We start from the raw sequence: 72,089 nt of genomic DNA, 5'->3' as shown, positions 1-72,089 counted from the left end.
AAAAAACACTTGTCCTTGTGACTTACTGTATCCACTTCAAAAGTCTCATCCAGCTTGATGCTGAAGCGCCTATCATCAACTAGGAAATTTCTTTCGCATAGGCCGCGCTCGTCTTCGCAGTATTCACACATACCGAAATCCTTTTCGTCGTCAGACATTTCCTATATTCATAGTTGAAACATTAATTGATAAACACTTACTAGTTCTATTAATTCAGCTAATTCAACTAGTTCTATTAATTCAATTAATTCAACTTTGTACTTACTAAAAATAAACTAGTTCCATTAATTTTCTTACTATAAATAAAGTAGCTAGTTCTATATAGTAAAATTTTAATTGGATGATCAAATCTCATATACCTAAATTTAATATATTTAATTCATCTAACATTAATATATCTAATTCATGTATAATTAAAAGTATAAAAAACTAACTCATCTAACATTAATATCTAGCTAATTCATCTAACATTTGACATTAATATCTAACATTTCTATTTAATTCATATAACATTTGACATTAATATCTAATATTTTATATATATATATATATATATATATATATATATATATATAGAATCATCTAACAATGCTCATATAAACTAAAAGTATAAAAAACTAAAAAATAGAAAACATAAAATAATTAAGAAAATGTGTCTATGTGTGTGTGTGTCCTCTGTGTGTGTGTGAGGGTCGGCGCGGCAGTGGGTGGCCTTACAGCGGGGTGATGGCCGGTGCTACTTCTTAAGCATGCGTTGGTTTTCCCTTGAAGAGGAAAGGGTGATGCAGCAAAGTAGCGTAAGTATTTCCCTTAGTTTTGAGAACCAAGGTATCAATCCAGTAGGAGACAACGCACAAGTCACCTAGTACCTGCACAAACAATCAAGAACCTTGCAACCAACGCGATAAAGGGGTTGTCAATCCCTTCACGGTCACTCGCAAAAGCGAGATCTAATAAAGATAGTAAGGTAAATATTTTTGGTATTTTTGTTGTATAGATTGGAAAGTAAAGATTGCAAAATAGTAAACAAGATGCGATGTAAATAAAAGAGATGCAATATAATAAGAAAGAGACCCGGGGGCCATAGGTTTGACTAGTGGCTTCTCTCAAGATAGCATGTATTATGGTGGGTGAACAAATTATTGTCGAGCAATTGATAGAAAAACGCATAGTTATGAAGATATATAAGGCAATGATAATGAATATAGGCATCACGTCCGTGTCAAGTAGATCGAAGCGATTATGCATCTACTACTATTACTCCACATATCGACCGCTATCCGACATGCATCTATAGTATTAAGTTCATAAGAACAGAGTAACACTTTAAGCAAGATGACATGATGTAGAGGGATAAACTCAAGCAATCTGATATAAACCCCATCTTTTTATCCTCAATGGCAACAATACAATACGTGCCTTGCTGCCCCTATTGTCACTGGGAAAGGACACCGCAAGATTGAACCCAAAGCTAAGCACTTCTCTCATTGCAAGAAAGATCAATCTAGTAGGCCAAACTAAACCGATAATTCGAAGAGACTTGCAAAGATATCAAATCATGCATATAAGAATTCAGAGAAGAACAAATAATATTCATAGATAATCTTGTTCATAAATCCACAATTCATCGGATCTCGGCAAACACACCGCAATAGAGTATTACATTGAATAGATCTCCAAGAACATCGAGGAGAACTTTGTATTGAGAATCAAAAAGAAATAAGAAGCCATCTAGCTAATAACTATGGACCCGAAGGTCTGCGGTAAACTACTTACACTTCATCGGAGAGGCAATGGTGTTGATGTAGAAGCCCTCCATGATCGATTCCCCCTCCGGCAGATCACCGGAAAAGGCCCAGAGATGGGATCTCACGGGTACAGAAGGTTGCGGCGGTGGAAAAGTGGTTTTGTGGCTCCCTCTGATCGATCTAGGGTATAAGAGTATATATAGGCGAAAGAAGAACGTTGGTGGAGCTACGAGGGGCCCACGAGGGTGGGGGGCGTGCCTACCCCCCTGGGCGCACCCTCCTGCCTCGTGGCCGCCTCGTAGAGTCCCAGACTTCAACTCCAAGTCTTCTAGATTGCTTTTGGTCCAAGAAAGATTATCACGAAGGTTTCATTCCGCTTGGACTCCGTTTGGTATTCCTTTTCTGCGAAACTCTAAAATAGGCAAAAAAACAGAAACTGGCACTGGGCCTCTGGTTAATAGGTTAGTCCCAAAAATAATATTAAAGAGCATATTAAAGCCCATTAAACATCCAAAACAGATAATATAGTAGCATGGAACAATAAAAAATTATAGATACGTTAGAGACGTATCAAGCATCCCCAAGCTTAATTCCTGCTCGTCCTCGAGTAGGTAAATGATAAAAACGGAATTTTTGATGTGGAATGCTACCTAAATAATTATCAATGTAATTTTCTTTATTGTGGCATGAATGTTCAGATCTGAAAGATTCAAGACAAAAGTTTAACATTGACATAAAAATAATAATACTTCAAGCATACTAACAAAGTAATCATGTCTTCTCAAAATAACATCGCCAAAGAAAGTTCATCCCTACAAAATCATATAGTTTGGCTATGCTCCATCTTCGTCACATAAAATATTCAAATCATGCACAACCCCGATGACAAGCCAAGCAATTGTTTCAAACTTCACAATTTTCAAACTTTTTCAACTTTCATGGAATACATGAGTGTGAGCCATGGACATAGCACTATAGGTGGAATAGAATGGTGGTTGTGGAGAAGACAAAAAGGAGGAAGATGGTCTCACATCAATTAGGCGTATTAATGGGATATGGAGATGCCCATCAATAGATATCAATGTGAGTGAGTAGGGATTGCCATGCAACGGATGCACTAGAGCTATAAATGTATGAAAGCTCAACAAAAGAAACTAAGTGGGTGTGCATCCAACTTGCTTGCTCACAAAGACCTAGGGCATTTTGAGGAAGCCCATTATTGGAATATACAAGCCAAGTTCTATAACGAAAATTCCCACTAGTATATGAAAGTGACAAAATAAGAGACTCTCTATCATGAAGATCAAGTGTGGAAAAAGGATAGTAGCATTGTCCCTTCTCTCTTTTTCTCTCTTTTTTGTTTGGCTTCTTTGGCCTTCCCCCTATTTTCGTTGGCTTCTTTGGACTCTCTCTCTTTTTTTCCTCACACGGGACAATGCTCTAATAATGATGATCATCACACTTCTATTTATTTACAACTCAAGGATTACAACTCGATACTTAGAACAAAATATCACTCTATATGCGTGCCTCCGGCGGTGTACCGAGATGTGCAATGAATCAAGAGTGACATGTATTAAAAAATTATGAATGGTGGCTATGCCACAAACACGATGTCAACTACATGATCATGCAAGGCAATATGACAATGATGAAGTGTGTCATAATAAATGGAACGGTGGAAAGTTGCATGGCAATATATCTCGGAATGACTATGGAAAAGCCATAATAGGTAGGTATGGTGGCTGTTTTGAGGAAGGTAAATGGTGGGTTTATGGTACCGGCGAAAGTTGCGCGGTACTAGAGAGGCTAGCAACGGTGGAAGGGTGAGAGTGCGTATTATCCATGGACTCAACATTAGTCATAAAGAACTCACACACTTATTGCAAAAATCTACAAGTCATCAAAACCAAGCACTACGCGCATCCTCCTAGGGGGATAAATTGTTAGAAAAAGACCATCGCTCGTACCCGACCGCCACTCAAAGGAAGACAATCAAAGAAATACCTCATGCTTGAAATTTGTTTCACAACGATTACCATACGTGCATGCTACAGGACTTGCAAACATCAACACAAGTATTTCTCAAATTCACAATTAATCTACTAGCATGACTCTAATATCACCATCCTCATGTATCAAAACAATCATCAAGCATCAAACTTCTCATAGTATTCAACGCACTTTATATGAATTTTTTTATTATACCCATCTTGGATGCCCATCATATTAGGACTAATTTTATAACCAAAGCAAATTACCATGATGTCCTAAAAGACTCTAAAAATAATATAAGTGAAGCATGAGAGATCAATAATTTTTATAAAATAAAACCACCACCATGCTCTAAAAAGATATAAGTGAAGCACCAGAGCAAAATTATCTAGCTCAAAAGATATAAGTGAAGCACATAGAGTATTCTAATAAATTCCGATTCATGCGTGTCTCTCAAAAAAGGTGTGTATAGCAAGGATGATTGTGGTAAACTAAAAAGTAAAGACTCAAATCATACAAGACGCTCCAAGCAAAACACATATCATGTGGTGAATAAAAATATAGCCTCAAATAAAGTTACCGATAGACGAAGACGAAAGAGGGGATGCCTTCCGGGGCATCCCCAAGCTTAGGCTTTTGGTTGACCTTGAATTTTACCTTGGGGTGACTTGGGCATACCCAAGCTTAGGCTCTTGCCACTCCTTATTCATCCATCAAATCTTTACCCAAAAACTTGAAAACTTCACAACACAAAACTTCAACAGAAAATCTCATGAGCTCCGCTAGTATAAGAAAATAAACCACCACTTTAAGGTACTGTAATGAACTCATTATTTATTTATATTGGTGCTAAACCTACTGTATTCCAACTTCTCTATGGTTCATACCCTCCGATACTACTCATAGATTCATCAAAACAAGCAAACAACACACGAAAAACAGAATTTGTCAAAAACAAAACAGTCTGTAGTAATCTGACTTGTTAGAATACTTATGGAACTACAAAAATTCTGAAATAAATTGTTGGACGTGAGTAATTTGTCTATTAATCATCTGCAAAAAGAATCAACCTAATAGCACTCTCCAGTAAAAAATGACAGCTAATATCGTGAGCGCAAATGTTTCTGTTTTTGTACAGCAGGATCGCAAAGACTTCACCCAAGTCTTCCCAAAGGTTCTACTTGGCACAAACACTAACTAAAACATAAAACCACATATAAACAGAAGCTAGATGAATTATTTATTACTAAAAAGGAGCAAAAAGCAAAGAATAAAAATAAAATTGGGTTGCCTCCCAACAAGCGCTATCGTTTAACGCCCCTAGCTAGGCATAATATTTCAACGATTCTCACACAACAGATAATAATCGAAACACAAAGAGAGCACCATGAAACATATGACACACATTTAAGTCTAACGTACTTCCCATGCATAGGAATTTTATAGGAAAATAAACTATCAAGACAAGAAACATCTAGCATATGTAAAGGCGAGGAGTAAGACATTGACAATCTCAACACAACAAGAGGAAATTTAATAACATGAAAATTTCTACAACCATATTTTCTTCTCTCATAATAATTATATGTAGGATCATAATCAAATTCAATAATATAACTATCATATAGAATTTTCTCTTTATGATCAACATGCATGCAAAGTTGACACTCTTCCAAAATAGTGGGATTATTATCAAATAAAGTCATGACCTCTCCAAAACCACTTTCATAAAAAAATTATAAGATTGAACACTCTCCAAATATGTGGGATTATTTTTAGCTAAAGTTGACACTCTTCCAAACCCACTTTTAATATTATTGCAAACGTATTAATCATGAGGCATAAATAAATTTTCAAGATCATAAGAATCATCACCCCAATCATGATCATTGCAACAAGTAGTGGACATAGCAAAATTAGCATCCCCAAGCTTGGGGTTTTGCATATTATTAGCACAATTCACATTAATAGAATTTATAGTAAAATCATTGCAATCATGCTTTTCATTCAAGGAGCTATCATGAATCACTTCATAAATTTCTTCATCATAATTTTCAGATTCACGAATTTCAAGCAAAACTTCATAAAGATAATCTAATGCACTCAACTCACTAGAAATTGGTTCAACATAATCGGATCTCTTGAAAAGATTAGCAAGTGTATGAGGATCCATATCAATAGATTTTTAGCAAGCGAAGATGCAAGCAAATAGAAGGCACATGGAAACACAAACAAAGATACATAAGGGAAGAAGGCGAAGAAAAGGCAAAGGTTTTCGAAAATCGTTTTAGAAGTGGGGGAGAGAGGAAAATGAGAGGCGAATGACAAATAATGTAATGCGAGGGAGAAGAGTTTATGCTGGGTACTTGGTATGTCTTGACTTGGCGTAGATCTCCCAGGCAACGGCGCCAGAAATCCTTCTTGCTACCTCTTGAGCATGCGTTGGTTTTCCCTTGAAGAGGAAAGGGTGATGCAGCAAAGTAGCGTAAGTATTTCCCTTAGTTTTGAGAACCAAGGTATCAATCCAGTAGGAGACAACGCACAAGTCACCTAGTACCTACACAAACAATCAAGAACCTTGCAACCAACGCGATAAAGGGGTTGTCAATCCCTTCACAGTCACTCGCAAAAGCGAGATCTAATAAAGATAGTAAGGTAAATATTTTTGGTATTTTTGTTGTATAGATTGGAAAGTAAAGATTGCAAAATAGTAAACGAGATGCGATGTAAATAAAAGAGATGCAATATAATAAGAAAGAGACCCAGCGGCCATAGGTTTGACTAGTAGCTTCTCTCAAGATAGCATGTATTACGGTGCGTGAACAAATTATTGTCGAGCAATTGATAGAAAAGCGCATAGTTATGAAGATATCTAAGGCAATGATAATGAATATAGGCATCACGTCCGTGTCAAGTAGATCGAAACGATTATGCATCTACTACTATTACTCCACACATCGACCGCTATCCAGCATGCATCTAAAGTATTAAGTTCATAAGAACAGAGTAACGCTTTAAGCAAGATGACATGATGTATAGGGATAAACTCAAGCAATATGATATAAACTCCATCTTTTTATCCTCGATGGCAACAATACAATACATGCCTTGCTGTCCCTACTGTCACTGGGAAAGGACACCGCAAGATTGAACCCAAAGCTAAGCACTTCTCTCATTGCAAGAAAGATCAATCTACTAGGCCAAATTAAACCGATAATTCAAAGAGACTTGCAAAGATATCAAATCATGCATATAAAAATTCAGAGAAGAACCAAATAATATTCATAGATAATCTTGTTCATAAATCCACAATTCATCGGATCTCGGCAAACACACCGCAAAAGAGTATTACATCGAATAGATCTCCAAGAACATCAAGGAGAACTTTGTATTGAGAATCAAAGAGAAAGAAGAAGCCATCTAGCTAATAACTATGGACCCGAAGGTCTGCGGTAAACTAATCACGCTTCATCGGAGAGGCAGTGGTGTTGATGTAGAAGCCCTCCATGATCGATTCCCCCTCCGGTAGATCGCCGGAAAAGGCCCTGTCATGATTTTGTCACGGTAGATGTCCTAGAAAAAGGACTTAGTCGTGGAGCCATCACTACGGGTTAACTTAAAGGGATTAAAGCGGACCAGGGACGCAAAGAGTTTATACTAGTTCGGCCCCTTGCGATGAAGGTAAAAGCCTACGATCCAGTTGTTGTGGGATTGCTTGGGTTTCGATGACCAGGGAGTGAATACGCTTTGCCTGAGTCTTGAGTTGTTGTCTCTTGTCCTAAACCGCCGCCGGGTCGTCCCCTTATATACACGGGTTGACGCCCGTCGGTTTACAGAATCCCGAGGCTGGCTCATAAACGTGTCCGGCTCGGCCTCTGCTCTTTCTATCTTACAACACAAGTTTACATATCCATACCAATTTATGTCTACAAGCCTTAAACTGGCTTTGGGCCCTGGGCCTTCGTAAAGCGTCACCGTCTTTATCTTCATGGGCTTCCGGTATAGTGCACCACTATGGAGTTAACCCGTCCTCTCCTGTCCGGTTTACACCCATTGGTAATATCCCCAACATTAGGCCCTAGATTGATTTGAACTGGTTCATGTCAATCCTCAATACTTAAGAAAATTTCTTCCCTAGCACCTTCACATAGTCTTGTAAACTGCCGTGACGTCACCTTCCAGGACCATGATAAATCGGTATGATGTCATCTATTATTAAAAACTGTATATAACCCACCTTCATTAATGGGCCTCCGACAATCGAGGCAACAGAGCTGTCACATATCCCATTTTTGGGCTCCTCAATTCTCGCGCCTGCCTTTATCCATTCACCTTATAAATAAGCCGAGGGGTCCCTTTCACTTTTCCCCCTCGTGCCTCTTCGCGTCGTCTTCTTCCTCGCGCTGACCGACCTTTGAGCTCTACCGCTGTCGTCATCCTTCGCCTCTACCTCAACGACAGCCGCTGCATCATCCTGATCGTACCAGAGAAACAATGCGATCCTCCGCTGCTCCCTCAGCACCAGTAAGTTCCTTTTTTCCTTACCCTAGATCCACCATTAGGGTTTGGTGTTCCTCATAGCTTTTCAAAGTTCTTGAAGCTGTTCTTCCTTGTTCCTCTTTACTAATACCGATGGCTAGTTAGATCTGATTCTTCCAGTACCCTTGTAATTTAAACTCCCTTTTCCTTTCTTAATAGATCTGCTTTATGTCAAACTCATCTGACTTCACTGAACCCTTTGAGCACTTGGAACTAGGTTAGAATATATTTTGATTTTCCACCCTACGGCAGATCTGAAATTACCGTACCAATCTGTGAAACTTGTTTTTCCTTTACTTACACATCTTTAAACTTGTATCTTCAATACCAGACTAGGCAATTTAATCCCATAGATAAAATGATGACCCAGTAGATACCATTAGTCCCCTGGTGAACCGCCAAGCCGCTTTATCTTTGCGCATATCCCATGTCTGATTTCGGTTTAACCATATCAGACTCCGGTTTACTAATATGTGTACATCTCTGCTTTAATTTGCATCACTTTATCCTTGTCCATTATAAATCTTAAAACGACAATAATCATGTTTCAGATTTTCATTGCCATGGCCAAGCAAGTGTATGAATGCAACTGGGTTCCTTCTCGAGTAACCGAAGATCAGTTAAACAACTGTGTTGCAACCGGCGCTTTAGCCAAGAAAAATGTCATCCACTGGAGGGTCCCTGGCCCGGAAAATCCTCCTACACCCAAGGACGGAGAGGTAGTTGTGTTTGTTGATCACCTGAATCGAGGTTTTAGCCCTCCCAGTTCAATTTTTTTCCGAGATGTACTAGCCAGTTTTGAACTTCACCCTCAAGACATCGGTCCCAATTCTGTGACCAACATCTGCCACTTCCAAGTCTTCTGTGAAGCTTATCTGCAAGAGGAACCTACAGTTGAGATGTTTAGAGATTTCTTTCACTTAAACCATCGCACAGAGTTCACGGATGGACCCAATACAGAATTGGGCGGAATGGTGGTTCAAAAAAGGAAGGAAGCTACCTTCCCTCATCCCAAACTCCACAGTCACCCCAAAGAGTGGAACCATACTTGATTTTACTGCAAAGATACATCTCCAATTGATGAGAACCCCTTGCCGGGTTACCGCCCTCACCACCTTAGTAATAGACATCCTTTTCCTCAGAGGTTGACTGCAAGAGAAAGGGCCACCTATGCCCCTCAACTATCAAAGCTTAGAGCCTTCATGATGAACGGTTTAACAGGTGTTGACCTTGCTCGTTGTTGGATAAGCTGGAGTATTCTGCCCTTAAGCCGGTGCCCCGGTTTGATGTGTGAGTACATAGGGAGTTTGAAGGATGCTCAACGACACATTGATATTCAGCTTACAGATGCAGAAGTTACTGAAGTTGTAAAGAAGATGCTGAATGAACCGGAGGCTGTCTGTGGCCAGACCAGACTACTCCCTTTCTGCACCTTCAACAAATCGCCAGTTGTAAACATCATATAACCTTGTTATCTTAAGTTGCTTCTGTCCAAATATTCTCTGAAAGTTTGATTATTTTCTGACAGAGTAATGATCCGTTCTGGAATAAGAAACCCCAAGACAAATCGGCAAAGCCTCTTCGCCCAAAGACTAAGGTTGTTAAGAAAACTGCCAAGAAAAGGACCACTGCATCCTCCGAGCTAAATGTTGATGACGATGTGGGTAACCCGGAATCAGAGGTAGAACTTGACTCTCTTGGTTCATTTTTTATACACCTCATTGACAATGACTTTTATCAGGACGACGCTGAAGGCAGTCCAGCTGATGACGTAGAGGTAATCATTCTTTCCTCTGATTCAGAACCTCTGTTGTAGCGACCAGACCTCAAACAGTCTGACCTCTATGCATCAGTGTCATCCCTGGATCAGTAATGCTGACATACATAGTACTTGAAGGATTTATAACAGAGTAGCAATCACATACACTTATTACAACGAATGTCTCAAAAGAGAACTTAATACAAATAATATGGCTTAAGGCCATCTAATAACGATAACAGCGGAAGGCTTGGAAGATAAGCGAGTCCATCAACTCCAACGACATCACTGAGTATAGAACCACGACCTAAGGCACCTTACTCGTCGTCTGAAATGTCTGCAACATGAACGTTGCAGCCAGAAAACAGGTCAGCACATGGAATATGCTCGCAATGTAACACATAGAGAGTAATATGAAAGAGTAATGCTATACTACATGCATATATGGCTGGTGGAAAGCTCTATGGTTACAGTTTTGCGTAAAGCCAATTTTTCCCTACTGCAAAGGAATAAATTTTATTTAACTATCTTGGTGGTTGTTAAACATTGAGAATGGTTGACATCATTCTCAATCCCAATTAAAAATATCATCATTAAAACACAACAATATTAATTAAAGTAACATGATGAGATTCACATGATATCCAAGTACTAGATACTCAAGATGTCCATAACCGGGACACGGCTAACCATGATTAGTTTGATACACTCTGCAGAGGTTTGTGCACTTCTCCCCACAAGACTCGATCTCCTCCGTTGGGATTCTCGCACTACATGGTGTTTGAGAAACGGATGACCGAGACATAGCCTTTCAGAAGCGCTAGCACCTTACGAACGGGTAGACAGTACCAACCTACATCCCCTACATCTGCTAGTCTACCACTGTAAGAGTTCGCACGACTTAGTCAACTATGCTAGAGCCCATAGTAGCTTGTGGCTGCACACGGAAGTTTCTAGCATGAATAATCTCATGATCCCTTTGAGCCTGGGTGGCGGTCCATAAAGAAAAACAGGAAATCCTGGAATACCCAGGTACCTCAATCCACCCAGATATGTGTTTAAGTTGCCACCTTAAATAAACCATTAATTAACAATCTCACATCTGTCATGGATACACTCAGCCAATCCACGTCTACTAGCATAGCATGGCATAATAAGAAAATGTAGAAGTAACTCCCAAGGGTTTGATAATAAAATAGGTAATATGTACTACCTCATCTACTTCCCAAAACCCGCAATTTAATTAGATCCTAATCATGCAATGTTTGAGGATTGATCTAATGCATAAAAACTGGGTATGAAAAGGGATATGATCAAAGTGTTACTTGCCTTGCTGATGATCCGCGAAACCTAGATATTCGAAGTAGCAAGCGACGCACTCCGGATACTCTATCACAAACAAACAAGCATACAATAAGTACTCATCTAATGCACAGGTAAAACTCAAATAAAAGATCTAACCATAAAGTTCAACTTAAGAACTCAGGTTTGCAAAAAGAATCAACTCGAACGAAGCAACGAAAGTCAAACGGCGAAAGAAACAAGCTTCGTTTACTAATCTGGACCTAAGTCAAATTTTACAGAAGCAAAAACTTGTTTGAGTTGATTATTCGGAACGAGGGTTTTGAGAGAAAACTCTAGGCGCTTGAATCGCCTGATTCCGATAAACAAGCGAAAAGTTATACTAGATTGAAAATCGGATCAGAAATCGCGATCTGGAATAATCGCGGAAAATCCGAGAAAAAGAAAAACAGACGAACAGTTTAACGAACGAACGTTCGTTATCTGGATCTAAACGAAGAACGCATTCGTTAAAACGAACGAACGAGCGAACGCTCGCTAGTTAACCTAAACCGAAAAAACCGATCTAATAAAAAAACAGATCTAAAAAACCGACGAAATACCGACGGAAAAACCGAACGAAACGACGGTTCGAAACGGGGGGGGGCCGGCAAGGCGGCGGTGGGGTGCGGCGGCGTTGGGCGGCGGGGCTCGGGCGGCGGCGGCGAAACGCGGCGGCGGCGCGGGGCTCCGGCGCTGCGGCGGCTGGCGGCGGCGCGGGCGGCGGCGATGGGCGGCACTGGGGTTTGGGGCGGCGGGGGCGTCTCAGGTGGGCTGCGGGGTCGGCCTCCCCGGCTTATAAGGCCGGCCAGGCCTAGAGTCCCAGGCAGACACGGCCCGGTTAGGTCGGTTTGTTTTTTCTAAAAAAAGAAATCACGTAGAAAAATAAACGAAATAAATACTAAACGGACTCCAAAAATCCCAAAATAAATTTTCCCCGGCTTCTAAAATCAAGCCGGACAAGATGAACATTTATTTGGGGCCTAAATGCAATTTTGAAAAACACGCACTTTTCCTAAATTCAAAGAAAATAGCGATAAACTCCAAATAAAATCTTATTTGATTTTTTATTAAATCTTCAATATTTCTTTATTTTGGGAAAGTCATTTTATTCCCTCTCTCATATTTTGATTGATAGAAATAATTGGAGATAAAATAAATAAAACCAAATGATCCTATTTTCAAAATTTGAGAAAACTCAAATATGAAAATAACGAAATCTCCAACTCTCTCCGTGGGTCCTTGAGTTGCGTGAAATTTCTAGGATCAAGCCAAAATGCATTAAAATATGATAGGCAAATGATGACCTATGTATACCATTCCAAATTGAAAATTTGGGATGTTACAAACCTACACCCCTTAAGATGAATCTCACCCTCGATAGAAAATAGGTGAGGGTGGTCCTTCAACTTTTCCCTTCCTCATTTTCTCCTTAATAGAGGCAATCTCCTTGTCGGTTGCTTGAGCTTCTCTGATCTTATCCATCAAAGTAGACTGTATCTCCAATGCTGCTACATAGCCTCTCGGAACTATCTCCAAACATAGCTCTCGAAATTCCTCGGCTAACTCCTTTGGTAAACCTCCAGTCATTAGTGTGTTGACATGGCTCTTGCGGCTCAACACATCTGCTACTACGTTAGCCTTTCCGGGGTGATAATGCAATCTCATATCATAATCCTTGATGAGCTCCAACCATCTCCTTTGCCTGAGTTTCAACTCCTTTTGCGTGAAGATGTATTTCAAACTCTTGTGATCCGTGTACACCTCACAGTGGTTTCCAATGAGAAAATGTCTCCAAGTATTCAATGCGTGTACTACGGCTGCTAACTCCAAATCATGTGTAGCATAATTCAACTCATGGGGCTTAAGTTGTCGTGAAGCATATGAAACAACTCTTCCCTCCTGCATAAGTACTACTCCCAGTCCTCGACGTGAAGCGTCGCAATACACCTCATAATCCTTGCACTGATCTGGCAAAATCAACACTAGTGATGTAACCAAACGTTTCTTCAACTCTTGGAAACTAGCCTCACATTCCTCAGTCCAATTGAACTTGGTATCCTTCTTTAATAACTCCGTCATAGGCTTTGCAATCTTCGAGAAATTCTCAATGAATCTCCGGTAGTACCCTGCCAGTCCAAGGAAACTCCGGATCTCTCCAACAGTCGTTGGTGCTTCCCAGTTTGTCACAGTGACAACTTTGGTGGGATCTACTGCTATACCTTCTCCGGATATAACGTGTCCGAGGAATCCAACTTCCTTCAACCAAAACTCAGATTTGCTGAACTTGGCATATAACTGATGTTCTCTAAGCTTCTCAAGTACTAAACGCAAATGCTCCTTATGCTCCTCTTCATTATTTGAATAAACCAAAATATGATCAATGAACACCACGAAGAACTTATCCAAAAACTCCATAAACACCTTGTTCATCATGTTCATGAAATAGGCAGGTGCGTTAGTCAGCCCAAATGACATAACGGTATACTCATACAGTCCATACCTGGTGGTAAAAGCCGTCTTGGGTATATCCTGCTCCCGAATCTTTAACAGATGGTATCCTGATCGCAAATCAATCTTGGAAAATACCTTAGCTCCTTGCAATTGGTCAAACAAATCGTTGATCATCGGCAATGGGTACTTGTTCTTAATTGTCACTTCATTCAATCCTTGATAATGAACAACCATCCTCAATGATCCATCCTTCTTCTCCACTAGAAGTACTGGCGATCCCCAAGGCGAAGAACTTGGGAGAATAAAACCTTTATCAAGTAACTCTTTAATCTGCTTCTTAATTTCCTCCAAATCTTGTGCAGGCCTCCGGTACGGTCTCTTAGATATCGGCCATGTGCCTGGCAAAAGCTCAATCAAAAACTCATTGTCTCTATCCGGTGGCATGCCTGGCAACTCCTCTGGAAATACGTCAGGGAAATCCTTCACCACTGGTACTTCCTCCTGCACAACTTCTGATAAGGAATTTACTTGAGTCCTCTTCGGTACGTGCCGGGATACATACTTGATCCTTCTTCCTTCTGGTGTCGTAAGCAAAATCGTCTTACTGGCGCATTCAATGTTCCCTCCATACTTCGATAACCAATCCATGCCTAATATCACATCCAATCCTTGCGATTCCAATACTATTAGGTCTGAGGGAAACACGTAGTTACCAATCCTTAATGGTAACAGATCACACCATAGACTAGCCATATATTTTGCTCCAGGCGAGGTTACTAACATGGGTGACCTAAGGGCTTGGGTTGGCAATTTATATTTATCCACAAATCCCCTTGATATGTATGAATGTGATGCACCCGTATCGAAAAGAACGACTGCAGTAAATGTCTTAACCAAAAACTTACCTATTACTGCATCTGGCTGAGCTTCAACCTGCTCCACATTAACGTGGTTCACCTATCCCCTGTTGAAAGGGTTCGACTTCTTCCCTGAGCTTCCATTGCCATTTCCATTCTAGGTTTGGGACATTCATTTGCATAATGTCCAGTCTTCTGACACTTAAAGCAAGTGACTTGGCTTAGGTCTCTCTTGCCTGGGGTTGACGGGTTGGTGCGGTTTTTTCCGTTTCTTCCTCCATTCCCGTTACCATTCTTGGAACCATTATGATTGTGCGAGCTACCTCCTCCATGGGTATGCTGAAACTGTCCTCCCGGTTTCGGGGTAAAGCGTAGCTTTTGCTGAGCTCCAGAATTATACTTCCCTTGACCATACTTTCGCTTGCGGTTTTCAATCTGTTGTTGCTTCCCTTCAATCATAAGAGCACGATCTACCAACTCCTGGTAGTTGTTGAAAGTTGCTACCATCAACTGCATGCTGAGCTCATCATTCACTCCTTCTAGAAACTTCTCTTGCTTAGCTGGATCTATAGCAACGTCATCCGGGGCATAACATGCTAACTTACTAAAGTCCTCCACATACTGGCTTACAGTGCGTCCTCCTTGGCGTAAGTTGCGAAACCCACGCTTCTTCATGGCCATAGCTCCTGCTGAAACGTGGGCAGTGCGGAAAGCTTGCTGAAACTGATCCCATGTGACAGTGTCAATAGGGTGTGTGGTTGTGTAATTCTCCCACCATGATGCTGTGGGTCCATCAAGATGATGTGTGGCAAAACGCACTCTCTCCGCATCTGTGCATCCTGCAGTGGCCAGCTCCCTTCCAACCTTGCGGAGCCAATCATCTGAAACAATTGGCTCGGTGCTACTGGAAAACACCGGCGGATTTAGCCTCAAGAAACGAGTCAAATGGTCAACAGGTGGTGGTGGTGGTGGTTTGTTGTTGTTGTTGTTGCCTTGGTTCTGTACTAGTGCTTGCATCGAAGCATTCTGCCGCTGAATCAACTGAGTGATCCCCGGTGGGAAAACAAATCCGGTGTCGCGTCTTGGAGGCATCTGAGGGTGTTAGAGAAGATGAGAATATAGAATAAAATGATGTCTAGTGAGAAAACACTACCCATATGCACATGAGACAAACGCAAACAATATCACTCCAATCAATTCAAACAAAGATATACAACGGTCTATATATCGTTACAAAAGTGCTCGAACTATACTAGATACATGGGGGAAATACTACTACTGTTATGGTGGTCAACTAGAAAAACTGCTTCGATGAAGACTCCATGATATCCGCTCCAGCTTCATCAACATAGTCATCAACCCTGTCGTCGGGGTCCGAGTCGGTGTCGCCGATGATGATATAGTTATTCGGGCAAGTGGAATCATCGTCTTCTCTTCCTGGTGCGGGGTCTTCCATGAAAACTCCTAGCTTCCTGGTTAAGTTGTCATTCTTCTCCACTAGCACTTCAATTTCCTCCATATAATCTTCACGTGTAGCCTTGAGTTCTTCTTCTAGTTCCGTGATCTTGGTCAAGGCCTTCTGCATATCCATCATGCCTGCGCACATATGGTTCTCCTGGCGTCGGATATGCTGGTTTAACTCCTGGAAAAAAGTTGTGATTGATCTATCCTTCCTGGTGCTGATCATCTCCCATTGCTCATCTCGGCGCCCACAAATCTGGTAGATAGTATCCTTGATATCATTGCGGTAAACTTCTCCAATATGTCCCATGGTGATGTGAGCTGCCATGCTCTTTCCTAGATTCCAGGTTGGTGCATCAAAGGAAAACTCTATGGGCTCCATGACTGGCGTGAACGTCCTTCCTGGAACTTGAACTTGAATCATCCAGCGCTCCTCATCGGGTAAAGTGGTGTTGTAGGTCCTGGTGAAGCTTGGTACTCTGATGTTCAGGTATCTAGTGACTTCCTTCAAGTGACGTCCAAAGGGTGTATCATCATCCGGTTGCATGAACTTGTTCCTTGCATCCGCCATCCTAAAAGAGTAGAAAAGATGAGGAGTCAGAAATGAGAAGAAAGTGTAGTGTTCTAGGGCTTTAGCTTAGTGCTCGTGTCCTACAGTCAGCGTGTGCTCTAATACCATCTTGTAGCGACCATACCTCAAACAGTCTGACCTCTGTGCATCAGTGTCATCCCTGGATCAGTAATGCTGACACGCACAGTACTTGCAGGATTTATAACAGAGTAGCAATCACATACACTTATTACAATGAATGTCTCAAAAGAGAACTTAATACAAATAATATGGCTTAAGGCCATCTAATAACGATAACAGCGGAAGGCTTGGAAGATAAGCGAGTCCATCAACTCCAACGACATCACTGAGTATAGAACCACGACCTAAGGCACCTTACTCGTCGTCTGAAAAGTCTGCAACATGAACGTTGCAGCCAGAAAACGGGTCAGCACATGGAATATGCTCGCAATGTAACACATAGAGAGTAATATGAAAGAGTAATGCTATACTACATGCATATATGGCTGGTGGAAAGCTCTATGGTTACAGTTTTGCGTAAAGCCAATTTTTCCCTACTGCAAAGGAATAAATTTTATTTAACTATCTTGGTGGTTGTTAAACATTGAGAATGGTTGACAGCATTCTCAATCCCAATTAAAAATATCATCATTAAAACACAACAATATTAATTAAAGTAACATGATGAGATTCACATGATATCCAAGTACTAGATACTCAAGATGTTCATAACCGAGGACACGGCTAACCATGATTAGTTTGATACACTATGCAGAGGTTTGTGCACTTCTCCCCACAAGACTTGATCTCCTCCATTGGGATTCTCGCACTACATGGTGTTTGAGAAACGGATGACCGAGACATAGCCTTTCAGAAGCGCTAGCACCTTACGAACGGGTAGACAGTACCAACCTACATCCCCTACATCTGCTAGTCTACCACTGTAAGAGTTTGCACGACTTAGTCAACTATGCTAGAGCCCATAGTAGCTTGTGGCAGCACACGGAAGTTTCTAGCATGAATAATCTCATGATCCCTTTGAGCCTGGGTGGCGGTCCATAAAGAAAAACAGGAAATCCTGGAATACCCAGGTACCTCAATCCACCCAGATGTGTGTTTAAGTTGACACCTTAAATAAACCATTAATTAACAATCTCACATCTGTCATGGATACACTCAGCCAATCCACGTCTACTAGCATAGCATGGCATAATAAGAAAATGTAGAAGTAACTCCCAAGGGTTTGATAATAAAATAGGTAATAGGTACTACCTCACCTACTTCCCAAAACCCACAATTTAATTAGATCCTAATCATGCAATGTTTGAGGATTGATCTAATGCATAAAAACTGGGTATGAAAAGGGATATGATCAAAGTGTTACTTGCCTTGCTGATGATCCGCGAAACCTAGAGATTCGAAGTAGCAAGCGGCGCACTCCGGGTACTCTATCGCAAACAAACAAGCATACAATAAGTACTCACCTAATGCACAGCTAAAACTCAAATAAAAAATCTAACCAGAAAGTTCAACTTAAGAACTCCTGTTTGCAAAAAGAATCAACTCGAGCGAAACAACGAAAGTCAAACGGCGAAAGAAACAAGCTTCGTTTACTAATCTGGACCTAAGTCAAATTTTACAGAAGCAAAAACATGTTTGAGTTGATTATTCGGAAAGAGGGTTTCGAGAAGAAACTCTAGGCGATTGAATCGCCTGATTCTGATAAACGAGCGAAAAGTTATACTAGATTGAAAATCGGATCAGAAATCGCGATCCGGAATAATCACGGAAAATCCGAGAAAAAGAAAAACGGACGAACGGATTAACGAACGAACGTTCGTTATCTGGATCTAAACAAAGAACGCGTTCGTTAAAACGAACGAACGGGCGAACGCTCGCTAATTAACCTAAACCGAAAAAACCGATCTAATAAAAAAACGGATCTAAAAAAACCGACGAAAAAACGACGGAAAAACCGAACGAAAACTGGACGGTTTTCTCGAAGAAAACCGCCGGCGGCGCGGGCTACCTCCGACGAGGGGTCGGCATCGGCGGGGCGGTCGGCGGCGGGGCTTCCGGCGAGGTGGCGCGGGCGGCGGCGGCGAGGGGCGGCGCGGCGGCGGGGTGCGGCGGCGTCGGGCGGCGGGGTTCGGGCGGCGGCGGCTGCGCGGGGCTCCGGCGCGGCAGCGCTAGGGTTTGGGGCGGCGGGGGCGGCTCGGGTGGGCTGCGGGGTCGGCCTCCCCGGCTTATAAGACCGGCCGTGCCTAGAGTCCCAAGCGGACACGGCCCGGTTAGGTCGGTTCTTTTTTTTAAAATTTCGCGCTGAAAAACAAACAAAAGGAATACTAAGCGAACTCCACAAATCCTGAAATAAATTTTCCCTGGCTTCTAAAATCATGCCGGACAAGATGAACATTTATTTGGGGCCTAAATGCAATTTTGAAAAACTCGCACTTTTCCTAAATTCAAATAAATTAGCGATAAACTCCAAATAAAATCTTATTTGATTTTTTAATTAAATTTTCAATATTTATTTATTTTGGGAAAGTCATTTTATTCTCTCTCTCATATTTTGATTGATAGAAATAATTGGAGATAAAATAAATAAAACCAAATGATCCTATTTTCAAAATTTGAGAAAACTCAAATATGAAAATAACGAAATCTCCAACTCTCTCCGTGGGTCCTTGAGTTGCGTGAAGTTTCTAGGATCGAGCCAAAATGCATTAAAAATATGATATGCAAATGATGACCTATGTATAACATTCCAGATTGAAAATTTGGGATGTTACATCTGCCAACATCAAAAATTCGTCGAGTAAACCGGAAAGTAAAATTTTCTCACCCCCATGCTTACTTGGACCCAAACTTTCTTTTGAAGACGCAGCAGCACGAGGTTCGCCACACAACCCGACACAGCGGCTAGGTAGTTACCTCCACCTGTTTACCAAACACTACAGTTCAGAAACTCCAATCAGAGGTCTCTTATACCCTTGACACTTCATGCCCCAAAGCGGGTTGTTTCCGTTAGCCTATTAACCCGTCTGATCCAAATTATCAGGGTACTTCCCTCTCATCGTCTGGCGAATCATCAGCCACAAAGCTCCCTCCCCCTCAAGACAGTTCTTGGGTAAGCCATACACTTGTTTTTGTCCTTGATGTGTTATTTGTATATACTGTACTGATCCTCACCTTTATTTTTCTCAGCGCCAAGCCCAGGCCCAGCAAGAAGGCTCGGTTGAATAAACCGGCTGATGATAACGTGGTTGCTGAAACGGAAAAAACTCCAGATCTCGAAGAAACCGACATTGACGCCATGCTTAATGATCCACCGCCTCAAGACCATGACTTTTTCATTGAACAAGTAGAAATTGACACTACAAGCCATGCTGACAAACCGACCAGCCCGGTCCATCCTGAGGATAAATCGACCAGTCCAGCTAAGGCTACCGACAAACCGCCAACTTCCGTGAACGCTGCTGATGATAAGGAGGATGATGTCATGATTACTGGTATTGGCCATACTACTCCTGGCAATCCTGTTGCTTTATCAAAGCATACTGCCAAGGACGAGCTCTCTACTATTGGCAAAGGAAAATGGAACACCGATTTGTCAAACTATGCCCATCTCAATGCTCAAGACCTTCACTCTAGCTTCTTGAACCGTCTGTACACCAGTCGTGACTATGAAGCCGGTTTGGTAAATATGATGAAAGAGCGATATGAGGTAACTAATGCTCAACTCTACTTAATTGTCTCCCTTGTAAATTCCAAATATCAACTCTAGTAGCCCCCAAGTGACGGTTTATGATGCCAATCTGAAACGGGACTTAAACCAACTTATCAAGCTTAACCTGCATTGTCCGCGATGAACCGGTATTGTAGAATGACAATAGTATATCTTTCACTGGTGTAGCCCCCAAGGCCCAGTTTAACTTTGTAAAGATGAACCAGGACTGTTAAAGGACTTCCCACTCAATACTTTTGAACAAACATACATTAGCCCCCAAGTGCCAAGAGTAATATCGGTATTGTGCTTGGGACTTGCAAAAAATTTCGAGAACAAGCAAATATGCATTAGCCCCCAAGTATCAAGTGCATAACTTGTTATGTGCATGGTACTTCCAAGATGTAGCATCAACTCATTATACTTCTGTCTGTTACAGGCTGATCTTCGCAAAAAGGAAATTCAAACCGCTGATCTGCAAGAGAACCTAAAACCCCAGCAAGCCGAAACCGCCAGGGCAAAGGATGAGCTGAATAGCACTTTAGCCACTATGGAAAAGCTAAAGGAGAGCTTCAACAAAGAACGTGCAGATTGGAACACAGAAAAATCCACTTTGCAGAAAAAAAAAACCAAGGATGCAGAAGCAACTCTCAAACCAGTAGTAGATGAGCTGATTGACGTAAAGCGGCAGATACATGCTATGACTGCTGCTGTGTTCGGTAAGCACCCTTGCCTTATATTTTCAACATATATTTCCATGCGTTGCGATGTACTGAAGTTTGTAACGCTGCAGGAACTCGCATTAGTCATCTGGGCTCTGATGTGCAAAAGAAGCTGAAGGCTGCTTACACGCTGATAGAACAATTGTATACCGGTGCGCAACGAATCATCTGCACCGCTTCTCACAACAAACCGCCCCCGACGTTAATCAAGGATACCTTAAACAAGCTATCTATGTTGCCTTCCCGGGTAGAAGAGCTAAAGAGATCTGCTGCAAGGGCTGGCGCTTTGACTGCACTGACCCGGGAAAAAGCATGGGTGCCTGATTTTGATCCGGGGGATGTCATTAAAGGCTACCCAAGCTTAAAAGAAGATGGATCAGAATTTGGCACTGAAGATCTCCGCGCCATAAACCAGGAAGTTCGTCCACTGGCTTGTCAACTTGCTGAAGAAGCTGGTCTTTCATTTTACCAGACGAGGTATGATATCAACAACAAACGGGTTGTTGTGCCAATTCCTGAAGCTCAAAACCTGATTCCTCCAATCCGTAAGCACACTTATGCCCCTGATATTGAACCATCCACCCTTATAAGCGATGAAGCTGTGTTCCAAGCATTAACTGGGATCGACTGGACAACTGTTGACTTCCAGCCGCTGGTTAGATACGAAGAGGATGAACCGGTGCAAAACGATCCGCAGCCGTTAGGTTAAGCTGGTGACCAATCATAATACGGATGCCGGTTTAGTCTTCCACGTGTTGCAACACTTGATTAAGAAACAATTTATCCTTTTGGGCACTGAAACGCCTTGTAATAGGCTAGTTAAAACATTAGGTCTATTATGCCTTCGTGCATATTTATCTGCGACTGATACTTGCTAATCCGCCATGTTTAAGATATGATGTTTATAATCCATAGCCGTTTATTCAAGCTATCCCTACAGATAAGAAACTTAAAGTGCCCGGGCGGTTTACCACCTAGCAGGTCACAATACCCAAATATAAATATATAATCAAGGCTTATAACCAAGGTTATAAAAAGATAACCAAATATGGAAATATGTGATACCTGTTACCTTGAGACATAATGTTGGCTGACCAACTTTGTAGTGAAGGTAATAACCCTAATTCGGAGTGCAAGTAACTCCTGTTACATGATGCCGGTTTACAATAAAACTGTTCCGGGTTGTGATAAACACCGGTTTATTCCATACTGGTGACTTTGAGTCAAACCAGACCGGGCTGATAGTCTCGGGATTATAAATAATTATGTATTGATAACTTGTAGTTGACAGCCTAGCCAGGTTGATGAGCACCGGTTTAGAGAAAACATCATAAGTCTTACGAGAAAATTTTGGCAAAAAGCAAATGAAAACTTGTAGTCGAGGCTTTTCACGGGCTGCCAGGCCCAAACTCGAGGCTTTTCATGGGTTGCCAGGCCACTGAGTTAAACCATTTCACAAAGCCTTTTAAGATGGTCCTCAATCCTTAACCAATCATCGTTTTAACTTGACAAGTTCAGGGTCTTTATTTAGAGTAACTTGTCAAAGTTCAAAGGGTCATACTAGGTTTACCTGGGCGGAGTGACTTACTTAAATAGGCAGGCTAACCCGGGGTTTTAAGTGTACACACCAGGCTTCCAAGCCATGGCTTGATAGCCTGTCACGAGTGTAGATTCTTTGTTCATTTCTACAGCAAAGAATCCCCAAGTAACATTTTGAGTTGTGCTCAGCCGGTGCCTATGTTTGAGTTGTTATTCTGCAACACTCTCTTTGGCCCCGGATTGATTTGGCTTTGAGCCGATCAAGAGGTGTGACTATGGTTCGGATGCGACCAAGCCCCCAAGTGATGTTGTGTAAAGGTTGATAAGCTGAATCAAGGGGTAAACCGGACGCCGCTTTATAAACAGAAGCTCCATGTAACCACACATGATGTAAGAAAAACAATAGATACCCCGCTTTAGCTAAGGTTCCGTTTTATTATATTGATCATAATATAAACATTGTCATAACTATGTACATAAGCAGAGCCTATGGCTCAAGTATAGTAGGGCCGAAGATGAGCGATATTCCATGGCCGGTGGGTCTCCTCCTCCGATTTACGTGAGTCATTGTGCTCTCGAACATCGATGAGGTAATATGACCCGTTGTGCAAATTCTTGCTGACCACAAAAGGTCCTTCCCAAGGGGGATAACTTGTGCATATCCGTCTGATCCTGGATGAGTCGGAGCACCAGATCGCCTTCCTGAAAAGTTCTGGTTCTAACCCAGCGGCTGTGATAACGCCGCAAATCTTGCTGATAAATCGCTGAACGGGTTTCCGCCATGTCTCGCTCTTCATCTAACAGGTCAAGTGCCTCTTGCCGTGCCTTCTCATTGTCAGCTTCGACGTATGCTGCCACACGAGGCGAATCATGACGGATATCGCTAGGGAGAACTGCCTCCGCTCCATAAACCATGAAAAAAAGTGTGTATCCCGTTGATCTGTTGGGTATGGTATTGCAACATAGCACAGAAGGCAACTCCTCAACCCAACAACCCGGTGTCCGTTGCAAAGGAACCATAAGCCGGGGTTTAATGCCTCTCAAGATCTCTTGATTGGCTCTCTCCGCTTGACCATTGGACTGGGGTTGAGCCACTGATGATACGTCAAGACGGATGTGCTCACGTTGACAGAACTCCTTCATGGCACCCTTGGATAGATTGATACCATTATCTGTTATAATGCTGTGTGGAAAGCCAAACTGGAAGATCACCTTCTTGATGAATTGAACAGATGTAGCTGCATCACACTTACTGACTGGCTCTGCCTCCACCCATTTAGTGAACTTATCAACCGCCACCAAAAGGTGGGTCTTCTTGTCCTTGGATCTCTTGAAGGACCCAACCATATCCAGCCCCCAAGTTGCAAACGGCCAAGCAATTGGAATCATCCTCAACTCTTGAGCCGGTACATGAGCCCGTCGTGAGAACTTTTGACAGCCATCACACCTTTTGACTAAATCCTCGGCATCAGCATGAGCCGTCAACCAATAGAAACCGTGACGAAACTCCTTGGCCACCAGCGATTTTGAACCGGCGTGGTGACCACAATCTCCTTCGTTGATCTCACGCAAAATTTCACGGCCTTCTTCAGGGGATACACAGGGTTGAAACGCCCCTGTTACACTGCAATGATGTAACTCTCCCTTGATGATTTTCATGGACCTGGACCGCCGGATAATCTGCCTGGCTGAAGTTTTGTCTTCTGGTAACTCGCCTTGGTTCATATATGCCAAATATGGAACCGTCCAATCCGGAATGACATGAAGAGCTGCCACCAACTGAGCTTCCGGATCAGGAATAGCCAAATCCTCTTCACCAGGGAGCTTAACGTACGGGTTATGCAGCACATCCAGGAAGACATTAGGTGGAACCAGTTTTCGTTGGGAACCCAAACGGCTTAAAGCGTCCGCCGCTTCATTCTTTCGCCGGTCCACATGATCCACCTGATAACCTTTGAAGTGACCTGTAACAATATCGACCTCACGACGATATGCTACCATGAGTGGGTCCTTGGAATCCCAAGTGCCGGACACTTGCTGAGCCACCAGATCCGAGTCCCCGAAGCACTTAACTCGGCTTAGCTTCATCTCCTTAGCCATCCGAAGACCATGGAGCAAGGCCTCATATTCAGCTGCATTGTTAGTACAAGAGAACATTAAACGGAGAACATAACAAAACTTATCACCTCGTGGGGAAGTTAACACGACTCCAGCCCATGAGCCCTCCAATTGCCTGGACCCATCAAAATGAATAGTCCAATAAGTATGATCCGGCTTCTCTTATGGCGCTTGTAGTTATGTCCAATCATTAATGAAATCAACAAGTGCCTGAGATTTGATCGCCGTTCGGGGTATATATTTCAACCCGTGAGGTCCGAGCTCGATAGCCCATTTAGCAATCCGACCAGTTGCTTCCCTGTTCTGGATTATATCCCCCAAAGGAGCGGAGCTGACCACTGTGATGGGATGACCTTGGAAATACTGCTTAAGCCTCCGGCTTGCCATGAAAACTCCATACACCAATTTTTGCCAATGCGGGTACCTCTGCTTAGACTCAATAAGTACCTCACTGATATAGTAAACCGGCCGCTAAACCGGATATTCCTTTCCGGCTTCCTTGCGCTCCACCACAATAGCCACGCTAACAGCCCGAGCGTTAGCTGCCACATATAGCAACAATGATCCTTTGTCAACCGGAGCAGCGAGAATCGGCGGATTAGCCAGCTGCCGCTTTAAGTCCTCAAATGCTTCATTAGCGGCGTCACTCCAGACGAAGTTATCAATTTCCTTCAGCATCTGATACAAAGGGATGGCCTTCTCGCCAAGGCGACTGATAAACCGGCTCAACACGGAAATCCGCCCTGCCAGGCATTGAACATCATTGATACACTTTGGTTTGGCCAAAGAGGTGATGGCTTTGATCTTTTCCAGATTAGCTTCAATGCCCCTGTTAGACACCAAAAAGCCCAAGAGCTTGCCTGCCGGTACACCAAAAACACACTTGGCCGGATTAAGCATCATTTTATAAACCCAGAGGTTATCGAAGGTCTCCTTCAAGTCATCTATCAACGTCTCCTTCTGTCTAGATTTTACCACAATATCATCCACATAAGCATGAACATTGCGGCCGATCTGATTATGAAGACAATTCTGCACACACCGTTGATAAGTCGCCTGGGCACTCTTGAGCCCAAAGGGCATAGACACATAACAGAAGGCTCCAAAAGGAGTTATGAAGGACATCTTCTCCCGGTCCTTAACTGCCATTTTGATCTGATGATAACCAGAATATGCATCCAGAAAGCTCAAACGCTCACAACCCGCCGTAGCATCAATGATTTGATCAATATGTGGGAGAGCAAAAGGATCTGTTGGGCAAGCCTTGTTGAGATCTATATAGTCCACACACATACGCCAAGTGCCATTCTTCTTAAGTACTAGCACCGGATTAGCCAACCACTCGGGATGAAACACTTCGATGATGAACCCAGCCGCCAAGAGCCTGGCAACTTCTTCTCCAATAGCCTTGCGTCTTTCTTCATTGAACCGGCGAAGAAATTGTTTGACCGGTTTATACTTGGGATCAACATTGAGGGTGTGCTCAGCGAGTTCTCTCGGTACACCTGGCATGTCAGAAGGCTTCCACGCAAAGATGTCCCGATTCTCATGGTTGAACTCGATGAGCGTGCTTTCCTATTTCGGATCCAAGTTAGCGCTGATGCTAAACTGTTTGGATGAATCGCCAGGCACGAAATCCACAAGCTTTGTCTCATCAGCCGATTTAAACTTCAGGGTCAGATCATGCTCTGTAGTTGGTTTCTTCAATGAAGTCATATCTACCGGATCAACATTGTCTTTGTAAAACTTCAACTCTTCTGTTGCACAAACCGACTCAGCACAAGCTGCATCACCCTCTTCACACTCCAAAGCGATCTTGTGGCTCCCATGTACTGTTATAGTTCCCTTGTGACCCGGCATCTTGAGCTGCAGATAGACATAACAAGGCCGTGCCATAAACTTAGCATAAGCTGGCCGTCCAAATAGGGCATGATACGGGCTTTTGATTTTCACCACTTCAAAGGTTAATGTTTCTGATCTCGAGTCATGCTCATCTCCGAAAGCCACCTCCAGAGCTATTTTACCAACAGGATATGCCGATTTATCGGGCACCACACCATGGAACACCGTATTGGACGGTTTAAGATTTTTATCTGTTAACCCCATGTGACAAAAAGTTTCATAATAAATGATATTGATACTACTCCCCCCATCCATGAGTACCTTAGTGAACTGATAACCTCCCACCTGAGGTGCCACCACCAATTCGAGATGACCCGGATTGTCAACCCGGGGTGGATGATCCTCTATACTCCACACGATCAGCTGCTCAGACCAGTGCAAGTAACGGGGCACCGCCGGTTCAACAGAGTTCACTGCCCTCTTATGAAGCTTCTGATCGTGCTTGCACAAGCTAGTGGTGAAGACATGATACTGCCCACTATTCAACTGCTTTGGGTTGCTCTGATAACCCGACTACTATTGTTGCTGCTGATTGCCCTGATGATTATAACCACCTTGATTGCACCGATTACCTTGATTGTTGTGTCCACCCTGATTACCGTGGAAGCCTGAACCGGAATTACCTCCACCATAACCTGGCCCATGAGATCCGGGGCCTGAACCGCCACCCGGTCCATGATCATACCGAAAGAGATCAGAATTTTTGAATTCCTGCATGATATAACCATCCTTCCAAAGGTGCGTGCACGGTGTCTCCTTCGTTCCGTGTTTTGGGCAAGGCTGGTTCAACAGATAAGACAAGCGGTCCGGGTTGGGACTTGGCCCTCCACCACGCTGGGGCGGTTTACCCTTACGCCTCTGGCCCTTGTCATGTGTGTTGGTATTAGCCACAAAGTCTAAACTGTGGTCCGCCTTACGCCTGCCGCCATTTCCATGACCCGCCGAGTTATGCTGCTGCCCCTTAGCGTTGCCGCTCCTCTTTCCCTTCCCTGTCTTATCATCGTCAGACTCGGGATCCTTGGTACTATCAGAGTCGGCATACTTCACCAGAGCGGCCATGAGAGTTCCCATGTCATTACAATGACGTTTGAGCCGTCCCAATTTCAACTTCAGGGGTTCAAACCGGCAATTACCTTCCAATGTTAAAACTGCGGTATCAGTGTTGATGCGGTCCGATGAATGCAAAATCTCCGAAACCCGGCGCACCCAACGGGTTGATTCTCCTTCCTCCTAGACACAGGCAGCTAAGTCCACAATTGACATGGGCTGCTTGCATGTATCCTTGAAATTCTGGATAAACTGGGCTCTCAACTCGGCCCACGACCTAATAGAATTAGCTGGTAAGCTCTTTAGCCAAGTGCAGGTCGTCCCCTCTAGCATCATGGTGAAGTATTTAGCACACGCCGCATCATCCATATCCAGCATCTCCATTGCCATCTCATAGCTTTCGACCCATGTCTCGGGGGACAAATCGGCGGTGTAATTCGGCACCTTGCATGAGCCTTTGAAATCCTTGGGCAGGCGCATGTTGCGCAGCGCTCGGACGAGACACGGTACTCCCAAAGAACTAGAAGTAACTCCTGGTTCCACTGACGTGGTTGGACGAACAGGAGTAAGTTGACGGGCTTCATGCTGCGCCGCCAACTCGGCCTCTCTACGTGCCCGAGCCCGGTCCACTACCTCCTGAGCATCGCCAGCGCCACCCGCTGGGGTACTGCCATAGGGCGGATCATGGTTTGACGCGTTGGTTGACACTATCGGTTCATCCATACGCCTACTGTAACTCCAGCTTGGGCGGGGAGTGGAATGGATCCTATCGCGACTATATGAATAAGCCTCCTGCTGAACCAAAGCTGTCTGAAGAAGCTCCCTAACCCGACGCGTTTCGACTGCCACCCTGAAGCGGCAGCGACAATGTTGTCCATCGGGTTAGAGTAATGACCTGGTGGTGTTGGGACATGCTGTGTCACGATGTTATTCTGGCAAGGTGGATCCACCAAACATGGTTGAACCGGCGCCCCCACTCCAGGTGCCTCCGCCCGGTTTACCACTGCGGATTACTGGTCCCTGCTCCTGGGGTGTTAAAGAGGTTCCTAGCTTCATAAACCGGCAGCAGGCGAGATCTGTTCCTCCTCTTCAGGACATCGTTCGACGCACTCTGATCCAGCATAAGCCGGTAAGCCTGTGCATCCAATGCGGCCCGCTCTGCAGCCATCTTGGCATCCTCAGCTGCCAAGTCAGCTTTGGCCTGGGTGATCTGATCTTTCACCTTCGCGATTTCCGCATTGTGTGCCTCCTGATCCGCCGGGTTAACCTCCGCCATCAGTGTCGCCAAAGCGTCGAATAACTCAGATAGAACCTGAGCCGACGGTCGCGCAGGGCCTCCTGCCCCGGCCGCTGTCGCTGCTGCTGATCCGGAAATCATCGCCGCTGCGGTCGAAGTGTGGAGCGCTGGTTGTGTACCGGCCATGAAGATCGCAACCCGATTCAGCGGATCAAAGGGGTCCAGAAAACTGTCGCCATCGGAATAGCCCTCAATCCGGCCATCTTGCAACTGATATAATGACTCGGTCTCTCCGGTCGATGACTCGTCACCGGAATAAACGACGGTTTCACCACCAGATTCTGATGTATCCTCTGATTCCCCTCTGTGGATGATTGATACGTCTCCAACGTATCTATAATTTTTGATTGCCCCATGCTATGTTATCTACTGTGTTGGGCAATATTGGGCTTTATTATCCACTTTTATATTACTTTTGGGACTAACATATTAACCGGAGGCCCAACCCAGATTTGTTGTTTTTTGCCTATTTCAGTATTTCGAAGAAAAGGAATATCAAACGGAGTCAAATTGGAATGAAATCAACTAGAGAAGTTATTTTTGGAAGGAAAGCTACCGGATGGACTTGGACCCCACGTCAGGAGAGAAGGGAGGTCCCCACGAGGGTGGGGGGCGCGCCCACCCCCCTAGGGCGTGCCCCCTGCCTCGCGGGGCCACCGAAGCTCCACCGACGTACTTCCTGCACCCATATATACCTACGTATCCTAAAACTTCTAGAACGGAAAATAGATCGGGAGTTCCGCCACCGCAAGCCTCTATAGCCACCAAAAACCAATCGGGACCCTGTTCTGGCACCCTTCCGGAGGGGGGAACCCTCACCGGTGGCCATCTTCATCATCCCGGCGCTCTCCATGACGAGGAGGGAGTAGTTCACCCTCAGGGCTGAGGGTATGTACCAGTAGCTATGTGTTTGATCTCTCTCTCTCTCTCTCTCTCTCGTGTTCTTGATTTGGCACGATCTTGATGTATCGCGAGCCTTGCTATTATAGTTGAATCTTATGTTTCTTCTCCCCCTCTACTCTTTTGTAATGGATTGAGTTTTCCCTTTGAAGTAATCTTATCAGATTCAGTATTTAATGACTTGAGAACACTTGATGTATGTCGTGCCATGCGTATCTGTGGTGACAATGGGATATCACGTGATTCACTTGATATATGTTTTGGTGATCAACTTGCGGGTTCCGCCCATGAACCTATGAATAGGGGTTGGCACACGTTTTCGTCTTGATTCTTCGGTAGAAACTTTGGGGCACTCTTTGAGGTTCTATGTGTTGGTTGAATAGATGAATCTGAGATTGTGTGATGCATATCGTATAATCATACCCATGGATACTTGAGGTGACATTGGAGTATCTAGGTGACATTAGGGTTTTGGTTGATTTGTGTCTTAAGGTGTTATTCTAGTACGAACTCTAGGATTGTTTGTGACACTTATAGGAATAGCCCAACGGATTGATTGGAAAGAATAACTTTGAGGTGGTTTCGTATCCTACCGTAATCTCTTCGTTTGTTCTCCGCTATTAGTGACTTTGGAGTGATTCTTTGTTGCATGTTGAGGGATAGTTATATGATCCAATTATGTTATTATTGTTGAGAGAACTTGCACTAGTGAAAGTATGAACCCTAGGCCTTGTTTCCTAGCATTGCAATACCGTTTACGCTCACTTTTACCACTTGTTACCTTGCTATTTTTATATTTTCAGATTACAAAAACCTATATCTACCATCCATATTGCACTTGTATCACCATCTCTTCGCTGAACTAGTGCACCTATACAATTTAGAATTGTATTGGGTGTGTTGGGGACACAAGAGACTCTTTGTTATTTGGTTGCAGGGTTGCTTGAGAGAGACCATCTTCATCCTACGCCTCCCACGGATTGATAAACCTTAGGTCATCCACTTGAGGGAAATTTGCTACTGTCCTACAAACCTCTGCACTTGGAGGCCCAACAACGTCTACAAGAAGAAGGTCGCGTAGTAGACATCAAGCTCTTTTCTTGCGTCGTTGTCGGGGAGGCTAGGTAAGCGGCACTCACACCCCGTCAACTAAGCTCTTTTCTGGCGCCGTTGCCGGGGAGGTTAGTGCTTGAAGGTATATCTTTAGATCTTGCAATCTAATCTTTTATTTTCTTGTTTTAGCACTAGTTTAGTTTATAAAAGAAAATTACAAAAAAATGGAATTGAGTTTACCTCATATGCTTCATCTTTTTAATATCTTTTGTGAGTATGATGGGAAGGAAAATTGTGCCAAAGTGTTAGAAGAAGAATGCATTGAAATGTTTGGCACTAAATATTTGAATGATGAGCATGATTGCAATGTTGTTAGTATGAATTCCTTGAATATCCATGATGCTAATGATATGCAAAGCCACAAGCTTGGGGAAGCTATGTTTGATGAAGATGATATTTTTTGTTTCCCAAGCTTTGATGAGCAAATTTACTATGATGAAAATGCCTCCTATAAACATGTCAATTTTTGTGGAGTGAATTGGGTTTGTAAGTACACACCAAATAGGTAAGATAGGTATTGCAAGAGGCATAAGTACTTAGAAACCAAATTGTTGCAAGAAAGGTTAGATGCTTGTGCTGAAAATTTATTTTTTCTTAGCCATACTTGTGAACTTTGCAATGAACATGATCATTTCAGTACCAAATGCCAATTGTTTCATGATCGTATCGTGTCCAAAAATTGTGATGACTTTATTTCTCTTGCACGTCATAATGAACTTAGTTTGCTCTTGGGTTATGAAGAACTAAAACCTATAATTAAGGATATTCCAAAATTTGCCCTTGATAAAGTTCTTCATTTTAATCTAGAAGAAATTTATATGTATTGTGCGGTGAATTGCATTGAAAATCCTTATATTGCCAATTACATAAAGAAAAGAAAACAAATAGATCATGAAGAGACTACTAATGAAAGGGAAGAGACTTCCCAATATCCTCCTATTATTTCTTGTGATGAATCAGGTAACGAGGAGGAGCCTTCTACTCAACCAATCTCATTAATAAGGAGCTCCAAAAAGAGGATTGAACCCACACATGATGTGGTGAAGAACAAGAAAAGAAAAAGGAAGAGAGGTAAAAAGGTATCTCTCCCAAATAAAGTTGCTCCTATTATTGTTGTGCCTCATGAAAATGAATCAAAAATAATTGTGGAAGATGATGCACTTGATGATGATCTCTTTATGCCTATTGCTTGTTGTGATGATTATGATTGGGAAGATAATGATACTTCTTATGATCTTGAAAATCTTTTTGGTACTTGCTTGGAATATGACAATTGTTATACTATTGGTGCTATCCATACTATTAATGATGAGAGTAATTATGCTTATGATATGAAAAGGCCCAAGCTTGGGGAAGCTATGTTTAATGACGATGACATATTTGAGAATATATTTGCTGCAATTAATGTTTGTCCCAAGCTTGGGGATGCTATGTTTAGTAATGATGATATTTTTAGCCTCTCAAGTTTCGATATGCAAAGTTGTTATTATGATAGCATGCCATCTACCTATGATGATTATATTGATGAAAGTGGGTTTGGAAGAGTGTCAACTTTAGGAAGTAGTGATCCCACAATTTTGGAGGACGTTGAATCTTATAATATTTATGAAAGTGGATTTGGAGAGGTCATGACTTTACTTAGTAATGATTCCACTATCTTGGAAGAGGTTTCAATCGATTATGATGAGAACAAAATTGCTACTTATGATGATGATTACCCTTTTTCTGAATATTACTCTTTTAATGTGGAAACAATTTATAGTATTCAAGTCTCTTATGATACTCCCACTATTCCGAATGAGAAGAATTTTGCTTATATGGAGAGTAGTAAAATTTCTATGCTTGTAGATAATGAAAAGAATGCTTTAGGTGCTGGTTATATTGTTGAATTCATTCATGATGCTACCAAAAATTATTATGAGGGAGGAACATATGCTTGTAGGAATTGCAATAATATCAAGTTTCCTCTCTATGTGCTTAAAGTTTTAAAGTTATCCTTGTTTTACCTTCCTATGCAAGCTGATTCTTGTTTCCATAAGTTGTTTGCTCACAAAATCCCTATGCATAGGAAGTGGGTTAGACTTAAATGTGCTAGTCATATTCTTCATGATGCTCTCTTTATGTTTCAATTCTTATCTTTCATGTGAGCATCATTGAAATCATCATGCCTAGCTAGGGGCGTTAAACGATAGTGCTTGTTGGGAGGCAACCCAATTTTACTTTAGTTTATTGCTTTTTGGTTCTGTTTAGGAATAAATAATCCATCTAGCTTCTGTTTCGATGTGGTTTTGTGTTTTAATTAGTGTTTGTGCCAAGTAGAACCTTTGGGAAGACTTGGGTGAAGTCTTTATGATAATGCTGCAAAAAACAGAAACTTTAGCGCTCACGAGATTAGCTATAACTTTTTACTGGAAAGTGCTATTTAGTTGATTCTTTTTGAAGATGGTTACTAGGAAAACTACTCAGGTCCACCAATTTATTTTAGGATTTTTGGAGTTCCATAAGTTTGCGTTAGTTACAGATTACTACAGACTGTTCTGTTTTTTACAGATTCTGTTTTTCATTGTGTTGTTTGCTTATTTTGATGAATCTATGGCTAGTAAAATAGTTTATAAACCATAGAGAAGTTGTAATACAGTAGGTTTAACACCAATATAAATAAAGAATGGGTTCATTACAGTACCTTGAAGTGGTGTTTTGTTTTCTTTCGCTAACGGTGCTTACGAGTTTTATGTTAAGTTTTGTGTTGTGAAGTCTTCAAGTTTTGGGTAAAGATTCGATGGACTATGGAATAAGGAGTGGCAAGAGCCTAAGCTTGGGGATGCCCAAGGCACCCCAAGGTAATATTCAAGGATAACCAAGAGCCTAAGCTTGGGGATGTCCCGGATGGCATCCCCTCTTTCATCTTCGTTCATCGGTAACTTTACTTCACTACAAAAAAATACACTTCCGTGATGATACATGTTTGTCACAGTAGGTCGCGTTTTTTGTCATGCATGTACATCCATGACAAATTTATGACCGAATCAAGATAGTCATACTTGTGCTGTCGTAGAAGTGTTCGATGACATTACCAAAATTATCATCACGGAAGTGTCCACTTCCATGACGATAAATCGCGCGTCACAGAACTGCTTTCGTCAAGGGTGACCGACACGTGGCATCCACCGTAACGGAACGCCGTTAAGCTATCTGGTCAGGTTTTGGATCCAATAACCTGTTAACAGCCCCGACCAATGGGGATTTTCCACGTGTAAAATCATCATTGGCTGGAGGAAACACGTGTTGGCTCACCGTTGGGACAGATGTCATCCACTCATTGGACAGAAGGTGCCTATGAAATGTCGACACATGGCACGGCCCAACAGAGGCCCATTCCTGTGAAAAGGCTGGCCCATTTGACTTGGTCAAAAGGTGGCCGGCCGGCCCATGGAAAGCCTGTTAACGGCCTGTTCGCATATAGCCCATTTACAGCCCACTAACCCAAGGCCCGTTACGCCCTATCCGAATTAGGCCCAGTAGCGTCATCTGGGCCATCCAATATGATTCCAGCCCATTTTCACTTCTGGCCCATGTATGGCCCATGACGTCTTTCAACCCATATGAGGCCCTATGTAACTCTTGGCCTATTAACGGCCCGTGGTGAAACTGGCCCGCAATGAATAGTGTATCACTTTACACCCACTAACGGCCCATGGTGAAACTGGCCCGTAATGAATAGTATATCACTTTATACCCATTAAGGGCCCGTCATTCAGTTGGGCTGTTTCCAGCAAATGTTATCTTTCGGCCTTCTCAGAGCCCATTTATTCTTGGGCTCATTTCCATCATTCGTTTACTTACGGCCCGTTACTGTCATTTTCTGCTTGTGGGCCAAATTCAGCCCGTGGTTACATCGGCCCGTTTGTGGTCCGTTAATACGTTGGGCCATTTTCATAGCGTCATCAAATACGGCCTATTAACGATGGCCCGTTATGGTCATACGGCCCGTATAAGTCCCATTGATGATACGGCCCGTAGAAGGCCCATTGTTTCTACGACCCATAGAAGGCCCATATTTTCTACGGCCCGTAGAAGGCCCATTGTTTCTACGGCCCGTAGAAGGCCCATTGTTTCTACGGCCCGTAGAAGGCCTACTACTTCTATGGCCCGTAGAAGGCCCACTGTTTCTACGGCCCATAGGAGGCCCAATGTCACTACAGTAAATATTAGCCCATGGTTATTGTGGCCTAGTTTTAAAAAGAACTGCACTGACTACAAGCAAACAAATAAACAAGACAACAAGGAAATAAATAAGCAAGCAACTTATGCTAGGCTATCACGGCTGTTACACATATTACATCCACTGGGCATCAAAGTTCGCCACCAGTGCAAATATAGGGAACAAAGCAGCATAGCATATACACTGGTTGTCAAAGTTGGTGACCAGCACAAATAAATGCCGCAGCAAAACAAACCCAGAATTGAAACCACTTCGGAAGATCTCAAGAAACAATATCCTGGGTACCCATAATGCTGGCAAGATGCTTAGCAAGCTTATTAACTTTCTCTTGTTTGGTGCTTAAATCCTCCAACGCTTGCTGTTGCACCAGAAAATATGCATCTGAATTCTGCAGGGACTTCCTCAGTCCTTCAGCTTCCTGTCGTAGCACATCTGATCGATGTCTTTCAACTTGAAGTTGAGACTCAAGAAGATGAACTGATTCAGGCAGCGAGTTCGAAGAGCTTGTGCTAGCAGTAGTGGCCAGTAACTCAAACACTACATCAAGACAGGACTTTTGGGTTCCCTCACTGTCATCAAGATAGTTTTTATCAGCTTTCTTGGAGACCAACAGGGATGTCTCACTATCTTGAACCTTATCTGCATTACTTCCTTTACCATTGGATAACGCGGTACTGTTCTCCAATATTTTGTTCGCATCCTAAAAGAGAAACAAGCAGACACATCACATGTTTACCATGTTGTATATGAAACTCATTTTGGTAAATGAGTTCAGTAGTAAAGTGGACAGGATAACAGCATGAAACAAACATCTATCTATGTGCCATGGTCACTTTATGGTCTATATCATTCTAGTTTTTGTTGCCAAATCAAGATGGAGACACAGTTCAAATAATATTTGTTCAAGACAAAGCAGAATAGACATAATATAAGTGTGGGTAACTATAGAGCAATAACAACACTTGTAATGTGCATGACATGAGAACATAACTGTTTATTCAATTGAAACTGAAATCAACATAGAGCAGGTTACAACAGCAAACTAGTTAAAGAAACAGGTTTAAAACATACCTGTTGCACCATTGGAGTTTCAATTCCATCCTTCAAATTTGAAAATAGTTGGTATGAGTAAATACAGTAATGCAAGAGCAAAGGAGTATGAACCATAGCTACAGAACCTGACCTGAGAACAAATCTTCTTCTCCTTTAAGCGTTGAGTTGGGATTCGGAGTGGTGGTCCTCGTGCTTTGGGCACTGCAGTTCCCTTACTAACCGCTCGTGTTTGGGTGCTCTGTGGTGGAGACGGTGTTGTGTCAACTGGAACTGGGTTACTATCTGTCGGGGTTGGGGTTAAAAGGGGTGTAGCAGGTTCTCTATCCAACTGGGTAGGGGTACAATCTGCGAGAGTCTGGGTTATGTGTGGTGGATCTGGTCCTTGGGCAAGTGCAACCGTGGTTCTATCTGCATCAACTGGTAGCACTATCTTTTCTGAAGACCGTGTTGTTACTCCCTTAGATACTGCCATCACGCTCTCCAATTCAAATGGCTGATAAACAAGAAAAGTAATTGAAAGTATAGACATTGTATGATAGACAGGTGCAATGGATAGTGGGGAATAAAAGAGGGCATGAAATAATTCATATTTATGTTGTCTAACCAAACAGGATAGCATGACACAATTTCACATATATGATGGCTAACTAAACAGGATAGCATGACACAATTTCACATTATGATGGCTAACTAAAAAAGATGGAAAGACATAGTTCAAAATATGAGATTATGTAAACAGGATGACATGACATAACTATATAATGTGTTTATTAAATAGGTTGGCATGCCATAATTCACATACATTCATGGATAGAATGCCATAATTCTAAATATGATGACTGTAAACACTAAACAGGATGAGATGATATAACTATATGATATCTTTATTAAATGGGTTGCCATGCCATAATTCAGATAGATGATGTGTATGTACTATGTAAACATGATGGCATGATATAATTCAAATATATGATTTATATAGTAAGCAAGTAAGCAGATGGCAATCTATATATGATGTAAAAACTAAGCAATGCAAGACAACATGCATGACATGGGTAATATAACCCTGCCAAGTTTGAGCATAGACCTCAGGGGGGAAATAGGACTGGTCATCAGTCTCTGAATCCTCCTCTGAGGAGCTCTTTGTAGCCAGCAAGATGTCTACTTCAGCAGGTAGCATTGTCTGCTCTGAATACCTTGTTTTCACTCTAGATACTTCCATCACCGCTTCAAATGGCTGATGCACAGGAAGAGTAGTTGAATATACAAACGTTGTCGACAAATGGAACACGTAATACAAAAAAATGATAGCATGATATAATTCACATACATGATGATTGGCTAAACAGCATGGCATTGCATAATTCACATATATAATGCCTTTGCAACAAGATAGCATTGTATAATTCACATATATAATGTCTTGCAACAAGATGGCAATGCATAATTCACATATATGGTAATTAGACACTGAACAGGTGGCATTCACACAAAGCATGTCTAAACTAATCAAATGGCGTAGCAATGCGAGACACCATACGCACGATATGAGCAACATAACCCTGCCAAGTTAGAGCATACACCTCGGGGGGGAATAGGACTGGTCATCTGTCTCTGAATCCTCCTCTGAGGAGCTATCCGTAACCAGTGAGATATGTGCTTCGTCAGATAGCATAGTCTGCTCAGATGACCTTGTTTTCACTCCAGAATTTTCCATCACCGTGTCAAATGGCTGACGCACACGAAGAGCAGTTGAATGTACTAACATTGTTGACGAATGTAATTTGTAACGAAAAAAAAGATGGCCTAATATAATTTACATATAAGATGACTGGCTAAGCAGGATGGCATTGCAAAATTCACATATATGATGCCTGGCTAAACAAGGTGGCGTTGCATAATTCACATAAACGATGAATAAACTAAACAGATGGCATTCACACAAAGGATGTCTAAACTAAGCAGATGACATATTTGATGTATAAAGTAAGCAATGCAAGACACCATATGCATGATATAACCAACATCAGCATGCCAAGTTAGAGCGAAGACCTCAGGGGGTAAATAGGAGTTATCTTCTCCTTCTGAATCCCCCTCAGAACAGATATCTTCCTCTCGATTACAATCCGAAATGCGTGGAGGGGGGGTTGCCTTTGCGCCTACCATGGAGAGACGTCTACATGAAATTATATTGCCATGCAAGGCTCGTCTCTTTTGCTCTACATGTTCAGTTCCATTGTTTACAATAACTGTCATGCATAGGAATAAAACATAGTGAGATTATGTAAGGAGTGCATGCAGAAATCCAGAGTGATGGTAGCAACCTGTGGATAGACCCAAAACCAATAATAGCAGGAAGATAATGGCTTCAGTTAATAAATATAGATAATGGCTTCTTTACTGTTTGTTTCCCACCCAACATGAAACTCATAGTAGACACCGGAGATTAACCAGATAGTAGATAGATACTATTGATAGCGGCCCCGATATGTACCCCACAACCATTTAAAAACTCAAGTTTGACCATTAGTTTGGAGCTAACTCAGAGTCTAATCGGTGAACAGGACGATAAAGTAGCATGTAATATTAAGCGATGCATAACGTAAGCAGACACAAAAGAGTGCGACCTCTCTTGCGGACCCGTGTAGTCCTCGAGGTCATCTTCTCGGTTGATGATGGTAATGTAGTTTTCATGGCTGCCAACGGCGGGGAAGAAGATCTAAAGCAGCGAAAGACAGTCTGGAGGCCGGATCCCTGCTCTGCTGGACCCTTCTATCGTTGGAGCAGCTGAGCTGGGGTGGACGACGGCGCAGCAGGACCGGGACAAACCATGCAAGGTTTTCTTTGACAACAATTTGTAAGAGAAGTAATTCTGTAAGGACTCGTTTGAATTGGAGGATTCCAACAATGCAGGGATAGGAAATAGACAGGAATAGGATACGAATGCACGTGCAAAACAGAGAATTTAAAAACACATGATTTCTGCCAATCTGGGTGTTTCATTCACAACAATTAGAAGATCACAGGATGCAAAGAAGCATGGTGAGATTAAGTCAAACCACAAGAAAATGTACGGTTATAATGCTATTATTCTACTATCTCTTAATAGAGAGAAGTGTCCTGACTTGCCGGGACCAAAAGGCATCCACGCGTTAGCCTTCCAGCGGCTGGGGTTTTTGTTTTTTTTTTAAAGGAGGGGGGTTGGGGGTTTTGGGGGGTTAATTTAGGTGTTTCATATATTGTGTTAGCTAGCTAATTAATAGAGAGAAGTGTCCTCTCTTATGTCCATGCTTGGTCGACACTACGTACTATATATACATAAGTGATCGAGAGAACCATTGAGTACAGAAGTTCGTCATGCATACCAAGAGAAGTGATCGATCGACCTCTCCTTCTCCGAGAGATTGGTCGAACAACAAGTTTTCATATATCATGTATCCGACGCTACTGGCTACATACATGTACAATATGTATAAGATCTCTTAATTACAATCCCCTAGCAATTGAAATCAATTTCCACATGGTATTCTCCGGCTTTATTGATGACGTGGTCAAGAAAGAATCCCGCCAATTCCTCTTGAATTGCTTTCATGCGATCTGGTTCTAGGAGTTCATTCCGCATCTGCCACGTCTAATTTGAAGAAGGGGGTTAATTAATACATATATATGAATGAAACTCAACAGAAATGATGGTGTAATAAAATGAAATTGTGAATATTATTGCTTACGCACTTCATATTGTCTTTGAGAGTAGCCCCGCTTGTTTTTCAAAGTCGCGTTGTGGATGAACTCGCACACGTAGTATCCACAGAAATCATTCCCTTCTTCCTGCCACAAGCACTTTACGAGAAATAGAGGTCAATCAAACGGATAATTAAGCATTAGAAATGGCATTGATGAAAGTATAGCTATAGAATCAATGGGAGATGCGCGCAACTAGCTAGCCAGTAGTACTTACTTTCGGGTATGTATATCGCAGCTCCTTCGGCAGTCCCGGAGCTTGTGCGGTGAACTGTTTCCAAACCCTGCAAGACAAAGAAAATAATTATTATTACTTGAGATATCAGGAAATGAACAAAAAGTTGCCGATATGGTGCGATAATGATCGATTGAACTTACTTGCTGAGCATTTCAGTCATGTCCGCATAGGTTTTGGGATCTTTCCGTCTCGAGTGTGAGACGGTTACTAGTCCACGCTCAAGCTTAATCTCCAGAAGAATATAGTGGTACCTGCGCACGCATGCATAACTCATCAATTACATTACTATAACCTCGCTCGAGTAATAAGGGAAACCGAATATGCACACGACAGTAACAATCACTTGCCGTTGTAAGGAAAGAGTATGGTATCTTTGTTTTGATTTTTGATCAACGATTGTAGCACATTGTCCTCGGCCTCTTTGACGTCCTTTTTAACCAGAAATTCATCTATGATATTTGTGTTAATGAACCCAATATCATAAATTTCTTGTTTTTTGCACTCGATGATTTTCTACCAGCACAATATATTGAGGATAATTAATTATAAATACATGAAATGAAAGAGCCGAGCTATGTATAGAGACTTAATGACAGAAATAGTACTTACAGATAGTAGCAAAAGACCATTAGTTTATCGAGGGCCTTTTGATTGAAGAACGCGAAGAACTCATCAAATGGAACAGTCAACAGATCATTTGCAACGAGGTCGTGCTCCTCTTTAATATTCAGATACAAAGCATTCGTACCCCCAGACTCTCTGCAGGTTTCCATGTACCAATTATGGAATCTTCGCATCATTGTTGTCAGAGATTTTTCATCTTTGACGAGAGGCTTCCCATACTCGTATCTGTGTTCGTCCACCTCCAAGAAATCAGGAAGTTGATCGTCAGGCAGGTAATCTGCAAGATTGCCATAACCGGCCACCGTCCCCGGAGCATTAGACACATTGAGCGGGGGGCACGATTGATGTGCTTGTTCGCCGAGCTGGGAAATTTTTCTCCCCTTTGCTCGTTCTTTTAACCTTTTAGCACTGACAGTAGTTCCTGACCGCTGGGCTTGGAGATATGTCTGTTCAGTAATGCGCTCATAGTTGGTTCTCGGCGAAGACTTTGGTGGTTTCCTCAGGGCATCGATAGTGCGCTTTGCTTTCACCGGATCTACCTTCTCCTCCGGAGGTGGATGTCTCTTTGCTTTCACTCCTTCAAAGAACTCCTTCACGTGGGTCCGCACAATCGTATCGTTTTCCTCCTCGGTCCTCTCGTATGGTAACTTCTCTAGAGGCTTGAGAGGTGGACCGTATCTGTATGGCCTCCCGCCTCTGGTTGTGCTGCTAGACGCCGAAGCAGACGGAGTGGCTGTGGCGTCTGTCTTCTTTCGTGCTTGCTTACAAGGTGGAGGAGAAGGAGTACGACGCGCCAGAGCAGCCGGGGCTGTGGCGGGTCTCTTACGCCCTTGCTGGCGAGGCGGAGAAGGAGGAGGCTGTTGGCTGCTCGGGAGCGCCGGCGCATGCGGAGAAGGAGGCGGAGTGCCGCCACGCGCCGGAGAAGGAGGCGGAGTGCCGCCACGCGTGCCCTGATCGTCACTCGCCGGAGGAGGAGGCGGTGGAGGAGGCGGAGTGCCCTGACTTGCCGGAGGAGGAGGAGGAGGCGGAGGCGTCCAGTTCGGAAGGTTGATGAGCTCCTTCCGCCATAGGCATGGAGTCTTCAGAGCAGAACCCATCCTAGTCTCCCCTTCACCGGTAGGGTGGTCAAGCACGAGGTCCTCAAATCCCTCCGTTATTTCATCCACCATCACCTTAGCATATCCTTCTGGAATCGGCCGGCAGTGATAAGTTGCTCCGGATCCACTAGGATAAACAGAGCCAACAGCCGCCTTGACCTTCAAATTCATCCATCGCACCATAATGTGGCAATGTTGAGACTCCGTGATAGCATCCACGGGATAGCTGGCAGGAGCCGTCAAGACATGCTCCGGCTGAAGCAGCTTGGTGGAAGCCACGCTGCTCCTCCGCTGAGATGGTGGGGTAGCTTCGGGGGAAGCTTCGGCAGGTCGTTTGCTGCGATCTGCTGCTTCTCGTTCCTTTCTCGTTCCTCTAGCCCCATTACCCTTTCGTGCAGCGCCTGCAGTTGGCCCTGCTCCAGTTTCTTCCTCCTCTCATGGGTTTTGTAACCCCCTGCATCCGGAAAACCAACCTTCCACGGAATTGAGCCTGGCGTGCCTCTTGTCCTTCCAGGGTGCTCGGGATTCCCGAGGGCCATTGTGAGCTCGTCCTTCTCCCTGTCTGGTACGAACGTCCCTTTCTACGCTGCATTGATATAGTGTCGAAGGTTCTTGACTGGTATTTCCAGTTGCTCGTCCGTCCAACGGCACATCCCTGATACAGGGTCCAAGGTTCCGCCAGCCCCGAAGAACCAAGTCCGGCAACGGTCTGGCCATCTCATTCTCTCTGGTTCGATCCCTTTTTCAAGAAGATCATTCTCAGCCTTGGACCACTTAGGCCGGGCTTTGAGGTAGCCACCTGACCCCGTGCGATGGTGAAGCTTCTTCTTCGCAGCATTTTGCTTGTTCTTCGCCGACATCTTCTTACTCTTTTCCGATGTCTTGTGGGCCACAAATGCGGTCCAGTGATCTTTGATCTTCTCATATTTGCCGATGAATTTTGGTGTCTTTTTTTTCGACAAAATGGTTCAACTCTTTCCTCCACCTCCTGAATAGGGTTGCCATCTTCTTAAGAGCACAAGACTTGATTAATTGCTCTTTAACTGGCTTGTCAGGATCCTCCTCTGGCGGTAGGGTGAAATTTGCCTTTAGCTGAGTCCAAAGATCTTCTTTCTGCATATCATTGACATAAGACACCACAGGGTCGTCCTTAGGCTTATACCATTGTTGGATGCTGATCGGGATCTTGTCCCTAACAAGAACCCCGCACTGAGCAGAAAATGCGTTCTTTGTCCGGATGGGTTCAATCGATTCGCTGTCGGGCGCGATTTCTATGATCTCAAACCTTTCATCCGAGCTCAACTTTTTCTTCGGGCCTCATCTCCTTACCGAAGTTGTGCTCGATTCGGAGGGCTAGAAATTAAAAGAAAGATGAGAGTAATTAATATGTGTACATATACCAAAACAATGAATGCATCAATTAACTAGTCAGCACGGGCTTAACTAATATATATATATATATATATACCTGGCCGGACTCGGTTCGGTCACCAGAGCAGTCAGCACGGTCTCCTTCTTGTACCTCCATTGGGTCATCACCGGAGCCATCATGAACATAGCCCTCTTCTTGTACCGGCATTAATGGGCCGGAGCCATCATGAACATAGCCCTCTTCTTCACCCAGTCCTTCCTCACCAACGACGTCGATGAAAAATGACGCAACAACATCAGTTCCTTCTGCGATCATCTCCCCCGACATTGCTTCTGTTGCTTCGTCTCGGTAGTGCTCCATAGTTTCTGCAAATATTTACAACATGTCCATTATTATTCAAACTGTTGGGAAACGTTGCAGTAAATTAAAAAATTTCCTACGGTTTCACCAAGATCCATCTATGAGTTCATCTAAGCAACGAGTCATGGGAGAGTGATTGCATCTACATACCACTTGTAGATCGCGTGCGGAAGCGTTCAATGGAACGGGGATGATGGAGTCGTACTCGCCGTGATTCAGATCACCGATGACCTAGTGCTGAACGGACAACACCTCCGCGTTCAACACATGTACGGAGCGGATGACGTCTCCTCCTTCTTGATCCAACAAGGGGGAAGGAGAGGTTGATGATGATCCAGCAGCACAACGGCATGGTGGTGGATGCAGCAGAACTCCGGCAGGGCTTCGCTAAGCAACTACGGGAGGAGGAGGAGGTGTAGCAGAGAGAGGAGGCGCCAAGGGCTTCAGGGTGCGGCCACCCCTCCCTCCCCTCCCTTTATATAGGTGCAAGAGAGGGGGGGAGGGCGCAACCTTGCCCCTTCCTCCAAGGAAGGGGTGCGGCCAAGAGGGGGAGGAGTCCATCCTCCCCAAGGCACCTCGGAGGTGCCTTCCCCTCTTTGGACTCTCCCCTCCCCAAGTGTCCTTGGCGCATGGGCCTCTTGGGGCTGGTGCCCTTGGCCCATATGGGCCAATGTGCACCCCCTACAGCCCATGTGGCACCCCGGGGCAGGTGGACCCCCCCGGTGGACCCCCGGACCCCTTTCGGCACTCCCGGTACAATACCGATAATGCCCGAAACTTTTCCGGCGACCAAAATAAGACTTCCCATATATAATCTTTACCTCCGGACCATTCCAGAACTCCTCGTGACATCCGGGATCTCATCCGGGACTCTGAACAACATTCGGTTTGCTGCATACTCATATTCATACAACCCTAGCGTCACCGAACCTTAAGTGTGTAGACCCTACGGGTTCGGGAGACATGCAGACATGACCGAGATGGCTCTCGGGCAATAACCAACAGCGGGATCTGGATACCCATGTTGGCTCCCACATGCTCCTCGATGATTTCATCGGATGAACCACGATGTCGAGGATTCAAACAACCCCGTATACAATTCCCTTTGTCAATCGGTATTTTACTTGCCCGAGATTCGATCGTCCGTATCCCAATACCTCGTTCAATTTCGTTGCCGGCAAGTCACTTTACTCGTACCATAATGCATGATCCTGTGACCAAACACTTGGTCACTTTGAGCTCATTATGATGATGCACTACCAAGTGGGCCCAGTGATACCTCTCCGTCATACGGAGTGGCAAATCCCAGTCTCGATCCGTGTCAACCCAACAGACACTTTCGGAGATACCTGTAATGCACCTTTATAGTCACCCTGTTACGTTGTGACGTTTTGTACACCCAAAGCACTCCTACGGTATCCGGGAGTTACACGATCTCATGGTCTAAGGAAGAGATACTTGACATTGGAAAAGCTCTAGCAAAATGAACTACACGATCTTGTGCTATGCTTAGGATTGGGTCTTGTCCATCACATCATTCTCCTAATGATGTGATCACGTTATCAACGACATCCAATGTCCATAGTCGGGAAACCATGACTATCTGTTGATCAACGAGCTAGTCAACTAGAGGCTCACTAGGGACATGTTGTGGTCTATGTATTCACACGTGTATTACGATTTCATAATAATACAATTATAGCATGAATAAAAGACAATTATCATGAACAAGGAAATATAATAATAATACTTTTATTATTGCCTCTAGGGCATATTTCCAACAGTCTCCCACTTGCACTAGAGTCAATAATCTAGTTACATTGTGATGAATTGCACACCCATAGAGTTCTGGTGTTGATCATGTTTTGCTCGCGGAAGAGGTTTAGTCAACGGATCTGTGATATTCAGATCCGTATGTACTTTGCAAATTTCTATGTCCCCATCTTGAACATTTTCACGAATGGAGTTGAAGCGACGCTTGATGTGCCTGGTCTTCTTGTGAAACCTGGGCTCCTTGGCAAGTGCAATAGCTCCAGTGTTGTCACAGAAGAGTTTGATCGGCTCCGACGCATTGGGTATGACTCCTAGGTCGGTGATGAACTCATTCACCCAAATTGCTTCATGTGTTGCCTCCGAGGCTGCCATGTACTCCGCTTCACACGTAGATCCCGCCACGACGCTCTGCTTGCAGCTGCACCAGCTTACTGCTCCACCATTCAACATATACACGTATCCGGTTTGTGACTTTGAGTCATCCAGATCTGTGTCGAAGCTAGCGTCGATGTAACCCTTTACGACGAGCTCTTCGTCACCTCCATAAACGAGAAACATGTCCTTTGTCCTTTTCAGGTACTTCAGGATATTCTTGACCGCTGTCCAGTGTTCCTTGCCAGGATTACTTTGGTACATTCCTACCAAACTTACGGCAAGGTTTACGTCAGGTCTGGTACACAGCATGGCATACATAAGAGATCCTATGGCTGAGGCACAGGGGATGACACTCATCTCTTCTTTATCTTTTGCCGTGGTCGGGCATTGAGCTGAGCTCAATTTCACACCTTGCAAAACAGGCAAGAACCCTTTCTTGGACTGATCCATTTTGAACTTCTTCAAAATCTTATCAAGGTATGTGCTTTGTGAAAGACCTATGAGGCGTCTCGATCTATCCCTATAGATTTTGATGCCTAATATGTAAGCAGCTTCTCCAAGGTCCTTCATTGAAAAACTCTTATTCAAGTAGGCCTTAATGTTGTCCAAAAGTTCTATATCATTTCCCATCAAAAGTATGTCATCTACATATAATATGAGAAATGCTACAGAGCTCCCACTCACTTTCTTGTAAACGCAGGCTTCTCCATAAGTCTGCATAAACCCAAACGCTTTGATCATCTCATCAAAGCGAATGTTCCAACTCCGAGATGCTTGCACCAGCCCATAAATGGATCGCTGGAGCTTGCATACCTTGTTAGCATTCTTAGGATCGACAAAACCTTCTGGCTGCATCATATACAGCTCTTCCTTAAGGTAACCGTTAAGGAATGCCGTTTTGACGTCCATCTGCCATATCTCGTAATCATTATATGCGGCAATTGCTAACATGATTCGGACGGACTTAAGCTTCGCTACGGGAGAGAAAGTCTCATCGTAGTCAATCCCTTGAACTTGTCGATAACCCTTAGCGACAAGTCGAGCTTTATAGATGGTAACATTACCATCCGCGTCCGTCTTCTTCTTAAAGATCCATTTGTTTTCTATCGCTCGCCGATCATCGGGCAAGTCTGTCAAAGTCCATACTTTGTTTTCATACATGGATCCTATCTCGGATTGCATGGCTTCAAGCCATTTGTTGGAATCTGGGCCCGCCATCACTTCTTCATAGTTCGAAGGTTCACCGTTGTCTAACAACATGATTTCTAGGACAGGGTTGCCGTACCACTCTGGCGCGGAGCATGTCCTTGTGGACCTTCGAAGTTCAGTAGCAACTTGATCCGAAGTACCTTGATCATCATCATTAATTTCCTCTCCAGTCGGTGTAGGCACCACAGGAACATTTTCCTGAGCTGCACTACTTTTCGGTTCAAGAGGTAGTACTTCATCGAGTTCTACTTTCCTCCCACTTCCTCCTTTTGAGAGAAACTCTTTTTCCAAAAAGGATCCGTTCTTGGCAACAAAGATCTTGCCTTCGGACCTAAGGTAGAAGGTATACCCAATGGTTTCCTTAGGGTATCCTATGAAGACGCATTTTTCCGACTTGGGTTCGAGCTTTTCAGGTTAAAGTTTCTTGACATAAGCATCGCATCCCCAAACTTTTAGAAACGACAGCTTAGGTTTCTTCCCAAACCATAATTCATACGGTGTCATCTCAACGGATTTAGACGGTGCCCTATTTAAAGTGAATGTAGCTGTCTCTAGAGCATATCCCCAAAATGATAGCGGTAAATCAGTAAGAGACATCATAGATCGCACCATATCCAATAGAGTGCGATTACGACGTTCGGACACACCGTTACGCTGAGGTGTTCCAGGCGGCGTGAGTTGTGAAACGATTCCACATTTCCTTAAGTGTGTACCAAATTCGTGACTTAAATATTCTCCTCCACGATCTGATCGTAAGAATTTTATCTTTCGGTCACGTTGATTCTCTACTTCATTCTGAAATTCCTTGAACTTTTCAAAGGTCTCAGACTTGTGTTTCATCAAGTAGACATACCCATATCTACTCAAGTCATCAGTGAGAGTGAGAACATAACGATATCCTCCGCGAGCCTCAACACTCATTGGACCGCACACATCGGTATGTATGATTTCCAATAAGTTGGTTGCTCGCTCCATTGTTCCGGAGAACGGAGTCTTGGTCATCTTGCCCATGAGGCATGGTTCGCATGTGTCAAATGATTCATAATCGAGAGACTCTAAAAGTCCATCAGCATGGAGCTTCTTCATGCGCTTGACACCAATGTGACCAAGGCGGCAGTGCCACAAGTATGTGGGACTATCGTTATCAACTTTACATCTTTTGGTATTCACACTATGAACATGTGTAACATTACGTTCGAGATTCATTAAGAATAAACCATTGACCATCGGAGCATGACCATAAAACATTTCTCTCATATAAATAGAACAACCATTATTCTCGGATTTAAATGAGTAGCCATCTCGTATTAAACGAGATCCTGATACAATGTTCATGCTCAAACTTGGCACTAAATAACAATTATTGAGGTTTAAAACTAATCCCGTAGGTAAATGTAGAGGTAGCGTGCCGACGGCGATCACATCGACCTTGGAACCATTCCCGACGCGCATCGTCACCTCGTCCTTCGCCAGTCTCCGTTTATTCCGCAGCTCCTGCTGTGAGTTACATATATGAGCAACGGCACCGGTATCAAATACCCAGGAGTTACTACGAGTACTGGTAAGGTACACATCAATTACATGTATATCAAATATACCTTTAGTGTTGCCGGCCTTCTTGTCTGCTAAGTATTTGGGGCAGTTCCGCTTCCAGTGACCCTTCCCTTTGCAATAAAAGCACTCAGTCTCAGGCTTGGGTCCATTCTTTGACTTCTTCCCGGCAACTGGCTTACCGGGCGCGGCAACATCCTTGCCGTCCTTCTTGAAGTTCTTCTTACCCTTGCCCTTCTTGAACTTAGTGGTTTTATTGACCATCAACACTTGATGTTCCTTCTTGATTTCTACCTCTGCTGACTTCAGCATTGAAAATACTTCAGGAATAGTTTTCACCATCCCCTGCATATTGTAGTTCATCACAAAGCTCTTGTAGCTTGGTGGGAGCGACCGAAGGATTCTGTCAATGACCGCCTCGTCCGTGAGGTTAATGTCCAGCTGGGACAGGCGGTTGTGCAACCCAGACATTTTGAGTATGTGCTCACTGACAGAACTATTTTCCTCCATCTTACAACTGTAGAACTTGTCGGAGACTTCATATCTCTCGACCCGGGCATGAGCTTGGAAAACTAGTTTCAGCTCCTCGAACATCTCATATGCTCCGTGTCGCTCAAAACGCTTTTGGAGCCCCGGTTCTAAGCTGTAAAGCATGCCGCACTGAACAAGGGAGTAATCATCAGCACGAGACTGCCAAGCGTTCATAACATCTTGGTTCTCTGGGATGGGTGCTTCACCTAGCGGTGCTTCTAGGACATATTGTTTCATGGCAGCTATGAGGATAATCCTCAGGTTCCGGACCAGTCCGAATAGTTGCTGCCATCATCTTTCAGCTTGGTTTTCTCTAGGAACGCGTTGAAGTTCATGGTGACATTAGCATTGGCCATTTGATCTACAAGACATTTTGCAAAGATTTTAGACTATTGTTCATGATAATAAAGTTCATCTAATCAAATTATTTAATGAACTCCCACTCAGATTTGACATCCCTCTAGTCATCTAAGTGATACATGATCCGAGTCGACTAGGCCGTGTCCGATCATCACGTGAGACGGACTAGTCATCGTCGGTGAACATCTCCATGTTGATCGTATCTTCCATACGACTCATGTTCGACCTTTCGGTCTCTTGTGTTCCGAGGCCATGTCTGTACATGCTAGGCTCGTCAAGTTAACCTAAGTGTATTGCATGTGTAAAACTGTCTTACACCCGTTGTATGTGAACATAAGGATCTAGCACACCCGATCATCACGTGGTGCTTCGAAACGACGAACTTTAGCAACGGTGCACAGTTAGGGAGAACACTTTCTTGAAATTGTTATGAGGGATCATCTTATTTACTACCGTCATTCTAAGTAAACAAGATGAATAAACATAATAAACATCACATGCAATTATATAGTAGTGACATGATATGGCCAATATCATATAGCTCCTTTGATCTTCATCTTCGGGGCTCCGTGATCATCTTGTCACCGGCATGACACCATGATCTCCATCATCATGATCTCCATCATCGTGTCTTCATGAAGTTGTCACGCCAACGACTACTTCTACTTCTATGGCTAACGCGTTTAGCAATAAAGTAAAGTAATTTACATGGCGTTCTTCAATGACACGCAGGTCATACAATAATAAAGACAACTCCTATGGCTCCTGCCGGTTGTCATACTCATCGACATGCAAGTCGTGATTCCTATTACAAGAACATGATCTCATACATCACATATATCATTCATCATTCCTCACAACTTTGGCCATATCATATCACAAAACACTTGCTGCAAAAACAAGTTAGACGTCCTCTAATTGTTGTTGCAAGTTTTACGTGGCTGCAATAGGGTTCTAGCAAGAACGTTTTCTTACCTACGTGAAAGCCACAACGTGATTTGTCAACTTCTATTTACCCTTCATAAGGACCCTTTTCATCGAATCCGCTCCAACTAAAGTGGGAGAGACAGACACCCGCTAGCCACCTTATGCAACTAGTGCATGTCAGTCAGTGGAACCAGTCTCACGTAAGCGTACGTGTAAGGTCGGTCTGGGCTGCTTCATCCCACAATACCGCTGAAGCAAGATAAGACTAGTAGCGGCAAGAAAGTTGACAACATCTACGCCCACAACAAATTGTGTTCTACTCGTGCAATAGAGAACTACGCATAGACCTAGCTCATGATGCCACTGTTGGGGAACGTTGCAGAAAATAAAAAAAATTCCTACGGTTTCACCAAGATCCATCTATGAGTTCATCTAACCAATGAGTCATGGGAGAGTGATTGAATCTACATACCACTTGTAGATCGCGTGCGGAAGCGTTCAATGGAACGGGGATGATGGAGTCGTACTCGTCGTGATTCAGATCACCGATGACCTAGTGCTGAACGGACAGCACCTCCGCGTTCAACACACGTACGGAGCGGATGACGTCTCCTCCTTCTTGATCCAGCAAGGGGGAAGTAGAGGTTGATGATGATCCAGCAGCACAACGGTGTGGTGGTGGATGCAGCAGAACTCCGGCAGGGCTTCGCTAAGAAACTACGGGAGGAGGAGGAGGTGTAGCAGAGAGAGGAGGCGCCAAGGGCTTCAGGGTGCGGCCACCCCTCCCTCCCCTCCCTTTATATAGGTGCAAGAGAGGGGGAGGGTGCAGCCTTGCCCCTTCCTCCAAGGAAGGGGTGCGGCCAAGAGGGGGGAGGAGTCCATCCTCCCCAAGGCACCTCGGAGGTGCCTTCCCCTCTTTGGACTCTCCCCTCCCCAAGTCTCCTTGGCACATGGGCCTCTTGGGGCTGGTGCCCTTGGCCCATATGGGCCAAGGCGCACCCCCTACAGCCCATGTGGCCCCCCGGGGCAGGTGGAGCCCCCCGGTGGACCCCCGGACCTCTTCCGGCACTCCCGTTACAATACCGATAATGCTCGAAACTTTTCCGGCGACCAAAATAAGACTTCCCATATATAAATCTTTACCTCGGACCATTCTGGAACTCCTCGTGACGTCCGGGATCTCATCCGGGACTCCGAACAACATTCGGTTTGCTGCATACTCATATTCATACAACCCTAGCGTCACCGAACCTTAAGTGTGTAGACCCTACGGGTTCGGGAGACATGCAGACATGACCGAGACGGCTCTCGGGCAATAACCAACAGCGGGATCTGGATACCCATGTTGGCTCCCACATGCTCCTCGATGATTTCATCGGATGAACCACGATGTCGAGGATTCAAACAACCCCGTATACAATTCCCTTTGTCAATCGGTATTTTACTTGCCCGAGATTCGATCATCGGTATCCCAATACCTTGTTCAATCTCGTTGCCGGCAAGTCACTTTACTCGCACCGTAATGCATGATCCCGTGACCAAACACTTGGTCACTTTGAGCTCATTATGATGATGCACTACCAAGTGGGCCCAGTGATACCTCTCCGTCATACGGAGTGACAAATCCCAGTCTCGATCCGTGTCAACCCAACAGACACTTTCGGAAATACCTGTAATGCACCTTTATAGTCACCCAGTTACGTTGTGACATTTTGTACACCCAAAGCACTCCTACGGTATCCGGGAGTTACACGATCTCATGGTCTAAGGAAGAGATACTTGACATTGGAAAAGCTCTAGCAAAATGAACTACATGATCTTGTGCTATGCTTAGGATTGGGTCTTGTCCATCACATCATTCTCCTAATGATGTGATCCCGTTATCAACGACATCCAATGTCCATAGTCAGGAAACCATGACTATCTGTTAATCAACGAGCTAGTCAACTAGAGGCTCACTAGGGACATGTTGTGGTCTATGTATTCACACGTGTATTACGATTTCCGGATAATACAATTATAGCATGAATAAAAGACAATTATCATGAACAAGGAAATATAATAATAATACTTTTATTATTGCCTCTAGGGCATATTTCCAACACAAACATGGTACAGATGGATATATATTAGTGGCAAACATAGAACTAGCTAGCTAATCGCAATAAGGAATCATGTTAGTGGCCTCGACGCTGCTTCTCTAGGGTGTGGGATCGCCTCGACACAACGCTTCAAGGGTTTGGGGTGGCCTCGACGACAATGCTCTTTTAACTTGGTAAATTTGGGTGGCCTCGAGAGTTTTGGTCGAGCGAGAGGGCCGAGGGGTGTGCTGTCGTTGTATAGGTTATCACGGTCAAGAGGGGGTATATATATCGACCGCCCCTCATGTCGAAGTTATCTCGAGGGGGCGGCGAGGGCGAAGGCGAGCAGCCTGACGGCGACAGACCCGATAAAACATAAGAAAACGAAGAAGAGATAAAAAGAGGAGAAGAAGAAAGGAATAGAGGAGAAGATCGAAGAAAAAAAAGAAGAAAAAAAAAGAGGAGAAGAAGAAAGGAATAGAGGAGAAGAAGAAAAAACAGAAAAATTCTATTTTTTCTTCTCCTCTATTCCTTTCTTCTTCTCCTCTTCCTTTTCTTCTTTTTTGTTCTTCTTATTTATTTCTCCTCTATTCCTTTCTTTCTTCTTCTCCTCTTCTTTTTCTTCTTCTCCCTCGAGAAAGGAAAATATTAAGGAAAATGAATAAAAGAGGAAGAAGGAAGAGAAGGAAGAAGAAGAAGAAAGGAATAGAGGACAAGAAGAAAAAATAGAATTTTTTTCTATTTTTTCTTCTTCTCCTCTTCTTTTTCTTCTTTTTCTTCTTCTTATTTATTTCTCCTCTTCTTTTCCTCTCCTCTTCTTCTCTTTTCTTCCTCTTCTTATTTTCCTTTTTCCTCTCATTCTTTTTCTTCTTCTTCTTCCTTCTTCCTTCTTCCTCTTTTCTTCCTTTTCCTTATTTTACTTTTTCCTCTACACTAACCTAATTAAAATGCACTAACCTAAAATCGATATCTGCTAACAACCTAAATAAAAAATTAATACATATATGAAAAAACATATATAAACAAAAAAATGCTATGAACATTATATTCATACATACATATAGCCACATCCGTTCATCATATAGCTACCACATACATATATACATTAATTATATATATGAAAAAATGCAATGAACAAAAAAATACACATGTATATATGAAAAAAAGCACTGAACACAGAGCCTCGACGGCGGCGGCTCACAACGGGGGCGGCCGGCGAGGGCGACGGCGGCGGCAGCGAGGGCGTCGGCGACGACCACGGCGGGCCAGGGCAGGGGCGTGGCCGGCAATGAAGGCGACGGTGATGGCGACGACGGGCGCGAGCGACGACGACGGCGTCGGCGGGGGCGGCCGACGGGCGGCGTCAGGGCAGCGCCTGGCGGCGACGGGGCAGGGGCGATGACGGGGGTCGCGGACGGCGTCGGGGCGGTGCGCGGTCGGCGTCTGGGCGGCTGGCGGCGTCTGGGCGGCGCGCGGACGGCATTGGGGCGGCGCGCGGACGGCGTCTGGGCGGCGGGCGGCGTCGGGGCAGCAGACCGCGTCGATCTGGGCAGCCTAGCGACGTCGATGAGCTCGGCGTCGTCGAGCGGGCCGGGGGCAACTGGCGATGTGTTCGTCAAATTTTCCTAAGTGTTGTATATATAGCAAGGGCATTGGTCCCGGTTCGTGACTCCAACCGGGACTAATGCCCCCTTTAGTCCCAGTTGGTACCACCAACCGGGACCAAAGGCCTCTTTTCAGCAGCCCAACGGGCGGGAAGCGGCGACCTTTGGTCCCGGTTGGAGGCACCAACCGGGACTAAAGGGTGGGCATTGGTACCGGTTGGTTCCACGAACCGGTACCAAAGGACCCTGTGCTGCCAGCGTCGGGGCCAAAGTTTAGTCCCACCTCGCTAGTTGAGAGGGGCGCACAGTGGTTTATAAGCCCCACTGCCGCACCCCTCTCGAGCTCCTCTCCACCGTACACTACTAGGGAAAACCCTATACACAGAACTTTAGCAGTAGCGTGGGTCAGAAAAGCACGCTGGTGCTAATTAGCAGTAGCGCGCCAGAGGAAACCGCGCTGCAGATAAAGATCTAGCAGTAGCGCGTCTTGCTGAACACACGTTACTACTAAAATTCCGACGGCTTAGCCAACAGGCTACACATAGTAGTAGCGATCTATGACGAACAGCGCAACCGCTACATCATTTGTAGCAGCGCATTTTAATATAAACTCGTTGCTGCTAAAGGTTATAAAATTAAATGGAAAGAGAATGGAAAGGTAATTGAAAATGAAAGAAATAGAATAAGGTGAAAGGAAACAAATAAAATGTGAAGAAAACTAAATGGAAAAGGGAAAGAAGAGAAAGGAGTAGCAGTAGCGTGTATCAGAGAACGCGGTGTAGCTAAGATAGCAGCAGCGCTTTTCCCGGAACGCGCTACTGCTACTTCTGACTTAACCACGGGGTTCGTCCTTCCCCACGCCACCTTCCCTCAAATCCAACTCTCTCCACTCTCGCTGCCGCCGTCGCCCGTCGGCTGCCGCGCGCTCTCCGCACCCTCTACGCCGCCCCGACCCCCGACCTCAACGCCGCCCCCGCCCCCGACCTTAACGCCGCCCCGGACGCCGCCCCGACCCCAGATTCAACGCCGCCCCCGCCCCCGCCCCCGACCTCAACGCCGCCCAGGACGCCGCCCCCACCTCGACGCCACCCTGCCCCTCCCTCATCGCAGTCACTCGAGGTGAGCACGCCCGCTCCTCCCTCTCCCCTACCTCTGCCTAGGGTTTCTTTATATTTTAGTTGCATATTAAGTTTATTTTTATTTATAGTAAGTTTATTTTAGTTGCATATTAAGAACTAGGTACTAATTAGGTAGTAGAATATTTTTATTTATATTAAGTTTATTTTTAGTAAGAACTAGTTGAATTAATAGAACTAGTTAGTAAGAACTTGTTTATATTTTTTAGTTAAAGCAATTTTTCCCGCCTCGACGTCGACGATGCCTATCCCGCATCCTCGTCGTCGAGTCGGCGGAGGACGACACCTGCTTGACCAGATTGGCCATGTCCGGGACTGGGCTCCGCCGGGGTGGTACTGGGAGGCGCTACCTACCGAGGGGCGCAGGTTGGTGAGGAGCCAGCCTGTCGTTGACCCGAACCTTCTTTGGTGGCGGTCGCGTGGGCCAGTGGCGATCGAGAGGCTCGAGGACTCCGCGGAGGTGGTGCGTCACCGTGTCAGTGAGGAGGACGCGCACGTCCGTCGCTACTTGTTTGCGTTGGAGCACAGGTCATTCTCCAATACCTGGCAGGTTCTCCGAGGATCTCACTGGAGCTATGAAACCGTGATGGTTCCTTCTCTGTGGGTGTCCACCGCCCGCGCCGATACCCGTCATGTGCTAGGGTTTTAGTTGTATTAGTGATGTTATATGTATGACACTATTCGTGGTGTATTAGTGATAATATTCGACGATGTACAGACGTATGAGATGATTTACTTTTGCTTATTGAATGCATGCTAATTTGAGTCCTATAAGATATTTTGAAATGTATATCTTGTGTTGCTCAATATCCAAGTGGCCCGTCATGTTTGCAGGTTACACCTCCGAGTGGCCTATGTTTTGCCGGAGTGTTGATTCATTTCCGTTCCGGCAAATTTCAGGCGCTCGATATGTCCTATTTTAGCAAAGGTCATGCCGGATTTTTCCGTGAATTTTGGCATGGCTTATGCCAGAATATGTAGGAAATATCGAGTGCCCCGGATTTGTGTGTTGAGTATCTTGGTAGTTGTCTTCGATCGATTTTCAATTAATGTTTTAACTATGAACATAGGAAATGTCTGACGACGAAAAGGATTACGGTATTTGCAAATACTGCAAAGACAAGCGCGGCCTGTGCGACGGAATCTTCCTAGATGATGATAGGCGCTTCAGCATCAAGCTGGACGAGATCTTCGAAGTGGATACAGTAAGTCACAGCAACAAGTCTTTTTTCATAATCAAGCATGACATCTGCTTCATTTGCTTCCACTTATATGTTTTTACTATTCTACTAGTGTATCCCCTGCCATGCAAGAGTTTTTGTATTGGATAAGATAGGTTTCAGTCATAGTATGGAGGAAAAGAAAGTTTACTTGAAGACCAAGCATGGTTATATTTTCCATGCAAAATTGTACAATCCAGACGACTACACCTATTTTGGATGCAAAACATGGCGAGCACTATGCAAGACTTATGCATTTGAGCCTGATATGGTTATCACCTTTGATATTCGTCCGGAAGATGGTATTGAAGGTAATACCGACATCTGGGTCGATGTGCAGACGCCTCCAGTTATACCATTATGTAAGTTTCTCAACCATATTTATGTCTTTGATCGATATTGTTTATTCAAAAATAGTTGACAACTAATTTGTATTGTCAGCTTATTTTGGTGCAAGCAAACATGTCCAGCGCTTGGTAGACAGGACCGTATACTGTCCTGGGGCTGAACTCAACTGCGAGGAGCTCAGTCATTATGTTTCATGGCTTGAGGATCTTCATACTGTCAAGACAAATTTTCTTCCTGCATTTAGAAATGTTAGTACTGAAAATGTGCGACCAATAGTGTTTGTAATGAACTACGGTCACATATATTTAGGAAGGATGGTAACATTTTTACTATTTGTCATCAGTGCATCTTTTCCATACATTATTTTTGAAACTAAACTTCATTGCTAAGTATGTTAACATACGATGTTCTTCAACAGGGACTCCCGATGAATGTTGTGCCTTATGGGATCGAGACTAAAGGTACCATGAGTATTATCAGCTTACGGCCAAGATATCCTACAGATTACTTTAGTGCATTCAAGATTAGCGACGGATGCTTAATAGTGCAAGACTGGACCAAATATATGATGGGGGAGCGCAGAGAAGTACTAGGGGGCTGCAAACAGATGTGCTACCCACGATTAGGAGACAGGTTCATCTGCATGCTCCAGCTTGATCAAGGAGGAGAGTTATACATGTTTTATGTTATTTTACCTCAGAGAGCAGCAGGAGTGATTAGCTAGCTAGAAATGAGTTTCAGGATGATGATGTGCTACACTATATTACTATGATGATTATTATTAGCTAGTGTTAGTGGTGATTAAATAAATACTGTTTTTTTAGACAGAAATAAATACTGTTGGTGGTAATGACTATGAGGATGATTAAATAGCTTGTGCTGGCGGATTAGATTCAAGTGGAGGCAACATGTGGTGCACATCGAAAGTACTACTAGTCCAAACTAGATCAAGTTTGGATTAGTAGTATACTTTTGACATGCACCACATATTGCCTCCACTTGAACCTAATCCACCTTCATTTGACACACTGTTATGGACATAATGATGTTAACCTCATAACTGGTATTGTATCAATATTTGTACGATGGCGCATAAATACACTAGAAATGGAAAATTAAAAAAAAAGTACTAGTAGCGATGGACAGAAAACACGCTGCAAGTAGTTACCTTAGCAGCAGCGTGGTACCGAACAAACGCTGCAGCTATTCGTCCTAGCAGTAGCGCGGGCATGCACGCGCTGCTGCTAAGCAATAGCTGTAGCACCTTATTAGTAGCGCGCCCTCCCGCGCTACTAGTGAGCACAAAACCCGCGCTGCTGCTAGGGTTTTCCCTAGTAGTGGTAGGCTTGCGGGCCTATTTGCTACTGCTTTGCCTGATGGGCCTGCTGGGCCTACTGCGGGCCTGAATCCTGGCCCATGGTAGGGTTTCTAGTCGTATTCAGGCCGTGGGGCCAAGTAGGAGGAAATTTTTTTGTTTTCTTTCTTGCTTTATTTATTTTATTTTGTTTCTACTTACAACAAAATACTTATTGTTGCTATTTTTAATTATTTTCTAGTTTTTTTTTTGTTTTCTGCATTATTTATTTTCTTTTGTTTTTTGCTTTATTTTTTAATTCTTTTTGCTTTTAGTTTTGGGAAAATTATAAACTTTCTGTTAGTGCCATTAGTTTTCAAATTTGAAAACACTTTTTTTGTTTTTTTGTTTTCTTTCTTACTTTATTTATTTTATTTTGTTTGTACTTACAACAAAATACTTATTGTTGCTATTTTTAATTGTTTTTTGTTTTGTTTTCTGCATTATTTATTTTCTTTTGTTTTTTGCTGTATTTTTTAATTCTTTTTTCTTTTAGTTTTAGAAAAATTATAAACTTTCTGTTAGTGCCATTAGTTTTCAAATTTGAAAACATTTTTGTTTTTTTGTTTTCTTTCTTGCTTTATTTATTTTATTTTGTTTCTACTTACAACAAAATACTTATTGTTGCTATTTTTAATTATTACGAGGGCCGAACCATAAGACATTAAAGCATTTCAAATGAACTATGAAAAAGTTGAAAGTTGGCATGGTATCATAAATTCACCCACATAGCATGTGCATGTACAAAACGGACAATGGTATCATACTCGTGTGTTACAAAGTTGGCATTGTATCATCATCATAGTTGTGGGAGAAAGTCTTCACTTTTTCTTCGCTTGTGTCATTTGCTTATTGCGCCGTAACCATGGATAATCTTCATCGCTTATCAGGATGCTGGGGTCAGCCTTGACTTTGAAGGGAGGAATTTCATGAAACTTTTCATAATCTTCGGATATGTCTGTCTTGCCCTCCACTCCCACGATGTCCCTTTTTCCTGAAAGAACTATGTGGCGCTTTGGCTCATCATATGATGTATTCGCTTCCTTATCTTTTCTTTTTCTCGGTCTGGTAGACATGTCCTTCACATAGATAACCTGTGCCACATCATTGGCTAGGAAGAATGGTTCGTCAGTGTACCCAAGATTTTTCAGATCCACTGTTGTCATTCCGTACTGTGGGTCTACCTGTACCCCGCCTCCTGACAGATTGACCCATTTGCACTTAAACAAAGGGACCTTAAAATCATGTCCGTAGTCAAGTTCCCATATGTCCACTATGTAACCATAATATGTGTCATTTCCCCTCTCAGTTGTTGCATCAAAGCGGACACCGCTGTTTTGGTTGGTGCTCTTTTGATCTTGGTCAATCGTGTAAAATGTATTCCCATTTATCTCGTATCCTTTCCAAATCGTAACAATCGAAGATGGTCCCCTGGACAACAAGTACAGCTCATCACAAACAGTGTTGTCACATCTGAGACGTGCTTCCAACCAACTGCTGAAAGTCTTGATGTGTTCACATGTAATCTAGTCGTCGCACTGCTCCCGGTGTTTGGAGCGCAGACTGTTCTTGTGTTCATCGACATACGGGGTCACCAAGGTAGAGTTCTATAGAACTGTGTAGCGTGCTTGAGACCAAGAATATCCGTCCCTGCATATTATTGAGTCCCTTCCAAGCGTGCCTTTTCCAGTCAGTCTCCCCTCATACCGCGATTGAGGGAGACCTATCTTCTTAAGGCCAGGAATGAAGTCAACACAAAACCCGATGACATCCTCTGTTTGATGGCCCATGGAGATGCTTCCTTCTGGCCTAGCGCGGTTACGGACATATTTCTTTAGGACTCCCATGAACCTCTCAAAGGGGTACATATTGTGTAGAAATACGGGGCCCAGAATGACAATCTCGTCAACTAGATGAACTAGGATGTGCGTCATGATATTGAAGAAGGATGGTGGGAACACCAGCTCGAAACTGACAAGACATTGCACCACATCACTCCTTAGCCTTGGTATGATTTCTGGATCGATCACCTTTTGAGAGATTGCATTGAGGAATGCACATAGCTTCACAATGGCTAATCGGACGTTTTCCGGTAGAAGCTCCCTCAATGCAACCGGAAGCAGTTGCGTCATAATCACGTGGCAGTCATGAGACTTTAGGTTCTGAAACTTTTTCTCTGACATATTTATTATTCCTTTTATATTCGACGAGAAGCCAGTCGGGACCTTCATACTAAGCAGGCATTCAAAGAAGATTTCCTTCTCTTCTTTGGTAAGAGCATAGCTGGCAGGACCTTCATACTGCTTTGGAGGCATGCCGTCTTTTTCGTGCGAACGTTGCAGGTCCTCCCGTGCCTCAGCTGTATCTTTTGTCTTCCCATACACGCCCAAGAAGCCTAGAAGGTTCATGCAAAGGTTCTTCGTCACGTGCATCACGTCGATCGAAGAGCGGACCTCTAGGTCTTTCCAGTAGGGTAGGTCCCAAAATATAGATTTCTTCTTCCACATGGGTGCGTGTCCCCCAGCGTCACCCGGAACAGCTAGTCCGTCGGGACCCTTTCCAAAGATTACGTGTAAATCATTGACCATAGCAAGTACGTGATCACCGCTACGCATGGCGGGCTTCCTCCGGTGATCTGCCTCGCCTTTGAAATGCTTGCCTTTCTTTCGACATTGATGGTTGGTCGGAAGAAATCGACGATGGCCCAGGTACACATTCTTCCTGCAGCTTCCCAGGTATATACTATCGGTGTCAAGTAAAAAGTGCGTGCATGCGTGGTATCCCTTGTTTGTCTGTCCTGAAAGGTTACTGAGAGCGGGCCAATCGTTGATGGTCACGAACAGCAACGCCTTTAGGTGAAATTCCTCCTGTTTGTGCTCATCCCATGTACGTACACCGTTTCCATTCCACAGCTGTAAAAGTTCTTCAACTAATGGCCTTAGGTACACATCAATGTCGTTGCCGGGTTGCTTAGGGCCTTGGATGAGAACTGGCATCATAATGAACTTCCGCTTCATGCACATCCAAGAAGGAAGGTTATACATACATAGAGTCATGGGCCAGGTGCTGTGATTGCTGCTCTGCTCCCCAAAAGGATTAATGCCATCCGCACTTAAAGCAAACTATACGTTCCTTGGGTCACTTGCAAACTCATCCCAGTACTTTCTCTCGATTTTTCTCCACTATGACCCGTCAGCGGGTGCTCTCAACTTCCCGTCTTTCTTACGGTCCTCACTGTGCCATCACATCAACTTGGCATGCTCTGCGTTTCTGAACAGACGTTTCAACCGTGGTATTATAGGAGCATACCACATCACCTTCGCAAGAACCCTCTTCCTGGGGGGCTCGCCGTCAACATCACCAGGGTCATCTCGTCTGATCTTATACCGTAATGCACCGCATACCGGGCATGCGTTCAGATCCTTGTACGCACCACGGTAGAGGATGCAGTCATTAGGGCATGCATGTATCTTCTGCACCTCCAATCCTAGAGGGCACAGACCTTCTTTGCTGCGTATGTACTGTTGGGCAATTCGTTATCCTTTGGAAGCTTCTTCTTCAATATTTTCAGTAGCTTCTCAAATCCTTTGTCAGGCACAACATTCTCTGCCTTCCACTGCAGCAATTCCAGTACGGTACCGAGCTTTGTGTTGCCATCTTCGCAATTGGGGTACAACCCTTTTTTGTGGTCCTCTAACATGCGATCGAACTTCAGCTTCTCCTTTTGACTTTCGCATTGCGTCCTTGCATCGACAATGACCCGGCAGAGATCATCATCATCGGGCACATTGTCTGGTTCCTCTTGATCTTCAGCAGCTTCGCCTGTTGCAGCATCATCGTGCACATCGTCTGGTTCCTCTTGATCTTCAGTAGCATCATCGTATTCAGGGGGCACATAGTTGTCATCGTACTTTTCTTCTGCGCCATCTTCCATCATAACCCCTATTTCTCCGTGCCTCGTCCAAACATTATAGTGTGGCATGAAACCCTTGTAAAGCAGGTAGGTGTGAAGGATTTTCCGGTCAGAGTAAGACTTCGTATTCCCACATATAGGGCATGGACAACACATAAAACCATTCTGCTTGTTTGCCTCAGCCACTTCGAGAAATTCATGCACGCCCTTAATGTACTCGGAGGTGTGTCTTGAACCATACATCCATTGCCGGTTCATCTGCGTGCATTATATATAATTAAGTGTGTCAAAAATCATTACAGAACATCATGAATAGATAATTAAGTGACCAAATTAATAGAAGTTCATCATCACATTAAAACCAAAGTACATACATAGTTCTCATCTAACAACATAAAGCTCTGCAGAGCATCTAAATTAATTAAACCATACATTGAAACTATGTAAAACATTTCAATGCGAAAACAAATGCGATCATAATCGCAACCAATGTAACAACTGATCCAACGGCATAATGATACCAAGCCTCGGTATGAATGGCATATTTTCTAATCTTTCTAATCTTCAAGCGCATTGCATCCATCTTGATCTTGTGATTATCCATGACATCCGCAACATGCAACTCCAATATCATCTTCTCCTCCTCAATTTTTCTAATTTTTTCCTTCAAGAAATTGTTTTCTTCTTAACAAAATTTAACCTCTCGACAATAGGGTCGGTTGGAATTTCCGGTTCAACAACCTCCTGGATAAATAAAATCTATGTCACGTTGGTCGGCATAATTGTCATAAACAATAGATGAACCAATAGTTATGAAAAGATAATATATACCACATCTGAATCATAGACAGGACGAGGACCGACGGGGGCGGATACCAAAACCATCGCACTATATAAGATGCAATAATAAAAGTAAGAAAATTATACAAGTATCTATATAAACATACAAGTAAGAATTTTTTTTCCTTTCAAAAAGAAGATAAGAACAAGAGGCTCACCACGGTGGTGCCGGCGACGAGATCGGCGCGGGCGATCGACGGCGGTGAAGACGGGGACGGGATGTGTCGGACCGCTAAACCTAGACAAATATTGAGGAAAATGGAGCTTCGAGGTCAAGCTTGGAGAGGAGAAAGCTTAAGTAGTGTGCCTCGGGCATTCCATCGAACACCTCGTGTGCATAGGAGGTGAGCTAGAGCACCACAAAGCTCTCTCCTCGCCGGCCACGAAAAACAGAGCAGTGAGAGTGCTCTGCTCGCGGGCGAGAGGTATATATAGGCAATTAATTGGTCCCGGTTCGTGGCTTGAACCGGGACTAAAGGGAAGCCTTTGGTCCCGGTTCAGGCCACCAACCGGACCAATGGTGGTGGGCCAGGACCAAGGCACATTGGTCCCGGTTCGTCCCTCCAACCGGGACCAAAAGGTCCAGACGAACCGGGACCAATGGCCCACGTGGCCCGGCCGGCCCCTGGGGCTCACGAACCGGGTCCAATGCCCCCATTGGTCCTGGTTCTGGATTGAACCGGGACTAATGGGCTGACCCGGCCTGGACCATTGCCCCCTTTTCTACTAGTGAACGTAAAATACATAACCACAAAGTGCTAGATGTAAAATACATTAGCCGCTCATCTCTGAACTTAACTGTCGAAACTGAACTTAACTGTCGAAACTTAACCTAACTGTCCAAACTGAATTTTGCTGTCAAAACTAAATTTTGCTGTCGAAACTGACCGCACTAGCAAGGTGAGGCTACACGTCGGTCAACTGACTTCTTCAACTCTGGTCAGTCGATTTTGCAGCCATTGGATACGAAATAAAGGGCCTGCGGTTCATCTTCAACCTCCACCCCCCTGAGCCGCCAGCCACCGCCGGCCAAACAGCAGACCCCGCCGCCCGTGGCGGTGCGCCGCCCCGCCCGCCCCGAAAACACTCCCCACCGCCGGTCCGCCGCCGCCCCGACCATCCCTCTAGGCCCCCCCCCCCGTGCCGAGCTTTTTCTCCGGCGATCCCCACGCCACCGCCCCGCCAACGCCCCGCCACCGCCGGCGACCACCGCCCCCATCCTGAACCCTAAGATAGATAGTGGGGTACCTCTCCGGCGAGCCCCCCTCCCCGCTGCAGCTGGTTCTTCCTTCACCCTGGCGAGCCCACCCCTTGGACTTCAACTAACCCAAAAGTCGATTCAGTCGACTGAAGTGTAGCCAAATCGGAGCAGCATCGCAAGCAAGAGCAAGAGCGAGAGCAGCAGCGTGAGCAAGAGCAATAGCAAGAGCAGACCAGGCAGGGGACCGAGAGCAAGAGCAGAGCAGCAGCGCGAGTGAGAGCTAAAGCAGCAACAGCTCCTACTGATGTGGACGTCGCTGCCGAGGGAGCGACGATGTGGAGGAAGTGGCCGGCGACGCCGCCGTGGATGGAGCCGCGCCGTGTCGGCTCGGGACCGAGCGCCGGCAGCACCGTGAGATTGAATCAAGAAGAAAATGCGGCGATTAGTGTACAACCTCTTTGGTGGCGCCGATTAGGCCGCAGCTTCATCCGAGGAAACGGTGATGATGATGCTCTTCCGGTGGTGCAGGTGAAGACGGTGGTGTGGGAATGGAGGTGGCGCGAAAGACGAGGGGAACATCGGGGCAGCTCCTTGGAGGTGGAGGACGGGGTGGCTAAACCGGCGGGACGATGAGATCGACGACGGATCCTCATCTAGTACGGTGAATGAGGGACGTCGAGGTGTTTCTGTGGACGACATCGTCGGGGAAGAAGCTCCGGCTGGGTGGCGGACAGAGCAGGGTGTGGGGTTTCATCGCGGGTTTTCGCGGCCTCGGTGTACGAATGGGTGGGCGGATGGGATGGCAGTGGGGAACCATGGCTTAGAGACGCGCTTGTCCGAAATGTGGGGTAAGTTACGAAAGTACCCCCCACCGATTTGAGGCGGTTCTTTCGGTTCAGGGGTACCACGGGCATTTCGCATGTCGGGATTTCACAAGAGGTGGGAGTTTTCGAGCGCGTTGTAATTTCGGAATAGCAAGGCGCGGGTTGAGATGGAGGGAGTTGTCGGAGCACAACGAGACAAAGATATATCTTAAATATTTCGGGCTAACAAGGCGCGGGTTGAAATTTCCGGACAAGCCTAACATGTACTGTACCAAATCAATGCGCACTACAAATGTCATTCAAAACTTTGAATTCATGTTATGTTCAATTAAAATATTTCTCTACGTGTATAATGCATGCAACCTACTACTAAAATGAACGTTTTAGTGCATTCCAAACGTATATACTACTGCTTCAATATGAACTAAATTTGAATAAGATCTACAGTAATGATTGTTGTGAAGTCAAAGCATTTGAATTCGTTTCTTTGTTTTAATAAGATCTACAATCGTCATTATTGTCAAGTTAAACCATCGTTTGTGTATTATCTTCACAGCACACCACATGATCAGTATCGAGTTACATATGAACTATGTGTACTATATGAACTCGAACTAGATTTTTTGAATCCACTTTATTTTGATTCCAAATCACATTACATTTCTAGCTCTAGCTAGATCTTCATAATCTAAACCATGTCTCATATGTATAATGTGTTTATCACATTATGTATGGTGCCCCGCCCCCTATGCCTACAAGTATTTAGATGTGAGGTGCAAACACCACACATTACCACAAATTCAAATAAAATGTGAGAATGTTCGATATATAGTATTGTTTAGATTGCTCGATATTTAGTTGTAAGCTGCAAACGCCGCACATTATCACAAATTCAAATAAAACGTGAGATTGTTTGATGTATAGTATGGTTTAGATTGTTCGGCATTTAGCTGTGAGTTGCAAACGCCATGCATTATCACATTATGGTATAACATGTGCACAGCACGTGTATCACCGCTATATTCATGGATGCAATGTTTAAAACACTATGATCTCCTATTCAAATATATGAATCCACTTACATATCAAATTATGATCTTTGTTAGTCTCTTACACCCACATAGTCCTCTAACCTTTGTAGCTACCACTAACTTTCTCTCATGCATGCACATGCCCCCTCCTCGCCCTCCCCCTCCCTCGGCATTCTATCCACCAGGCACATTCATTTTTTCGTTTAGGTCGTTCTCCCAGAGTCTCCACAACTCCTTTCCGACACACACCGATCGATAAACCTCTCCAGTGATGCCTGCCTACAGCATACACACAGCTTCAATCTCCTCCTTTATGTGTCCTTGCCTCGTGTCTCTCATATGGTCAGACACACGTGTAAACTCTCACCCCTCTTTTAATCGATCTCACAACCGCACACTCCTCCCCCTATCCAGCTAGTTGTTGGGCCTCTCGCACCACCTCCTAGCTCCATTCTCTCTGTTTATCCGTCTCGCTGGGCCTTATTTGCCTCTAACAAATGGACGTACACCGACCGATCTCTCGCTATACATATAGCCAGCTAGGTCCTTATAACTCGTTTTTACCCACACATCGATCGATCTACCGCATTAGTTGTGTCTCTCCCTTCCTCCGACAAACAACAATTGATCTACCGATCAAGTTAGGTTTGCTTACCAAACACATGGTTCCCCTTCATCATCCATGGATGCGTCCCGACAGATCTATCACGCACAGGCACACACAGAAACACATCCCCACTCTTATTGATAACATTGTAGTTCCACCCTCAGTTTGTCTAGTAGGCCTCTCCCAACATCTCCGAGAAGCAACTCCATCACCCATCCAGCACTCTACCCCTCTCCCTCCCTCTCCCTTCCTCTCTCTCTCTCCTCTCTCTCTCTCTGTCCCATCATATTTCCCGTCCTTCAGTTATGTATGGATGTCGATTGACCTCCCTCATGACATAGCTGGGTCTCTCCTTCTCAACACATATACGAGTCGTTCTACCTCTATAGTTAGGCCTCTGCCTACCCCTCCCCCCCCCCCCTCCCCCCCACACACACCGATACATCAAGCGCTCTAGTCATGTCTCCCTGCCACACACAAACTTGACATGTGCCCTCTAACATTCTGGTAGGCCAGTCGCCCTATATCTTTGACTTGCACACACACACACACGCAATTTCAATGGCTCTCTTCATCGATCTCGCACCCACCCGTACTTGATCCTCTCTTCGACTCTATCGATAGCTATGACCCCTCCCTCTCTTCTCATGGATTGCCCGACCCTCTATGTATGATATGGATAGGCCTCCATTTCACACACATTGCATGCAAAATTTTGTTTGAGATGTCATCGACACATATTCCCATAAATAATTCATGAAATCAACCCCCCACCCCACCCCCACCCCCCACCACAAAACAAAAAACACTCACGAATGCGGTTTGTATCTCTCACACACACCCACGTAGGTGGGGGACGTGCACGAAGAGAAGAGGTGCATGCACGGCGCACGTACTCTCGTCTCTTTCCCAACCACACCCGCGCGGGTACATGGTGGAGCTCATTTCTGTACAAAAAAGGCAGCCCACATGGTAATTTGGCACGTGTACTGGTTGTCCACTTGGTGGAGGGAGGATCGTCTACCACGGGTGAACAAACAAATTGCGACTTGACGCGTTATGTTAAATTAAAAAAAGAGGCAAACCATGTGGGGCCTACCTTAGAGGCAAGGCTCTATACACTGGAGTACTTTTGATGTGTCCCGTCAACTCGTAGAACGAGGAGAAGCTTGCTTAGTACGCCGTCTCCCCCGCCCACGGGCGCGGTGGCTCGCAGGATGAGGTGAAGCTTGCTCCTCCCTCGCCCATGCGCGTGGTGGCTCGCAGGACGAGGAGAAAAATTTACTACTCCCTCCGTTTACTACTCGTACCTACCACCTTGGTTATAGAGATTATATCATATTGTTTGGAATATATATGTCCTTAGTAGATTTCAATATGAACTACTAGTACATACTCCAAACACTGATGTATATAGACGTATTTTAGAGTGTACATTCACTCATTTTTCTCCGTATGTAGTAGCACTCTCCCTCGCCCCTCGACCCTCGCCCATGTGGTGGACGTGCAGCAATTCATTCGGTCTCATATAGCCAGAACGATATATACTGCACTACCATTATTGCTCGACTTCCCGAAGAGGCGAAGAGCCAATCGCAAGGTTAATATTTTGGAGATGTCAAGCGCAAGATTATAGGAGAATGAGTAGTAGGTGCCGCGTCATTTATAAATAATTTTTTTTTCTTCAGTGGCACGTATGCAATATGATAGGTTCATATGGAGAGAAAAGGAAACCGCTCCACTATATACATAGTCAGTACGGGCCAGCCTACACGGTTGCTTGTTGGGGTTGCTCTCTTCACACTCTCTCGCACAAAACCACTGTGGCCACATCTCTAACATCCCGGCGGATCGGGTCCGCTTGGGGAAGGGGTGGATGCTTAGTGTAGATGCGGTGTCCGTCGCCGACGGCGAAAACCCACTGTCGGCACGTCCCGATCAGGGGTCCCCGCCGTTCTCTCTCACAAAGCCGGTGAGGTTGCCTTCGTCCCTTGCTCACTACCGCGACGTGGGCAGTTCCGCCTCCCGCCGCCCTCCTCAAGGTCGAGCTATGTCCCTCGGGTACAACTCCCTTTACAGCCGGCTTGCACCACTGCTCCAGCTGCCCACATCACTCCCTGTGGATATTTCTCTACTTCTTTGCCCCGCACATACCTGATACCTCTACTGGCTTCTACGTACTGTATTTGTGATGAGTTTATGTCTCATCAACTTGTCCTAGTAATCTTATTCTAATCACTCTTCTTCAATTTCTTTGCCACAGGGATGCTCATCTCGATTTTGGTGAAACTGCACAAAATGATCCGATGGTCAAAAGGTTGCAAACTTCATTTATTAGGAAGCTCGAACGTTGCCAGCAAATTGAAGCCTGGTCAGGGTTCACGGTTCAAGGGCTAGGGACTGCATGGATCGTTTTTTTCTTTAGCTGCCTCTGTTCCAAAATAAGTGTCAACTTTAGTAGTAGTACAACTTTGTACTAAAGTTTGCACAAAGTTGAGACACTTATTTTGGAACGGAGGGAGTACATATTTGCTATGATCTATCAATCATTGAGATGCAATAGCATGCATGTTAGTCTCCTTTGTATATGATGAAATGTTGCAACGGGCAACCTTGGACGCAAGATACATGTAACAGGAGCTGGAAGCTTCATAGCATTGTACAAATTTATCTCGCTGATAAATTACAGTACGTACTAGTACTATACTAGTACTTCCTCTGTTCCTAAATATAAGTCTTTGTAGAGATTTCACCATTAACCACATGCGGATGTATATAGATGCATTTTAAGTGTAGATTCATTCATTTTGTTCCATATGTAGTTCACCTAGTGGAATCTCTACAAAGACTTATCTACTAGTAATAGCTAGCCCCCACTACTAGGAATTCTCTATCCTCTCCTTGAGCCACATTGTCGGTGTCAAAACCGGCGGATCTTGGGTAGGGGGTCCCGAACTGTGCGTCTAGGCGGATGGTAACAGGAGACAAGGGACACGATGTTTTACCTAGGTTCGGGCCCTCTTGATGGAGGTAAAACCCTACGTCCTGCTCGATTGATATTGATGATGTGGGTATTACAAGAGTAGATCTACCACGAGATCAAGGAGGCTAAACCCTAGAAGCTAGCCTATGGTATGATTGTTGTTCGTCCTATGGACTAAAGACATCCGGTTTATATAGACACTGGAGAGGGCTAGGGTTACACAGAGTCGGTTACAATGGTAGGAGATCTACATATCCGTATCGCCAAGCTTGCCTTCCACGCCAAGGAAAGCCCCATCCGGACACGGGATGAAGTCTTCAATCTTGTATCTTCATAGTCTTGGAGTCCGGCCGATGATGATAGTTCGGCTATCCGGACACCCCTTAGTCCGGGACTCCCTCAGTAGCCCCCGAACCAGGCTTCAATGACGACGAGTCCGGCGCGTATATTGTCTTCGGCGTTTGCAAGGCGGGTTCTCCTCCATGTTCCATGTGTTTGCCAAATAGTGTCCGGTTTCCTCATAAATGTTGCGCTCCTCGGCTTCCACATCCTATAATGGCCCTCTTCCACGTGTTGTATGAATGCGAAAAGCCAGGGTATTTTTATGTTTCACCCCCCTAGCTACGTGAATAAGCCGCCTATAAGAGAGGCGGGGACCCAAATCCGAATCACACCATCCTCCTTCCGCAAGCACTCATCGAAGCGCATATGACAAAAATCCATTCCAACATGGACAGTCGACGCGGCTCCTCCTCTCGCGCTCCCAGTCCTCAGCCAGGAGATTGGAGGAGATGTACAGTCCCGCATAGCGAGTTAGTGACGCTCCATGCTGAAGGATACCTTCCCCAGCCTTTATGGTTCCGGTTCGAGTCAGACTGGCCACCTACAAGGGTGGGAAGCAGGCGGAGAGCGTCCCCAATCCCTCCAGAGGAGAGCGGGTATGCTTCGTCCCCTACTTAATAAGGGGACTCGGATTTCCCATACATCCGTTTCTCCGGGGGCTCCTAGAGTTCTATGGACTCCAACTTCACCACCTCACACCTGCCTCCATTTTGCACATCGCGGGCTTTGTAGCTCTTTGCGAGCTGTTCTTGGGCATCGAGCCCCATTTTGCGCTGTGGAAGAGATTGTTTTGCCTCGTACCCCGTTCTCATGAGGGGTCGATATATCAAGTGGGCGGAGCCGAAATATGGCGCATCACCAGGACCGGATATCTATCCGGAACCCCGAAGAAGGCGTCTGAAGACTGGCCTTCGGAGTGGTTCTATATGGAAGACGCCCCGCTGTTGGATCCAGTTCGGATCAGCCTCCCGGAGTTTAGCTATGCTCCTCTGAAGAAATGCCCGAGTTGGTGCCCGCGGAGCCCTCAACGGGAAGATGATAGGAGCGTCCAATATCTGATGGGCCGGATAAGGTTATTGGCCCATTCCAGACTGACCATGATTGGAGTCATGGCCACATGCATTATGCGAGGGGTGCAGCCGCTTCAATATAGGGGCCACCCCATGTGGGATTTCAACGGGGAGAATGACGCCACCCGTCATGGCCGCAAGGGGCCGGGATCGGCCGCCGATCTGGTGAAGATCATGTCCGGCTTGTACAAGGGGGAGAAGGAGGACTTCCTCCACACGAGTCCATTGAATGGATTCTCCATGAATAACCCTCGGAGATGGGTAAGCAGACGTTTATATATCTGATCCGTGCTTTCAAAGATAAGTGCCTTACTTTATGATTTCGACGCAGGAACTGCGCCGGGATGTGGAGGGCATAGAAAGCCCGACTCCACAACCCGAGGACCCGGGAAGATCCCTTGATCCGGCCTCCGGAGAGGATCTGGACATAATGGTGGAACTGATTGACGGGGTGTTCCACCAGCTCAGCATAGACAATGCTCTAGTCTCCATTACGGCTGACTACCCCGGTTTATCTCCGGCTTCCCAGGTGAGTACGATCAAAGTCCTGACACCGTTACTTTTTAAATGCTTATTTCTGACCACCCTGTACCAACGGTGCTTCGCAGGAGGTGCCTTTACGGCGGGAAGCCGAGCCCGCGGCGACTGACCAACCAGGGTCAGTACGGCCCAGCAGGCGGAAGAGGAGTGCGGCGCGAACCGAAACATCGCCGCAAAGGTATGGCACACCATTGTCTTTTAAGGGAAAGATTCTTGGGAGGTATATTAATGCTCATGATTTTTCCAGGAGAAAGAGCGCTCGCCGGACTGAGCCCGGAGAGGTTGCCAACCAAGCCTCCGCCAGCCAGGCTCCAACGCCTGGTCCGGAGGGAGAGGCGAGCGCAAGGCGCGAGCCGGATGCTCCTCCAACGGAGGATGCCGACAGGTTGTCCGCCACCAGGTCTGAGGTGGAGAGCGTCATGAATCACAAGCGCCGTCGGACAGTTCTTCGTGACGCGTGTTTCTCCCCAGA

This window comes from Triticum aestivum, chromosome 7B (genome assembly GCF_018294505.1).
Source record: "Triticum aestivum cultivar Chinese Spring chromosome 7B, IWGSC CS RefSeq v2.1, whole genome shotgun sequence".
In the NCBI taxonomy this organism is placed as follows: Eukaryota; Viridiplantae; Streptophyta; class Magnoliopsida; order Poales; family Poaceae; genus Triticum; species Triticum aestivum.
This window is presented reverse-complemented; position numbering follows the sequence as displayed.